This window comes from Pygocentrus nattereri, chromosome 21 (assembly GCF_015220715.1).
Source record: "Pygocentrus nattereri isolate fPygNat1 chromosome 21, fPygNat1.pri, whole genome shotgun sequence".
Taxonomy (NCBI): domain Eukaryota; kingdom Metazoa; phylum Chordata; class Actinopteri; order Characiformes; family Serrasalmidae; genus Pygocentrus; species Pygocentrus nattereri.
Window position 1 is genome coordinate 17,409,024 of NC_051231.1, and position 72,089 is coordinate 17,481,112.

Genomic DNA, 72,089 nt, shown 5'->3' on the forward strand with positions numbered 1-72,089 from the left:
GTCTCAAGATTTTATGATGTTATTCTTACCGTCTTGCCCACCCCTTACCTCTATGTATAAGAAGTTGCCTCGCTGGCTTCAGCTGTCAGAAATGTAAACTCTTCAGCCTCATGCGTATTGAATTACGTTTGTAATTAGCACCAAACTCATTCTGTTCAGTGTAATGGGTTATTGATAGTGATAGTTGTGGTTAGGACATATGCCATTGTTTTTTTATTTGAATTACTTTTTACATTACAAATTCTAGTCATGCTTTTTATGAAATGACCCTAATTAAAAGCTCTTCTTTAAGCAAGTGTTTACTCCTTTTTTCCCCTCTGTATTTTATGATTGACAGGTCAGAGACTACACATTTGTTCAGTGTGCTGTGTTGCGTCAATTGTCTCTTTTGATAGGATACCTGTATCCATAATCATTTTTCTTTTCTCAGCACATCTTGCCTTTTTGTTAAAGATTAAGTGTTTGTAACCCACTTTGACCCATAAAGCCTCTTCTAGAAAGCGCTTTAAGCTGCTTGCTCGTCATTTGTGCACTTTGAAAAGAAGCAGAAGCACAAGTGCAGAAAATGTACGTCAGGATATGCTGTAAATGAAAATGCCTGGCGTTAACCTTTGCCCTCAGAACATGTTCAGTCGACACCACATCGAGGAATATGTCCCATATTGCTGCCCATAAGAGGACTGTTTTCTTTAAGTTGGAAATATGTTATAGGTACTGTGAACCTATGTATGAAAATGAAAAATGAATATAGATATATAATGGAGGCCTCGAGATAAATTTTAAAGGCAGCAGGCAAAAGGTTTTAATCGTAAGTGAAGAGACAAGCAAATTTGATTAACCAGGCTGAGGGAGTGTGTGAATACAGCTAATGTATTAGTTCTCATTAAAAAAAAAAAAATGAAAAAAAAAATGGGGTTGCTCCATCATTTGTGTGCGTGTTGTGTGAAAGTTGTGATTGTTCAGAGAAATTCCATTTTAGTAAATGAGTGGAGATGCACCTGCCAGAGAGATTACTATTAAAGGGGCCTGAGTGAGAAGCCTTGTTACATTTAAGGGAGAAAACTGCCAACAAGTTCTGGTATTTGAGGCCTATTTTATTCATTGTTGGTGTGGTGTTGTGCTTATTGTAAATATATGTCTTTTCAATTGTCCTTTTTTTCCTCTGGGGTGGTGGGGGATCAAGGCAAGGGCTTTGGGTTCACCTATGAAAGAAGAGGGAGAAGCATACAGAGTATTTTGTTATTGTCCAATCCAAGGGTGATACAGTATGTACATATCTATATTGTATATATGTGATGAAAATGCGTTGGCTTTTTGTGTGACACTACCTTTTACCTGTACTATGGTTCAACATTAAATGTGTTAATGTTTATATTATATTTTAATCTTTATTTTCTGTTTGCTTTGTCTGTGTCGTTTCTTGTATTTGCTGTTTTGTTTATTTTCCTTTTTTTTTTTTGTTTGTTTGTTTTTTGGTTATTGCACGGTTTATTACTTTTGCTGTCCAACGAAATGACACAGCTACTCTTTGTATCGGTTTAGTGCTGTAACATAACTCTGAAGTGTCATTAGGATCGTCAATACCACCCCCACCCCCCTCATATGCATGAATGGCACTTAAAGAAATAAACTATGTTAACTTCACTGTGGAATTGTTTGTTGTTTGCGAGATTAATTTATATCTTCATTATGAGGCTAAAAGTTTGTGGAAATCTCTTTTAATTAATGGGTTTGCTTGTTTTGAGCCACATCCATTGCTAACAGGTGTATAACATCAAGCATTCAGCCATGCAATGTTTGTTCTACAAACATTAGCATTAGTCAAACTGAAAAGTTCATTGAATGTGGCCATGTGGCCATAGGATGCTAACAAGTCAGTTTATTTTTAGTACGTTAGGTCTGTTCAGTAGAGTTGCCCTTGTCAACTATAAGTGCTGCTGTTGTGAAGCAGAGGCAGTAAAAAAGAAAAAGCGGTAGGCCACGCAGGCTTACAGAAGAACACTGCCCAGGGCTGGACTGCAGAAAGTACTGTCTTCGTTTCTGCTCAGTTATGACATTGACTGCAGAGTCCCAACCTACCTGTGAACACATTAGCACAAGAACTGATCGTCAAGAGCTTCATGGAATGGGTTTCCATGGAGACCAGCTACACCCAAGCCTAAGATCACCAGGCATCTATGGAAACGTGTTCTCCAACATCTGTGAAATATCTTTTCTCTTCGATTGTCCATGGGTTCTGTAAAGAGATGTGCAACAAGCACATATGGACATGATGTATGGGTATCCAGATGTTGATCTCACTCCTTGCCAGTGGAGGGGGGGTGCGCTTATTTATTCAAAATGCTTATAATTGCTTCCCACATTACTGTACAGAATCAGGCAAAATGATTTTCAGAGAGATTCTTATTAACTAGGGCAAAAATAAACATACAGATATGTTCTGCAGTTGAAACAACCATGGGTACTGTATAACTTGTTTTTGGTCAGCAATTACAAACATACAAACTGTCACACTTCAAATCAGAGCCTACATATGTTCCTCTTGAGGAGCTACCATTGCCTCCAGTTTCACACACAGTTTCAATAACGTCCTGTTAGTGGGAGAGCAGAATAAGACCTCCCTCTTTGGCAAAAGTACTGGGGTAAATAAGTGTGCAATTGAAAGTAAAAATCCACACTAGACTTAAAAGTCCCTGGAAGACTATGGGCACTAATAATGAAAGTTCAACTACTGCTCGTCCTTGCCTTTTCTGTTCCTGTTGGGCACAGCTTCCTTCTCAATTCTGGCACTTGTCGCATTGGGGTCTGCATCAAGGAAAATACACTAGTACTGGAGAAAATTTACAACTATTTTAAGTATTCTTACTCCTTTATCCCTATAATTTACCATCCTTTCTTACTCAGTCCCATATTGCAATTACTAACTAATGCAAAGCATCTAATATGTAATAATGCAGCTTTATTCAAATTCATGGATTTAGTTCAAGACCTATAGTTATATAGGTGAACACAGGCAGCATGCAAAATATTTCATTACATATTGAAAAGCAAAATTCAGCTCATCATAAATGACATTCTTGATCCTTCTTTTTTGAGGGGACCTGCTAAGTGGTTGAAACAAGAAATCTCTTGTTGTGCAGACACTGTTTTTATTGAGTAGATGAAAGATGGAGACATGAAATTACATCTAATGGGATATTCTGCCACCAGCACTTTGGACTGCTGAAAGAAGGTGAAATCCCTAAATACCACACACCAAGGATGGATGCCTGTAAATTTATAATTTACAAATATAATAAAATATAATAAAAATGAATAAATGCAAAATTGTGGAAAGTTGTGCTAATGTAGTATTTTTCTCATGTAGAAATGATTCAGTTTCATATACAGGGAAACATGTCATCACTTTTTATGTCATTTTTTTATACAGTAGCACTAATCTAATTTTTATCATGGCAGCGTACTAATGTCCCCAGTTAAATTCCTGGGTCTAACATGTCCAGTCACGTCTAAAAGTTTCAGCTATACCCCTTTAGTTAGTGTCCATCAACATTTCACAAACGGCCCTCATACCTATTCATGTCTCTCTAATTCATACACATCTCATCCATTCTAAACATTTTCAAGCTGATCCTTCACAATGTGCAAGTTGAAATATTAATTATATATATAACTCTAAGGTCTTAAATAGGTAGTCTAGCTTTAACATTTAGCTTAATATTTATTGCTAGTGGGTGGAGTGGGATGCCTTGAGAACATCAGCTTGTTTGAGACATCAAAATAGTGAGTAAAAAGACAAATTACAGGCCATATAAATCTAAATGCCTATTAAGGAGCCATTTAGCATTCAGTCTAAAGCTTGTCTATAACAAAATGAAAATCTATTAAAATCTATAATGAACGCCTACAATGAAAAGACATTGTTGCAAGCTTTAATAATCACTCCAGCTAAAGATCCTAGATACTCCACCATCTGTAGGATTTTTTCAGAGGTGAAATCATGTACTTGAGTTAAAGTAGAGATACCTAGAATATAAGATAAGTAGAAGTCCTTACTCTAGAACTCAACTTGAGTAAAAGTACAAGTATTTGACTCCTACTAGGCAAAATTACGAACGAAAACTATGACAACTCCCAAAAAGGCTGATGCCATCAAATGAGTACCTTATTAGGCGCCAATCAGCTAACATTATGAAGAAGTAACCAGAGGTGGACGAAGTACATAAATCATGTACTTGAGTTAAAGTTGAGATACCCAAGGTAAAATATTACTCCAGTAAAAGTAGAAGTCCTTACTCTAGACCTCAACTTGAGTAAAAGTACAAAAGTATTTGCCTTCAAATGTACTTAAGTCCCGAAAGTAAAAGTTCTAAAAGATTAATTATGACTGTAATGTCCTGTTATCATTTTTGTAACAAGACTCGCTTCATGAACTCATTTTAGGTGAAAATCCTCCAGTGTCTCTCTTGGTAAAAGAGTCTTTTAATAGAACGTCATTAATTAGTGATGCTGACGTCTATTAAAATGATCATAAGCACAAAACACTGAAGGTAAACAGTTTCCATCAGGGAGAACCGAGTGGCTCTGAAATCACTTTTACAAACAAGCAAAGTTTCAGTTTAAGATTACTTTGTAAATTAGTTACAAGCTGAAATAAAAAACTTGCTTTAAACTCAGGATCACAAATAAGTTTTCCTTTACTGTACTGATCTGTAAGTCTCTGTTTATAAACATAAACTGACTGTAACTAATTTACTATGAAATGAAAGTGTTTTAATGAATTCAGAAAAAAAAAACATGCCAGTCACGACTGCATATGTGTACATATTTCTATATTGTGGTCTATTTACACAAAGTTAGGTTATTTCATCATTTAGGTGACGTATGTGCTCCCAAATATTTACGCTGCTGCGCTAACGTTGAACCGTGTGCTTGCACTGGGTCGGTGTGACCAACAGGTCAAAACAAGCTCAGAACAAAGTGACCGCTGTGCCCTGATTGGGGCTCTTGCTTTGCACTTCTTTTGTTTTGACATGTTACGTTTTTATACACACAAAAACTAAAAGGAACGACAGATTTCACAAAATGTAGTGGAGTAAAAAGTCAGATTTTTGACTTTGAAATGTAGTGGAGTGAAAGTAAAAAGTCACTCAAAATGGAAAAACTTAAGTACAGATACACAAAAAACTACTTAAGTACAGTAACGAATTACATTTACTTAGCTACTGTCCACGGCTGGATTTTTTATAAGATTGTTACTAGCCTTCATAGCCTTCATTAGATCATAGAATAATGTCTGTATTACAGGTAGTGAAACATATCCATGTCTTTCTGTCTGTTTTTTTCTGTGTCTAGTGCCTGCCAAACGTTGATGTTCAGTAGATCCGCAGGAAACCACAAACCTCTCAGGCATGTTGCACGGTTAGCAATCCAACCACATGGACAGTGTGTTGAGGCGAGAACAGGATGTCCCAGGGGGGCGGCCCATGTGTGGCACATGTGTGTGGTGTGCGTGTAATGGAGAATGGCAGATGTTTCCATGTGTAAACCCACGAGACTGCAGAGCTGTGAAAGGTGATGCCCACAAATTAGCAGGCTAGAATAACTGCAGGAGGCCTAGCTGCATGGGCTGGCTTATTCAGAGGTGTCAACAGCATCCTGGTGGGTGCACTGTTTTGGAGAATAGATGCAGACTTCACATTCAACAAGAGTTTGAGAAATACAGTATGTAACTGAAAAATGTATCCTCCACATCCTGTGATTGGTCAGTTACGTGTTTGATGCACTTCAATGTCAAGATGGCAGTGAATAAGCAATAGATAGATTTGGTAGCAAACATCTCTAAACTGCCATTGCTAATCAATCAGTCACTTGCGTTGGACTGGAAAAATGTATGAATACCAGGAACTTAAAGAGATTATTATAATCAAATGCCTATTGATATCTAAATTACAGTACATATTAACGTATACATCCTGCAGCTGGCGAGCCTAATTTTAGAAATATTCAGCAGTGGAGTGTTTTCTTAGGATGTTTAATAACTCCGTATTAGCTCTTGTGTGTGAATGAAAAGGATCGCATGGCTTATAAAGCAAGCTCAAGCCTCTAAGCAATAGTGCCCTCCAATGGCCACTACATGTAATTACATTCAGCTTGAAGAAAATAGGGGAAACACGTTTGACATGAATGTGAATGAATTTCTATTTTGTGAATGAATTTCTATTTTGTTATGAAAGGTCATAAAGACACTGTAGGGTAATTCAAGGTCAGATGAGACAGAATCTTAGAGATGTGATGCTGGATCTCTTAAGTTTTGTTCATTCTTATTTTATTTGTTGCTTGTAAGCTAAAACCAAATAATGTTGAGTATTTTAGTTGAATTGAAGCTTAATCAAATTTTTTCAATCTCCTGAAAACTTTCATATTTACTCAATAGATCATCTTATTGGGGAAGCCATGTCTAGGGTTTATATCTCCAGAAATATGATTCCCAACCAAACGAAATGTAATAGAGAAATTTAACACAGCCATGTTTTCTACCTGTCTAACTACCAGAATCAGAAGTGACCACAGAAGGCTCATTTTGTTTTAATGGGGTCCATAACAAGGACAAAAATGTGAAATGTCTAAACTTGAATAATTGTAGGTGCTTACAGAAACCTCTTTAACAGACGCATATACTACAACGTGCTTTTACTTTGCTTTGTCTGTTTTTACTATGTGTGTAATGTTGCCCAGCTTTAGAGTTATTACCTGATCCTCACTACAAGCATTGCAATGTGTGAATGTCCTGACATGTTGTGCAAATGACAAATAAAATTGAAACCTGAAACTAAAAGCCACAGTTTGTGCTTAAACTACAAAATTTCATTGACTTTGCACCAGAATGTGAGGTCTGTACAACCAGTAAATTTCAAGATGATGACAGCAAGGCCAGCAATAGAAGCTCTGCTAAGATTTTGGAGTTTTTATCTTTTGGTCTTCAAAGACTGCTGAAGGTGACAGTTGTATTGTTTGGTGCAGTTTTTATATCATCTTTTCTTGTAATTGCTGATGTTATGCATTACTAATACTATACACATTGGAGAAGTCTCAGAAGCAGGAAGAAGTAAAGGTTAAGTTTAAGCATCCAAGGAGAACAGCAGTTTTCGACAAGTGACCTACATCTGAGCACATCTGCCGATTACCTTATGTTCATATTTTGTGTGCTATATAGACTCCAGTCACTACCAGGAGAGATATACACTGGATGAGAAGACCAGTTGCTATGAACATTTGTATGTCCCAAATTGTGTAGATTAGATCAAGTGAGTAGGCATAATATGTGGATAATATCTTAAGTTTGAACATGAACATAGAATTCGTACAGAACATGGTCATACTTTATGCATATTTTTACACAATTTTTCATGCTTTACTAATGAGTCAACATCACCGTCCAGGCATATCAAAATAGCCAAACAATGTACCTTTATCATATCTTCTTGTCATTATCTTGAAATCTATTGGTCAGACACCAGCTTTGGTGCAAAGTCAACACATTATTGTAGTTTGAGCACAAGCTATAGCTTTTAGCATCTGTATCTATGAAAGTGGTGTCTGAGAGCACATAAAATGATTCAGTTTTAGACATTTTGCATTTTGTCCCAAGTTGAAGACAAATTTAGCTTTCTGTATTGACTTCTGAGCATTTAGACAGGGAGAAAATGTAGTTGTCTTTATCTCTGCCAAATTTCCTGTGTTTCTGGAGAAGTTAAACTCCAACCATGTCTTCTCAGATGAGATAGGGTTAATGAGTGAATATTAAAGTTGTTACTTTAAAATGTTCTAAATCACTTTGCAGACTTTGCTTTAAGACAACAAATCAAAAAGGAATGAACAAAATCTGAGACACGCTGCAACAACCTTACCCAAATTTACATAGAATGACACTATACTGCCCCAGTTTTGAATTTCTGAGAGTGTAAGTGAGTGTAATCCATTCTGTTGTCTGCTCGTTTGAGCAAGAAGGTAGTGTACCTAAAAGTTACAAAATTTTGTTTTGATTATATCATTTTATTATCCATTTTAATGAAGATAAATTTTGATAGATGCTGATTGTAGAATAGGTTAGGCCAAATCCTAAATGGCTCCTTAATGGATACTGGCCTATGTATGTGCATTATGTAAATTCACATTTAGTGTCTTTTGCCTACAGTTATATGTATGAACAAAAAAGTATGCATTCATAAGCAGAGACAATGTACAAATGAAGACATAAAGATGAAATTGACAGAGAAAAAGATACCACAAATTATTAATATTCGCAATTATTGCAACCCATCCTCATTACAGTCATTTTCATCTCCCCAAGGTTACGAGGGTGTGTCTGATGGACTCAATTTCCTCCATTAATTTTTCAATGGGATTCAAGTCAGGAGACTGGCCAGGCCATGTAAGCATCTTCACCTTTTTTTAGCAACCACTCGAGTTATTTTGGCTGCATGTTTGGAGTAGTTTTGTCCAGATTCTGTTTCTTGTATTAAATCCTCTCATGTGTCCTGGTACATCACTCGTTCATGTGTTCTTTGATCATGCAAAGTGCATCAGTGCTGTTTGTAGAGAAGCAGCTCCATGCGATGATGCTCCCACCTGTTTTTTTGCCCTCAACTGTGGCCTCAAAGGTACAACAGTGGTTTTAAGAACCAATTGTATAATCTAAATAAGCTTTTACTACTAAAAACTGTGTATTTATACCCTTTCAAAAGAGAACAATAAAATAAAAAGCCTGGAGATGAGACGGGTGTATGGATGTATGTATGACCTTTTTTTCTGAGAGTGTACAGTATTGTGCTAAAAGTCAGAGACCACCCTTTGGTTTATTCAGTTTCTAAACAAAACAACCACAAAGTTATGTATCTTTTAACATGAGAAAAAGTAGGCAGCATACTCTGTACCCTACTGCCACTTTAACTCTTCCATCCTTCCAAACTTAAAACCAACAGGTTACAGCTGTGTCCTCCCAACAACAGCTGTTCCCAGCAGAGTCACTGACATTATGTGGCATTGGAGTACATTACTATGCCACCATTCATTTATATATTTAGTTATTCATATTTCTGAGATTAGATATTAGAAAATCCACTTGAAAAAAAGGGGATTATCAAAGGAAAAAAGTGAAAAGCTGTCATCTTAGAGAGAGAGAGAGAGAGAGAGAGAGAGAGAGAGAGAGAGAGAGAAGAAACTATCAAGAAGAAAAAATCAAGAAGAAGCTGATACCGAAGAAAGACAATAGACGTAGACTATAAAGATCTAAAGACAATAGACGTAGACTATAAAGATCTTTAGATGTATAACATCTTAAGTTAGTGATTTTTTTTGTTTAGCATCAAGAATGCTGATAGAGCGGACTGACCACTCCGGAATCCAGACCTCAACATGACTGTATATGTTCAGGATTACTTGGAAATTAGGAAACAGAAAATGCAACCAACTTCTTGGACTGAAATTTGTAGGTGTGGAAAAATATCCATGCAGATTTTTTATGACATGCTACACAGACAGTAGAAATGTCCATGCTTTAAACTTTTTATGTGCACTTTATAGGGAGTAAAATACTATTATTATTACTATTATTTTACAGTCTATATCTTGAACAGCATAATCATTTAATGTATGATCTTTTATTTGCACTACATACGGGGTGCAGTATATTACTATTAGTGGTACTGATTATTGGTGTTATTTATTTATTAGATTTCATGGCCCATGTATCACACATAGGTATAAGGACTAAAAACTGTATTTACTGACCTTTTATGTGCACTACGTAGGAAGTTCAACGCCATTAGAGATTTAGCCATATTTCCCTAAAAGAACTGCATTACAAATATACTAATAAATCCCATTCAAACTTGTTTCACAAATACATGGACATACCAGATTACAATTCTACGCACTTGTGATAAGACAGCACTGAATGGGAAACTTTAATAGGTGCTGCTGAATTAAGTTAATCCGCGGAGTCCCGGGTTACATTAGAGTCTCTTTGCCCTAGTTGCCCCGGTTGCCCCATGCTGATGGGCTCGGGGCTGCTAGCCTTTCTCTCTCTCTGCTCCCTCTCTTTCCCTCTCTCTCTTTTTGCTCCACTGGGGAAGCTCCCAGCTCGGCTCTCCATCCGCCATTTTCAGCACATTGAGAGGCAGGTAGACCCCCCAAAAAAGCACCTTCCCTTCCCAGAGCCGGCCAAAACAACAGGTAAGTGTGGAGGAGAGGAAAGCACGTTGACTTTCGCTGTTATTTGAAGGCGGCCAGCAGAAAGCCTTCAGTGTGCGATTACAAAGCGGAGCTCCATAGAGTTGCACTCAGAAGAGCAGGACAACAATAAAAACGTGTTTGTCCTGCGAGCTTTTAGCGATGTGGGCTAAACCTGAGGGGAAAAAACCTTCCACCAAAATAAAACTTTTCTCCCTCTCGAATCTGAAACGCCTCACAGTGTAAACGCTGAACGCCGGAGCTAAACGCCGCTGTGGAATAAGTGATTATTTACCTTTATCACTTACAACTGAGGATATAGGTAGAGTCAGTGCTTTGGCCAGGCTGTGTGTGCGTGTGCAGGAGCAAGTCTGAAACTGATGTGAGTGGCTTGTGGGATTAGCCTAGTGTTCATGAAAAACCTTTCAGCAACATCTCAGATTTCACAGCCATCAACGTGTCTGGAGTTTGTGAGCAAAACTCATTTGCTTTGGTTTTATTTTGGATGGGTTGTTTGGATTACAGCTATGTTGAACGCATATATACACATAAATATACACCTATGTGTCTTGTTTTGGTTTCAGACCACTAGCTAACTATGCCTTATCTGGTGGCTAGCTGACTGTAGTATTGGGTAAACTAGCTAGGCTAAGTGATGAAAGCTTTTAGGTCTTCAGCTTCTTTTTCTTTGTCCAGGCCATCGCTATCAACAGTACACATTATAAAAATAATAATAATAATAATGAAAGCCGGTTTAAATCCGTGTTTTACTATTCCTTTTTTTGAAACCGTCCATCATGTTTCACTCAGATGCTGAGGGAGGCTTGCTGGGAAATGGAAATTTCTGGATGCTTTGAGGGTTTCATGAATAATGTCAATATGGCGGGTCCATTTATTGATATTTATTGTGATTTAGACTTTAATAGACATTGGATATGGTTGCTTCTGCTTCCTAAGATGTGGATATCCCAGATTTGATTGTGTTTTCTTTGTTTATTGATTGAGAAAGTGACGAGGCCAAGCCCAGTGTCGGCCTGCTGTTAATCTAGCAATCCTGGATCCAAAAAAACAAAAAAAAAACACCAAAGAAATCCGGTAGCTAACTTTTTGGTGGGTAGTTATGCACTTTAGCAGAAAAATAGAGTTGTAAAGGCATTATTTGGTCATTTAAGCAACATGTTAGCCAGGTATTATATAGATTTCATGAAAATGTGTACAGAGGTTCCATTTGAATAAATTATATTACATCAACACAATTATAGCCAAACATAAGTAAATTGACAAAATAAATCAACAAAATGTCTTTCAATGTAAAAATTATCTACAAATTTGAATCTTCTAAATTCAGTGCATTAAATGTCACCTTAATCTTAACTTGCTTGACTTCTTTTAGTCTGTGTGTGTGTGTGTGTGTGTGTGTGTGTGTGTGTGTGTGTGTGCGCGTGTCCCAGCAGCCCGCAGCAGCTGTCTTTGACCTCCAAACTTGCGTAACAGCATCCCATCCGAGCATCTCTGTGTGTCATGCTGTCTGCACAATTTTCTCTTATTCCCTTTAACAGCCGTCCAGTGCTGGTGACAGTTTTGCTTCTTTTCAGCAGGCTTGTCTTTTCATCTACTAGGAAAAAACTGCAATTTCTTGGCAACCCGTTGCTATTAAAGGAATATTTCTGGACCTGTATCCTTGGCTCGATTACCCCAGACCATAATTTTCCTTTACTTAATGGTAAATTGTAAAGAACTGAAAAATACTGGCTCAAAACTCACTCATAGTGGAAGCTAGATACTTCAGCATCTGTACAAGTGTGCTCTTTTTCTTTTCTAAGTACAGGCAGATTATCTGTGGCAATTGACAGGTTTTTTTTTTTTTCTTACTGATGTGACAGGTAAAGTTAAGGTAGAAAATGCTGGAGTATTCCTTTTAATAATATAACAGTGGCCGGTTTCTGCAGGTCATAGGGTTGTGTAGCACTTTGAAACAAAGGGTTCCTTATATCAGTGTAAAGCTAGGCCAGTCTGTGCGGGTGAGATTAAGGAGCTGTGGGCTATTGTGAAGGTTGTTGGCCCTGGCTGAGAGGTTAAATAGATTAATATAATCCAATTCAATTTTACTCCACATGGACCACAGGTAGAAAAAATACATTTTGTCTTGTTTTGAAAGTTTTGACTGCAAACACATGCATTTGTCAGCTTCTGCTGGTGTGAGTTCATGTCAGTTTCTTCTGTATTATACATATGTCCTCATTTCTCCCAGTTGTGGAGGAAACTTACCCTAGTTTGCCACAGGGTACGAGTACATACGTAAATTCCATAGCAGTGTCTTTACATTAAAATTAAAAACCAAGCTTTTTTTCTCTTTTGTTATAGTTGCTTTGGAATTCATCTGTAGATGCCTGTTGCAAATCAGGAAGTACAGCCCCATTTCCAAAAAGTTGGGATGCTGTGTGAAATGGAAATAAAAACAGAATGCATTGATGTGCAAATCATTTAAACCCTATATTTAAATTGAAAATAGTACATAGACAACATATCAAATATTGAGAACTGAGAAATGTATTTATTTATTGTTTTAAATATATGCCCATTTTGAATTTGATGCCAGTAACATGTTTCAAAAAAGCTGGTTACAGGTTACAGGGCCAGTTCCCTTACCTCCAGCCCACGATTTTGGGCCCTCAGGTGGCACTGCATTAAAAACAAATATGATTTTGTTGTGGAAATCACTGCATGGGCTATGGAACACTTCTGAAACCACTGTCTGTGAAAACTGTTTGCTGCTGCATCCACAAATGCAAGTTAAAACTTTACCACGCAAAGAAGAAACGAAACAAAAAAGAAAAAGGGGGAACCAGAAATGTCGCTGCCTTCTCTGGGCCCAAGCTTATTTAAGACGGACTGGCAAAGTGGAAAAGTGTCCTGTGGTCTGACAAATCAAAATTTGAAATTCTTTTTGGAAATCATGGACACCTACAGGCTGGGCTAAAAAGAGAGGGATCATCCAGCTTGTTATCAATGCACAATTTAAAACCAGCATCTGTGATGGGATGGATGCACATGGCACGGATGACTTACATATTTCTGAAGGCAACGTTACTGCTGAACAGTATATATAATTTTGGAGTAACACGTTCTGCCATACAGATGACATCTATTTCAGGGAAGACCTTGCTTATTTCAGCAAGACAATGACAAACCACTTTATACACATTACACCAGCCTGGCTCCATAGTAAAAGAGTCTGATTTCTACCATAGTAAACAGGCCCGCCTGCAGTCCAGAACAGGAAAACATTTCACTTTCACAACTACAGCAGTCGGGCTTCTCAGTTCCCAGTCAGAGTGTTAAAAGAAGAGTTGATGCAGCACAATTTTTAAAAATTTTAAATGGGCATATATTTTTCAAAAGACACTAAAATTTCTCTGTTTCATTTGATATGTTGTCTATTATTTTCATTATAAAAATATGGTTTTCATGATTTGCGTATCATTGCATTCTGTTTTTATTTACATTCTGCAAAGCATCACAACGTTTTTGGAAATGGGGTTGTACCTTAAGTGGAGGCTGTTCATTTAGTCGTATGCAAAAGTTTGGCTTCCCTTGTTACATGTTTTGTTGATTTTCTAAGTGAAAATAAGTACAGACCCTCTACAGAGAACACACTTCTGCACATTTTTTGCACAGTTACTTTTTTTTTTTTTATTATTTAACAATAAAAAAGATTAATATGGCCTGTACAAAAGTTCTTCCACTTTTTATATTGTATGTTCTTGTGTTTTTGTCCATGTAAATAATTTATTTATATCATAAATTAATATAAATGAAGCTAAAAAGCCATTTTATGGTTCTCTGTAGAGCTCTCTCTGTAGTAGTTACTATGTATTTTTAGTGACAGTTGTATGTTGTAAGCCATACGGCAATTGGAATGCATTATAAAAAATGTATTTGTGCACATCATGCTCTCCTTTTCGTTCAGTTCTGTAATAGGATGGGCTGTGGTATGTGTTTGTCAGCTTCAACTGGAACGTGCTACAGATGTTCAAACAGACAGATGGGATGTAACTTAGTATATGGTCTGACTCTGGGGTAATGATAGAAAGCATGTAATGACTGTAATACCCTTGATAATGGCTGTTGTGACGGAGAGTGTCCCTGTAGTAATGAGTAGCATCTGCTGTCTGTCTCTGTAATCCACTCACGCTTTGGTCAGTGCTACTTAGCTCACAGCCCTTAGAGACTGAAAAACCTTTGAAAAGTTTCACAAAGTATAGTTTCTTAATTAGGTGTGTAATTTATGCCTAATAGTGCAATAGAATAGTGTCTTTAAGTAGTGTCTTATTCCTCTTCATTAGTCGGTAAGCCTTCATTTTTCACTTATGGATCCTGGTAATGCTAACTGAACTGTGAAACACTTTGTCAAACACTCATGCTCTGTGTGCAGCTACAAAAGAGACGATAACACTTCATTGAGAGATTAGAGCCTATGTCTCCATTTTGATGATCAGCAAACAAAAACAAAAAAAGTCCCACAAAATGGGATAAAGTTGATAGTTTGGCAAAAAGTCAAACATACACAATTTTCCCTTCACTGCAGGTGTAGTTGATCAGCATGTTTGGTATTTGATATATTTCTCTTTTGTATTTTGTACTATGTACTGTACTATGATGAGACCATCAATGTGTTAATATAGATGCTTGTGTACAAAAGAGCCCAGATTTTACAGTTTTCTTGTATTTAGTTTTTTCCCTGATTTATATGTGCTTTTATGTACTGTAAACAGAGGGAATTTATTTGAACATTTTCCAACATCTCTTTATCGCTTACAATTAAATAGGCTGCTTTGGTTACTGTGACTTTAAGACAGCGCTTAAAAAAAATCACACGTGAAACATAATAAGCATGTGTGGTTTTAAGACACCATAAGTGATCACTTATTATTAACATGACATTACATGTGTTTACCTTCTTTTTAAACACTTTACACATCAAATATATGTGACTTTTTTGTAAGGGTGATGTAAATTTCCTCTGTTCTGATTGCCTGCCCCATATTGGCTGCAGCAATTTTAAATAGTGTCTAACTAGTGTCCAGATTAGGGCAGCAGCTATTTGAAATAATCCTTGATAAATTTGCTAAATGAATCTGCTGCCCTATGTAAGATTATGGATCTGGTGGACCTGATTTATACCTCTCTGGTTCAAATGTCTGTTGGAAGAATGTTTTGTAATTGCAGTTGTGCTTTGGTCCTCTTTCCAAGTGGATGCATCTAATGATTTACAAGTGCGTTGAAAGAGTATTCATAGAGAATTCAGTCAAAACTGGTCAAGTACACATCCTCCAAGGATGTCAACAAAATATCTACTATTGTCATCATATTTCCAACAGTGTAATTTTGATTTTGCATTTCAGACCTAAACATGGAGGCAGACCTTCTTTTTGACTTTTTGTGTGATGTCAATATTTAAATGTTCATTAAATTTCAATAAAACGTTATTAAAAAGCAAAATGAATACATATCAAGCAAACAAAAATACACCTATAAAGATTTTTTTCTGTTCAGTTATTAAAAGGATTTTAAAAAAATTATTATAGAATTTGAGTTAAAGATAATATTCAATCAAGTATTCGAAAATAAAAAATATTTAATAGTGGCTGCCCTTGTCTCGATGACGGCAACCCTGTAGGGAGTGCTTTGCTGTGGGTGCTGCTGGATTTTGGACTTCTTTAATTTTGCCTGATAACATCCACTGATTTTTGCCTTCTTCTTGGCAGAGGATCAACCATGCTCCTTTTTTTTTTTTATCAGGGCTTGGGACTGGTAATGGCTCTGTGTTGTATCTCATTTAAAAAGCAGTCCAGCCTGAAACACTATTTATAACTTCTAGGCTTGATAGGTGGATATATATGTTAATGCATTAGTTTTCATGACACACATTTTTGTGGGGGTTGACATCTCCTTGAATTTAAATCCCACCTTCCTTATATCCCCACCAATTAGCATTACCTAAATCTTCACATACTTGCCTCAAGCCATGTCAGATTGCCAGTTTGTAAAAGAAGACCTTGTGTTTTTTTTACACTATAGCCTGTTATTTATAAAAATGGACAAAAGTACAAATGCAATTGAAGTTTTAAGATGACGACTACTATTTTTAGCTTTGCTATGTGCTTTTGTCCTTTTTTTATAGTTTGTCAAGCTGTGTCAGAAACCACATTAGCGAGTCTGTTAGAAATTACTTAGAGACACAGTTTGAGGCCAGCATGCAATGATTTAAACATGCGGTGTATTTCATTTGGGGTAAAGTAGGGCAAATGTGTGAATTAGATTTTTCTGTATCTGTATCTGTATTTTGAAACATTTCTGTTTTACCTGGTCCTGCTTGACTAAAACTTCTAGTTTGTTTTTTTGCAGAACCCGTGTAAAAGGTAGAGTCTGTGAAGTTGAGCTTGAATGAAGTCTTCAGGTAGGACTCATTCTTCAGATTTGCAAGTGTACCTATAAATATGACACCAACATATGTTTGCTTAGCTCTCAGTTTCTATGTCTGTGTTGTTTTTGTAGTTTTGTTTTTGGTGGTTGTATATTTCTTCCCAAGGTGGTAATGGCTGTATCTGGAGGGGCATGCGAAACATTGGATGATATTCCAGCCCATGTATGGAGAGGGCTTCCAGACAGCGTGAACCTGAGCCCATCTGCTGCCAATCCGAACCGTATAGGTAAATCATGAGCATGTTTTCTTTGTTTGCAATATTTTAATAGGCTACGAAATACCTTAAAATAAGTTGATATAGAGAAAAGCCATATTACACCTATAAGGATTAGTGCCAGTATCTGTGCTATGTTAGGAATAAGGCACTCAAACCTGTAAACCACCTTTGGGCCAAAAACGTTTCAATTTGTGCTTTGAAACATTTGCTTTGGAAAGCAAACTGTTAAGTCATTAGTAAGGCAAAACCTGTTCTTCATACTAAGAATGGCACTTTGATGAACAAAAGGCTGAACTAAATATACTCTCAGCGGACTAGCAAATAGCAATTTTATGCTAAAACAAAAGCCTTTGCAGGTTTTTTTCTTACTCCAGTGAATACTAACAGTGAGAAATAAACTTAACACAGTACATTTCAACAGAGGGCAAGGTGTCCCCAAACTTTTTCATACCTCCTCTCTCTCTGCCATTTTCAGCTTAAACTCCCTAGTGTGCATGATGAAGAGCTGAAAGAGACTGTGAATAATTCAAACCACAAGGGTGTAGGCGTTACTTTCTTTCTTTGGACTTTTGTCATCTCTTGCAGTCTGATCATTCTCTTATTTCCCTTGGCTAAATAGCTAGGGGTTGGTTAAGTTAGCACGTAGTAGTTTCCAGGCCTGTTCACAGACGTTTTTATGGACAGGGACTCAAGGGGGGGGCAACATGAATTGAACTATTTATTGTACTCACTTTTTTTTTTTAAACACACAATGCAATCATGTTTCAGATACAAATAAATATAGTTTTGAAACGCAGCCAAAAGCATTAACATAACTGGGATTTAAATCCCACTGACCGCACTAATCACTATGTAATATTTATTACATATAGTCAGTTATAACTCTGAGAGCCAACAGTCTCATATAATTACTTGTTTTTTTTTGTTTGTTTGTTTTTTTTATATAATAATAAAAAATTGGTGTAGCAAGTGAACACCCTTAGTGCCAAAAGGGTGGTTGTTATTCAAAATAACCACATTACGGAATGTGACACTATCTTAAAGAGATTAGTTATCAGTTCTGTATTGATGGGATTTCCAGTGCTGTGGTGATATGTGCAACTAAGAGTTACTGAGAGCCACAGGTGGTCGGTAGCGCACCAAAGAGGGTGCCCAAGAGTAATGAATCATGTAGAATCTAAACCAAACCACAAGCTCTATTCTCAGGGCGAGGCTAAGCCTTATCTCCCTGAAATGGATCTTGAAGAATAGCGGAGGCAATATAATATAGTTATTGTACTCACCAACCAAGTGGACACTTTTACAGTCTAAGGGGCTGGAACTCAAGCCCCCATTGGGGTCTGTACATGTGCCTGGTAGTTACAGTGAGGTATTGAGGAATTAAATTGTACATTTGTGAGAAACAAATAATAATAATAATTCTCCATTATTGACATTAATTAGATGAATATTGTCTTTATTTAACACAGACTAAACGTATTCTGATCAAGTAGTTTAAATGGTCATGGTCATTAATGAAAACAGCATGTAAATGTGTAAAATTAGAGAAATGATTATCACTACTATCGTGATAAATGATATTGTGCATCTTGGCTCATAGCTACAGCTAACATTTACATTGATGGTAGTATAATTACCATATAATTACTAGCTGGATTAGCTCCTACAATGAATTAATAATGTATAATGATAACTTGATTCTAACACTGTTAACATCATGCAATTCTTCGTGTTTGTTTGCATGGAAATCAAAATATTGTCAAACTGGCACATTGGCATTGTTCTTTTGGACAAGATTGTCAATTTGTCTGTCAAATGAAGAGTAGATCTCATGTACCAGCGTTTCTTTGTTTCATTTGCATGAATCCCAGAATTCTTTACCAAATGGAGGCATTCAAACTATGTATATGTGTAGCTAATTAAGGATGTTCTGTTTGTATATTCCATAGTTCACTACATCTATGTCTTTTCTGTTGTACAGGAAAGTGCAGTATGATCCCAGCTTATAATAAATAGATAATTGCTCTGATTTGTTACACTCTGCAGGTGTCTGGGCATCGAGCCTAATTCCTAAAGGAAAGAGGTTTGGCCCTTTTGTAGGAGAGAGGAAGAAGAGGTCTCAAGTGACCAGCAATGTTTACATGTGGGAGGTAGGTTAAAACTGCCCAAAGCAGTGAAGGGAGGGTTTACCTGTGCCTTAAGTTGAGGGGGTATAAATAGATTTAGACCCAAATTAGTATACAGTGCTGTTCAAAAGTCAGAGACTCCCTTTCATTTGTCAATTGGCCATTATGTCAAAATTATTTTCAGTGTTGGAGGGAAAAAGCAAAAAATTATATGTATTTAACAAAAAATACATAGAAGAATAACCATCTTTTTTCACTATTCAGTGAAACCACTCTTTGCCTTTATTACAGCTTTTATTCTCTTCTGGAGACGTGTTTTCAGCTTTTCAAAGAAATCTGCAGGGATATTTTTACACATCTCCAAAGTTCAGTCTTAGAAGTTGGTTGAAATTTCTGCTTCTCAAGTTTATATAATCACAAACACATTCAGTGGTGTTGAGGTCTGGACTCTGGATGGCCAGTCCATTATTCTGAGAAAACCAGCAGCTTCTTTCTTTGATCTGCAAATTTTCTTCCTGTCCATTTCTTTTCTCAGGAACGGAGTATTGACAGCTACTTGTCCTTTTAGACCCCTTGTGTTAAGTGTCTTATAGAAACTTGGATTTTTTCATGTCTGAAGCTGTTTTTACTGGAAATAAAGTAATTGAAGGGTGATCTCTGACTTTTTCACAATGCTGTACACCTAACATAGGTATAATGTATGTTTATTCATTTTATATGTTAATAATAAACTAGTGTATATTTACATACATTATGAGGCCAAAAATGTGCTCTCCTAAGGGTTTAATTCAGGTGTTTCAGCCACCCCATTGCTAACAGATGTACAAAATCAGTCACAGTCATGCAGTCTCTATAGCCAAACACTGGCAGTAAAATAAGAAGAGCTCAGTGATCTTGAACATGGCACTGTCATATGATGCCACCTTTACCACACATCTGCCCTGCTAGATATTCCTTGAAGTGCTATTGTGAAATGGAAGCGTCTAGGAGCAACAGCACTTGGCCACCATGTGGTACACCATGCAAACTCACAGAGCGGAGACACAAAGTGCTGAAGCTCGTTGCATGTAAAAATTTGTCCATCCTCTGTTGCATCACTCACTAGAGTTCCAAACTGCCTCTGGAATCAACATCAGCACAAGAACTGTGAATCTGGAGCTTAATGAAATGGGTCTCCACAGCCAAGCAGCTGCACGCAAGCCTAAGATCAGATGTGCAGGGCCAAGTGTCAGCTGGAGTGGTGTAAAGCACACTGCTACTCATTGGGTGTGGAGGAATTCAGTGGCCTGCACAGAACCCTGACCTTATCCCTACTGAATGCCTTTGGATTGAAATGGAACGTTGATTGTGAGCCAGGCCTTCTTATCCAACATCAGTGGTGGACCTCATAAATAAATAACCTCATAAATAAATAAAAAACCTCCTAAATGCTCTTCTGACTGAAGGGACACAATCTCGGAGGGGGCCAACTCATTTATTTGGAATGGGATGTACAATAAGCTTATATAGGTGTGATGATCAGCTGTCCACATACTTTTGATTATATAACATAGATGTGATCTACTGCAACTCAGCAGTAGCATTTTGGTGAGTTGATGTTGGCTTATGTAAACAGCCTACAGTACATGATTTAGTAACCCAGTTTCCAGTGAATGTCAAACTGCTTCCAGGGACATAAAGAAAATGCCGATTCATCTCTGGGTTGCCCAGAGCTGCTTAGTAGACATGAGAATTCATCGCCAAAGTGTTGAGCTGTTGCCTTAATAACAACAGTGCCACTTAAAAGGAAAGTTAAAAGGAAACCAGAAAGCTGTACTTTGAAGCCTCTGAAAGATAAAAATCAAAAGATATTATTAACAGAAATAACCAACCTGGGACAGATTTACACTGGGCACTTGGCCAAGATTTGACATGTGCTAATGTGACTAGACATGGTAAACCTACTCTGAATATTATACATTTCATTTCTGACCAAATGCCATGGCCAGATCTGATCTGTACACATTTACCCATGCATCTATCAAACGTGCAAAAACGTGTCAATTACTGGTCATAAATAAACCAAACATAGGTGTTGATCTGTGCACCATCATCCTGTATGTGCTAACCTAATGTACAGGGTGAGTCAAAAGTCACAGGACACCATTTTATTTCAGAAACAAAAGGGAAAATGACATCTGAATACCGCAGCAAGTAACAGGTGAGGGGGCCTATGTTTTAGGCTATGTCCGAAACATGGCCGCCATCTTGAAAGCCGCCATATTGGATCAAGGGCAAGTTTTTCCAATGGGAAGTTGGTCATGTAGCATATCAGAGAAGACCAGAATTGTCTCAGAAATTGATTGCCGCAACCAGATGTGCAAGTGTTCAATGTGCTGTCGCTGGTACTGAACACAGAGCTGAAGGCGCAGGATCCAGTTGTTATGAACTCGTGGAAGAATCTCTGGAGAAATGCTGTCACAAGCCTCCACGATGCGGTGCTGAAGGTGGTGTTTGTTGCAGATTTTCTCAGCATACACAATTTGTGTGAGATGACCCCAGAGATAAAAGTCAATAATAAAAAATAAAATAAAATAAAACGGTGTCCTGTGACTTTTGACCTGTATAAATATTATTTCACAGTAAATGGGAATTGTTCTTGAGGATGGCGTCTATCCCATTTCCAAATCCTCTGTACTGGTAACTACCAAAATAGAGGAAACGCTTTAGTCAGTGAGCTATACAAAACTGTGGAAAACTCACTAAACAAACATTTAAGCAAATTATGCTAGAGCTGTTTTTTTCTAAATTTGCTTTATATCAATCTTTATTTACAGAGCACCATTCATACGAGTAGCAGTATGCTTTCAGTTGTGAAAAAAAAAATCTGTTGCACAGTATCTTTTTACAATATCTGTGCACGGTCAGTTTCTACCTTTATAACTGCTCAAAACATTTTAATCACCTTTTTAGGTATACTTCCCAACTCGGGGATGGATGTGTGTGGATGCCACTGACCCCATGAAGGGAAACTGGCTGCGGTATGTGAACTGGGCGTGCTCGACTCAAGAGCAGAACCTGTTTCCCATGGAAAACAACAGGGCTATTTACTACAAAGTATTGAGGGTAGGAAACCTTCAGTTAGCCTACCTTACATGTGTATTATATATTATGATCAGGGGTGGAAAAAGTACAGAGAATACTTAAAGTGGCACTCTGACCTAAAACTAACATTTAATGTTGTCATGGAATGTTCTGTACCGGAGCATTGCATCCCTCGGCCTGATGGGTTTAACAGAATCCACCATTTATGTCCTTTTAATCTTTTCTTGCTTTAATTTCTTGCAATAATATTAACTGTCTGGCTTCCTTCTGCATTCGTCAGCTGGAGGAGAAATGAAAATCAAACAGCCTCAATTTATTTAACCATCTCAAAGCCTTTGTAGTTTTTCTAGTAGTAGTTCCTCCAACCTTCAAGAAACATCATCATTAGATGTCTGTTTTAACTAAAAATATTTCTCTATAGACTACTGTGGCAGGGGGTGAGGGGCATGGGTACAACAGATCTAGTAATGTTCACATTTTTCATTTTGGCTGGAGTGTCCCTTTAACTGAAAGTATGGGTACTTTGTCAGTCTCACTTGGTTAAAAAAGAAAGTACAGCACTAGCAATGCACTCAGATGAAAATAAGAGTATCTACATTTAAACATTTTTTATGTTGTAATAAAAACAGAAATTATAATTGCACAGGAGTACCTTGAAGGTTTAAATTAAAATGTAAAGAGTTTTTTTTATCTTTGAAATGTAATTGAATAAAACTACAGGTATTCAATTTTAGTTGTACTTAAGTGCAGTGATGTACGAGAAGTACTCTAATATTATCCACCTCTGTGCTTAAGTAACAAAGTACTGTCACTTAGTGTTTTCCACCCCTACTTACAGTACATTTCTTTTGATGACATTATTTGGGTCATACAGAGTTTTGTGTTTGAGTGGATTTAGGAAATAGTAGGTGGAAAAAAGGCCAGATGAATATCTTAAGTATTACTAATATATAGTATTACTAGTATAACCAGAAGTCCAGTTGCATTGACTTATTGTTACTAGACTGTTCAAGTAAAGCAAAAAATATTGAGTAAGCTTTACAGCCAGTGCCTGCTCTGGTTTCAGCTAAAACAAACGAACGTGGATACCTGAAATAATTCAGTAAATTTGACAGTCACTTTAATGTTCCTCAAGATGAGCTTCCCAGTAAACGCCTGACAGGCCTGTGTAGTGTGTTCAAATCACTGACCAACAAGCTTTCCTGTGATTGGCTGTTGTCGACTTCATCGCTTCCTCGCAGCCAATCGAACCAGGCGAAGAATTGCTGGTGTGGTACAATGGGGAAGAAAGCGCAGAGATAGCAGCCGCGCTGGAGGAAGAAAGGAGCAGCAGCTCGGGCAAAAAACACTCACCAAGGGCAAAACGAGGTAAAATATGGACCTTGTTAGCAAAGATTAGGCGCTACTGACTTATTTAATGCGATTATGTGAATAATAAATGTCCAAAAAATAATCGTAGTCCGTGTTTGATTCCGAGTTAAGCAGCTAGCTAGTTAGCGTTAGCCGCACTAGCTGGTTCCGTAACTGCCAACGTTACATGCGATCATGTTGAAACGGTTCGGATGAAAACGAAAAATGTACTATAAATACGACTTAATTATGGCGTAATAACATGTTAGCAGCATGCTCTGTCTTGTACAGTCACTCAGGTCTTCTTTCATTGACCTAGACAGCCTTGTTAAGTAAGGACTAAGTAAGAGCAGTGAGTGACCTTTACTGAGTTAGCTAGATCATCTGAAAATACAATTATATAGCTAACCAAGTTGACTCAGTTATTAAAATGTTAATCACTCTAACTCGTGTCACTGTTTTCTAATGGACGTAGTGATACGTTAGAGGAAAGCAGTGTAAACGATGCTTTTACTTAATGCTCCTGGGTTATGACTTTGTGAGGTTTGGCCAAACCCAAGTTGTTTATGCAACTCAACTTAATTCCGATTTACTTCATAGAGGCCTCCTATCCATACCTGATAATCTGATATTAAGATAAAATACGTGTCTTATCCGAGTCGCCGTCATGACAGGCTGGGTAAAAAAACTCGACGCAGTCACGTTAAAGTTGTAGCTATAGCTAGCTAGGTTAGTTAACTAACTACAGTCAGCTACCTTTTAGAGACCAGTGTTTCCAGGTCCAGTTCTTTTCCTGTTTTTAGCTCCAGGAGGACTTGATCATTAGCTAATGGTGGTACAGGAAAACTTAAACCTGTTCTAATGAACTACATGACTGGGGCTGAGAAACACTGGTGTAGGTCAAAGGGCATGCTCAGTGTGTTCTGCGGACAAAACGAATGTGTAATCTGGATTCAGTAGCAAAGCTGCAGACATGGTTTCATGCATCTGACTAAACAGCTAGCAGTAGTCTGAACTGTTTGAGAAGTGCATATGCGTTAGCCAGGACAGGACCTCTTAAAAACAGTCGTTTATAGCTCCATGTACTGTTCTGTGTTCTGTTCCTAGTGAGGTGTAAATGATTTCTGTTGTTGTTTGCGAATGCCCTGAACTAAGAGTTGGCGTTAAAGCAAGAAGGTAACATCACAGTACCTGTCTGCATTTTTTGTATGCATGTTGTGTGGCAATATTTACTTTTCTGATTTTTTTTTTCTGAAATTGTACTGAACAGAATGTACCAGCAAAACATTAATAACATTAGAGATAGCACAATACCACTTTTTCTTTTCTGATAGTGATATTGAAACTTCTGACTACTGATCAGATTTTTTCTTTCTTCTAAAAACTACAAACCTTTGAAATGAGCTGTTTGTAAGTTGAGTGTCTAATCTTTTTTGGTATATATTTGTTCTATATTTGGTTGGACTTTTTAGCCGACTTGGACTTTAGATAAAATCTCTTTGCTTTGAATGTCCTTATACCTTAATTTTGTATATTCAAACAAATGATTGTGCAATGCAGTTTGTCACTAATAAAACTGTCATAACACTACAAAAGCATTACCAAATGTCTTGATAGCAATTGTTTTGATACATACAATATTAGCTCATTTTGAATGTATCGTCTGACTAAAATTAATGACTATGTCCAAGATCTGCTCCATAATGTAATTTATCACAATAATGATGTATCTTACATGAACATTTATTACATATTGTACCAGACACTATACTAAACTTTAGCAGTTTTGCCATAATGTTATAATAATTCAAAGAAAGTTAAATATAAGAAAGTAGGGCTTATGATTTAGGGTGATTTAGAGAGGATATCTAGTTGTGATTTTTGTTACTAGCATTGTGAAAGTGGTTTAAATTGTGATTATTTTCTCTCAAGTAATGTCTAAGCTTGTTGTAAGTACATTTGAAAATATGGCAAATTTGTATCTACCTTGATTTTTTTTGTTTGGTAGCAATTTGGCAAAATGAAATGTGCTCTCAAGTGACTGATCTAAAAGAACAGTATGGAAGACTGCTTACTTGAAGATAGAATAAATTGGCAGTACAGTGAGAGCTTAACAAGTGTAGTCAGATGACTGATTAGGGAGTGTGTGTGTCTGAGCTATGAATCAGGCTTTGTATATTTGTACTGATGCTGCCAGATGACCTTGGCACAGCAGTAGCAACTGATAGCAGCTGACTGTTCCCTTGACACATTTTATTTTATTCTCAAATACTTAAAGGAAGTGGATTTCTTTGGTTAAAATTATGTCAAGTTTAAAAGTTGAAATAGATTTGTTTTCTGTGGATCCGTATGTCTTTGTTAACCCGTCTCTATGTGCTTGTATCAAAGGGCTGCACTTTATATTGTTTGTTGTTTATAAGTGCGATATTGGTCATTGCTATACTCATATACTACAATTTGCAAACAAGCCTTTCAACCAATCAGTTTTTTTCCCAGTGTGCTGTGAACATCCTAACCAATCACAATCCCAGATGAATTTCTGTTGGCGTTTTGATGAATCAGGGTATTCAGAAAAGCCATCTAAAGTGAATTATCAAAATAATGCAGAATGGTCTTAAATTTCTAATTTTCTTAATTGTACCAAACCCTGAAGTTTAAAACTTGAGATGTTTGTGGTATTCCCTTTTTAAATAGAAGCATGCATTTCCTGAATCATCAGATGCTTGTCATATACTCATGCCATTGCTGTAGCCTGGTGGGTTTAGTTGCGTTTGGAGGGAAAAGCAGTTCATGACAATCTTTGTCTTATTGACTTGCAAGTGTGACTTAACTTGGCTGGTGAGGTGTTATTGCAAAATATTAATTCTGATGTGTAAACCTTTGTAGTTTAATGGTTGGCATACAATGCTGGAGGTGTTACATGTATTTCTTTCACTACAACAAAGGAACATTTTGGAATTGTGTTTAATAGGGTCAACAGGGCTTGGAGATCACACTTCTTTACTCTTATAACTACATAACTTGCACACGTTTCATAGTACTTGATGAGTAATTCATGGTAGTTACTGAATAATAAGCCTAACATTTAAGGAGTTAATCAGTGACATCTAGTATGGAATGAACCTAGACTTATTTCACCTAGATTATTGTGAATGTTTGGCTGGGTTCAGTGTATTTTTTTCTTGAAAAATTATTGTTCTGCATTGAAAGTAGTCCAATGTATTTTTCTTCTCAGCAAGAAGGAGGCTGGTGGAAAAAGCCAGACAGGCTGGTTTGGGAAGATTATCTGAGGACAAGCCTTCGAGTGCATCTAAACCTACAGTTGCTGAGATGCGTGACTCAGAGGAAGGTTGGTTATTTTTGACTTGATTTTCGGAGACGATTTGTACTTTCTGGAAATCTGTTTAAAAAGTAAATTATTTTGTGTTGATTTAACCCCTTAATATGAAATGGTTTTGTATGTGCATTTGCACCTCAGTTACTGACTCTCTTAACAACATAACATTTACATTGGTTTTATGCTAGTTACTGATTAATATGTCTTGAGATGAAAAACTGAATAATAATCATACAGTTTAAGGGGTTAAAAGTGTGATAGCAAGTCCACTTCCAAATTAGATTTGGCAAAGTGATTTCAGTGTTTTTCCTGTTCTTTTAGGGGTGAATAAAGAGGAAGGTACACCTTCTGCATCTTCAGAGACAGCCCAGGAGTCTATAGCTTCTCAGGAGACACAGGACTCCTCTCCATCTCATGTTCCAGCAGTGGAGATGGAGCAGAAGGAGGGGGAGGACGTAGATCAGGGAAAAATGGAGCTGCCTCAGCCACAGAAAAGCCCAGAGCACCCTGTTGAGACAGAGTCAGCAGACAGGAAAGAACAGCCTGACCCACAATTAATTCCTGGCAACCCTGTCAAGGAAAGCTCCGTGAGTCCTTTGCGTGAAGCTGAGTTTATGTCCTCTTTGGTGTCTCCTGAGTTAGATGCAGAGGGGGATCCTGACTTTGAGGATGACGCACAGGGTGGAAATGGAAACCACCATTGCCAGCACTGTGAACGCCATTTTTCCACCAAACAGGGTCTGGAGCGTCACACTCATATTCATACTGTTGCAAATCACCAGACACATACCTTCAAATGCAAATACTGCACCAAGCCGTTTGGCTCTCAGGTAGGCAGGCGCAGACACGAAAGACGGCACGAGAATGGGAGTAAAAGCCTGAAAAGGCCATCTTCACTTGCAGGAACAGCTTTTCCGCTCAGTCCCACTAGGCTTAATGACTCTCCTCCAACCTCTGATGGTGTGACATCTCCAAGCCCTACCATTATGAGCTCTCAGAATGGTCCACCTCAGCAAGGCTCAGATGCTTCAAGTAAAGATGCTGTAGTGGAGCCTGAACAGACTTTCATTTTAGATGAGAATGGGGAATCAAAAGAACTACACCCTTGCAAGTATTGCAACAAGGCCTTTGGCACTCACACAAACATGCGCAGGCACCAGCGAAGGATTCATGAACGCCATCTAATGCCAAAAGGTGTTCGAAGGAAAGGAATTCTCTTACAGGACATGCCATCCCAACAGCAAGAGCAGGGCCCAACCACAGCACTCCAGAAGGCTTCTCCAAATGCCAGCCCACCTCCTATCTATGTACCCAGCGTGGACACAGATGATGAGGGAGAACGAGAGGAAGGCATGGTGGATATCTCCAAAAACATCTCTGAGAACCTCAGCCTTTACATAGATGGAAAGATCCTGTCCACAAACACTGTTAGCAGCTGTGAAGTGATAGAGGTTGACTCAAGTACTGCTGCATTGTTTGGTCTCGATGCAGTCATCTTGAATCCTAATCAGATTAGTCAAGCACTTAAAGTTGAAACACAGCCTTGTAACCCTGCAAACGAGCTTTCAGTCACAGCTCAGTTGGTTCCTAAAAGGAGAACTTCTACACCACCACTTCTTCCTACTGTGAAAACGGAATCTGAAACCATGTCATCTACTGCCTCTTCTTCATCTACTTCCTCTCAATCACCCTTATTGGTAGGCAATGTCTTCCCTCCATCCACAGAATCACTGGCCTTTCAAAAGGAAAAAAACATTTATCTCTCTCCTAAATTGAAACAGCTTCTGCAAACCCAGAACAGTCAGAAACCAACTCTTGCTCTAATTGCAGATAGTCGCAGATTGACTACCCCACTTTCCGTAACCTCCTTGCCTGCTGCTCAAGGGAAATTTAAAAGAAGGACTGCTTCCCCTCCTACCCCTGTACAAAGCAGCTCTTCACTGAGCCCTGAAAGCTCAAACATCGAAACAGCGGATAAATTTACCCTTAAGGTGCCAAAGGTCGAAAGCCATTGCACCGGCCAGTCCTGGACTTCATCCAACAAAGATCAGAGGGACTCCCTGAGTCCTACTGGAAAGGACTGGCCAGCTTCAATAAGTGGTGGCAATTCTTGCAATCAGCAGCCTCTTGACCTTTCCAGTGCTCTTAGCAAAAGAGAAGGCTACATAAGCAAAGGGCCTGGTGAGTCTGTGCTAGATTTAAGCATGCACCGTAAGGGCATGACTCATCATGAGACAAAAACAAGCATGTCTTTACCACCACATGTTAAGAGAAAGAAGCCCAACACCAGCATGTTAGAGAAAGTGCTAATGAATGAGTATGCAGGCCTAAGCTCCGCTGGAGAGGAAGGTTCTACTAGTCTTGGAAGCCCAGATCCTCACTCGTCTCCAGGCAGTGCCACAGGTGCATCCCCCACTAGTCCTTGTTCTAATTCAGAAAATCCTCAGTGTGATTCTTCTTCTCCTCCTTCCTTGACCCCTGTTACTATGAACCCTTCTTCTCCATCGTCATCTAGCTTGGCATCCTCTACACCTCCACCTCCTGTTCTGCCCACTGTCCCCTCACCACCACCTCTTACTCAGTCTCCAGACTCATCGTTTCCTAAATTATCTCCCAAACCTGTTGATCATCCACTAGAGGAAATGTCACGATCCTCTAATGTAACAGAAACATGTGATGATACAGTGAATCTGAACATTAAAGACTTGGACCAAACTGCTGAGCAGTTAGAACCCATGACTGATGCACTGCCTCAAAGTCCTCAGGACACAAAAAGACATTGTAAAGCAGATTCCTTTTCAAAATCTGAAACACTACTTAAGGGCTCAACCTCTGAATTTAAGCTTCATTTGCTAAAAAATGCAAATCATGCCGTTTCTTCCTGTGAAAGGAGTACTGACTCCGAATCCAGCCAAAGTAATTCCTTTGATGGAACTTTCCTTCCAGACCTCAATATTGAAACCGAGGGTTGTCAAAAACCACAGTCCCCTGACTCTCCTGTACATGTAAGTCCAAATTTGGTGTCACTCTTTCCATCGCACAAAGTAGAAGTATGTTCTTCTAATCTTGGGCCATTAGATGATAATAACAAGGCCATTAATGAACACGTAACTATTGAAAAGGCGGGTGAAATTGCAGCCGATACTGATAACATTTCATCATCAGCCTTATCCAGAGTGGCAGCAAATTCTTCTGATGCAGAAATGTTAGAGCAGGAGACATTTACAAAGAGCTTTGTATGTAATGTCTGTGAAGAGCCTTTCCACTCAATTAAAGGACTTAGCAGCCATATTATGCAGCATGCTTTAGAATGGCCTTTCAAGTGTGAGTTTTGTGTGCAGTTATTTGGAAATGCTACAGCCCTGTTGGAGCACCGCTCCTCTCTCCATGGAGTTGGGAAAATTTACGTTTGCTGTCTCTGCTCCAAGGAGTTTGCTTACCTCTGCAACCTCCAGCAGCACCAGAACGACCTGCATCCAGGCCAGAGTTGTGCTTACACCTCAGTTGAAAACGGCAAGCTCAGGCCTCAAAATTACACTGATCCTGCTCAGGCCGATATGGAGAGAAATTCCTTGCATTCAACCCCTGACACAACTGTAGATGTTGCCTCTCAGGATTCCACTGGGCTATGTAGCACTAATGACATTAAAAAGGAAGAAAACGATGATTTAGATGGCCAAGAGGACCCCACAGAAGAGTTGTACACTACAATAAAGATTATGGCGTCTGAGGCTGGAAAACCCAAAGGCCCAGATGTGCGCCTTGGCATTAATCAACACTACCCCAGCTTCAAGCCTCCACCATTCCCTTACCACAATCGAACACCTGCTGGCTCTGTGGCATCCGCAACTAACTTCACCACCCACAACATCCCCCAGACATTTAGCACAGCAATCAGGTGCACCAAATGTGGCAACAGTTTTGACAACATGCCAGAACTCCACAAACACATCTTAGCTTGTGCAAATGCTAGTGATAAGAGGCGGTACACTCCGAAGAAGAACCCCATTCCTTTAAGGCAGATAGTGAAACAGCTTCAAAATGGTGTCATTTCAACCAAAGCAGCAGCAGCAGCTACTGGAGGGCAGAATGCCTTCCGTAGAATGGGTCAACCCAAAAGGCTTAATTTCAGCCAGGAGATACCCTCCAAGCTAAAACTGACTGCTTTGAACAAGAAGAAAAACCAGCTTGTCCAAAGGGCAATATCTCAGAAGAACAAAGCTGCTGCTGCTTCTATAAAGAAAGCTTCTGTTCAGGTTAAGGAGGAAGAACTGCCTATCAATGTATGTCCATATTGTAGTCGGGAATTTACATACCCTGCCAGCCTCTCGAAGCATGTTGCATGCAGTTGTCCTCAAAAACCAGTTGTTAAGAAAAAGAAAGGAGCATTAATGCCTCAAGACAAAAATATGAATCTCCGGAGTCGAGCCACAGATTCTGAAGTCAAACAAGAAGCTGACTTGGGTGTTGCTGTGCGGCCTCTGGTGAAAACACGGACCCGGAACTCAGAGCCGTTAGAGAATGAAGTTACAACAGCAAACAAAGGTAAAACAGGGATGCCTCAGGTACGTGCCAAAAGGCCTGCTTCCAATACCTCTAATATAGACAGCATGGCACCCAAAAGCAAGAAGGGCAGAAAGAGCAGCACTCACTCTCCAGTTCCAATGTCCTTGCCACCGGTTATTATGAATGATGCTGTGGCACGGCCAGCCTCTAAAGCTCAACGTGGCAGTAAAGACATGGCCCCAAAGAAAGAAGTGGAGGCCAAAGTGCCAGTCCAGATTAAAAAAGAGGAACGATTCTCCAAGAAGATGCGGGAGAGAGTGGGTGGTCCAGTTACACGCAGTCTGCAGATGGCTAATGCTGAGGCGAAGAATGAAGACCCTCCGAATAATGAGTCTGGACCTGGGGAATAAAAGGTAGGAGATTTTACAGAACGCTGAGTATTTTCTGCCTGTCAAAAGTTTGCGGGAATTTGCCTAGCTTTTCCAAATGTTTCAGGCCTCTTGAACCTTGTTTTTAATGGAAAGCAAGTGAACAAATCTGCATTTTCCTTGCCAGTTCACATATGTGATATATATGTCATTTTTATAGTCCTGCAAATCTGAAGTATTTGCTGTTTTGGCATAATTTCCTTAAAAAAGGCCAAAGACCATAGCCACCAAACCAGCATTCACCGCCACCTCCACAGTTTTCAACGTGACTTCTATTATTAATTATATTACACTATTTATTACACTATTTTGAATGGAAACAAGAATAAATGTGCCAGGATGCCATGTTTCAGGTTAATCATGTTTTGAAGCCCTAGATTGTATAGGCAAGTAAAAACCTAGTTAGTTCAGTATTTCAGTTAAACTGGTACCATGATGTTCCATCAGGATGAATGTTTGCATCCCTTTTGGGATGAGTTCTTGGCTAAGCTTAAAAAAACTGTGAAATTTGTAGGTTAACTAGATTGGTGGTGCTTCAACTAGAAGCATTAAGTTGTTTGCTAAGTCAGCAAGATGCAAGCGAATTGAAACAGGTTTTTGAGTATGAACGTACCTTTACCCTTACCATTAGAATACATCCTGCTGCATCCTGGTCGGTAGTTGGCCTGCAATGGTCACTTTGTGTTCTCTGACACCAGTGCCCCACTCAGCATTTGCCATTACTGCATGAAATTAGCCATAGAAGCCATATTGAGACTATAGAGAGTTAGAGTAGCATTAACGCCTCAAGAAAAAAATATGTCAAGCCACAGACTCTGAAATCAAACAAGAAGCCAACTTGGGCGTGGCTGGCCGGCCTCTGGGGAAACTGCAGGCCCAAAACTCAGCCATTAGAAAATGAAGTTAAACCAGCTTGCAAGGGTAAAACCAGGGTGTCTCATGTACATGCCAAAAGGCCTCTGGTACAGATAGTACAATGCCTCACTCTGCATTTTGCCATTGTCACTAGAAAACCACATTAGATAGAAAGAAAGGTTTGTGAAACATTAGTAAAACGATTGCAAGCGTGATGGATGTTTTTATTTTGGTAGATTAAAGAAGTAGAGCGTAATAATTAACTGAAATTTATTTATGTGTTCTATAGTACTGCTCTGCTAGGTGATGCCGTACAGTCACACATAGAGATGGGGAGCTGATTCCAAAAGACTCCAGACACATCTGAGAGTCGGAGTCAACTCTTCGCTGGTCTCTAGTCTCATGATGCTGTGTTATGACCAATTCAGCTGATGAGTTTTCTCGTTTGAGTGTGCAGAAAACAACACTTAACTCACAGATGAGAACATTCTGGGGTAAAACACTATACAAAAACTGAATCAAAACATTTTTTCACCCTCTTATCGCAGATGCCTTTCAAAGAGCACAAAGTATACCGAAAAAAATGTAAATATGAATGTAAAATGTAGTTATATAAAATATAAAACAAATGAGCAAAGCTGGGCATATTTTCAATAACTTTACCTAGGATTTTACCTCCTTGTTATGATGTCAGCAAACATCAGAATTCAAATGTCTCAGCTGTTTAAACCAAATTTGAATTTCAATATGTCCTTGTAACGGTTCTGAACGGTGGTGGGGGGGGGGGTGGGGGGTGCAAGGGGCAGGGGGTGAAGGCAGAGAGCTCAAACAAAAATAACACTCGGCTTTTCAGCCTGCAAAAATAAGGCCTGACTCGCAGGGAACTTTTCAGTCGCCTTTCTCTTTGCTCCGCTCAGTTGGTTCGGCTCTGCTAACTTCTGCTTTCGCACCTTCATGGGGTCTCCTCTCTTTGGGCTCTGCTGCCTCCTAAAGGAAGAGATGACTATAAGGAGGCTGGCAGAAACAAAGCACAGGTGAGCATCATCAGCTACTTGGCCTGCTGGTTCAGCTGGACCGGCTTCTCCGTCCTGCACTTGATGCTCGGCCACACCCCCTTCTCCAGCGTCCTTTTAACTCTAGCGTGGAAAAGAAAACCATGATTATTTTGGCAAATCATTGTCAAAACATTATTTAGGGAACTCTAAGGAACACACTTTGAAGAATATGAAACTGAGTGTTGAAACTAAATATGCCCAAAGTATTATCACATAGTTTTATGCTAACAAAATCTTTGCAAGGACTTGAATTGAAATGTAATGGAAAACTGCAAAAGGTGGCAGTATCCCAAACTTGTAACGGCAGAGTACATATGGGTAATGATGCTTGCATTGTTTCACTTTCTTATTTTCTTTTTTTTTTTCTTTTTTCTTTTTTTTTTTTTAGGAATCTCTCTTGAATCCCCCTGATATCTTGGTAAAGCTCAGTGGACTTTAGAGAAACTCCAAGCAGGACCGCTGGTGAGAGACATGCTGATGAACTTGATCTTCTTGAATTGGATTATTAGATGGATCGGAAAAATATTCAAAGACATCAGGAGCCTTATCTCTACTTGTGTGCTTCAGTTTGGCTGACAGGAGCATGTTCTAAATGCACTTTTCATAAATGAGCCTTTTGTTTGGTTGTGCAACCCAAAAAAGAAGAGAAGGACTGTAGATTATGAGGAATATATATATATATATATATATATATATATGTATCTATATCAAAAGGAATATTACTTGATTTATAAATAATGGCCCTGCGGTTCCGTTAAGAATGGTGGCTGGTTGTATTGCAAAAAGGCAATCATTTATCACTTGTTAACACGGCTGTTTTTGGTATTCCGTGCGCTTATTTTCATTTCTTTGTCCTTTGTGTTCTGTGAAATTTTTAGCATTCATCAGTCTCTTACTGCATGTGCTATGTATACAGTATAGCTTGACTGACCCTTTTATGTCAATACTCTATTTTGTCCTGCTCTTCTTTTACAAATGCAAAAAGAAAAAGAATATATATGGATATTTAATTTAATGTTACGCTCCATAGGGAATGCAATATTTGTTGAAATGAAGCTCTCGCATTAGGGGAGGTTGGCTCTCTCGCTCTCTCTTGCTTTTTTTTTTTTTTTTTTTTTGTGAACACAGTAATGAAAGCTGTTTGATACAGTCGGAATGAGTGGGCGATGATGGTCTGCTGTATGTATGATATTATATCCTTGCCTGAACAAGCCAACCCTTAAGCAGTTTGTGGTTTTGTCAGTACTTTTTATAATTCATAGCATTAACAGCAGGGCTGCTGGCCATTATAACTACACTAAAGCATACAACTGAGCAAAAACACTGAAGAGTAGCGGAAGATTGCTTATTCTCAGATAAAACAAACATACGAGGACATTAAAATAGTGCCATGATGGACATTATATTATATAAATGTCTGCTTGACTGTTTTCAGATGAAACTTACTTTATGTAGGCAAAAATTTACCTTGAATGAAAATCCAGAATAATGTATTATTTGGGCTGCAAAAACAGTATGTTTTGATATAAAGCTTTTGTAAATGCATTGTTTTTCCTCCATTCTTTTTAGTAGGGCTGCCAAAATGGGTTTTTGATGATGTTACACACTGATTGCTGATATCAAGGGTGGATTCATGAAATGATGAATAAGACCAGTGTGGATGATGGTTTTTGTTTATGAATTTTGTGAAATTACACTGAAGCTTTTAGGAAAAATAGCTTATATTTTACACATTTCCAGGTATGATGTAATGACAAGTTTATGAGTTCATATGTAACTTGCCAAGCCTACAATAGGGATGGTTGTGGTCATTGAGATATTGCAATTGATCTTGGTATTCAGTTCCCTATCTATGTTCATGGGTATTCAAGAAATAGTCATGTTTACATGACTTTTGTACATATTTTTTATGTACATATGTAAATCTTTCCCCAAATAAAAATAGTTATAAATAGCAAAAAATGTATTAAGCTGTAATTTGCTGAAAGTATTATTTAATCAATGTATGAATGTCTGTGAGAAGCCTGAGTGATGTCAAAATGCAGACAGCTTGAAGCTCATTCATGGTGTAGGCTTGCATGGAGTGTTGAATGAGACAGCAGAATTACTTTCCAACTGTAATAGACTAATTGGTTTCTGTTGTGAATGACCTCAGGTTTAGAGCTGCTTTCGATTCAGGTGATCATGAGAACCTAATCCACTGTCTTGATAACTGTGTAGACCTCTCACACACAGACTTGGAAAGGTGAATATGAAATATGCAAAAATGCATCATCAAAAATTGTAGGGCCTTTGTTATTCTCTTTGCATGTTATCTCTCAGTAAGGTAATCAGGAAACACTTAATTTTTATAGCTGTGTTCATATGGAATTATACATTTCCAATCTTTCTGATGGTCAAGACAGAAATACAAAACTTGGGTGTAATCTTAGACTTGGAGATGTTTTATTCTGCATGTACATGCAGTTACTAGAACAGCTTTGTATCAGTTGATAAATATTGCTAAATTTCAAACTTGTCTATCCCGGAGCAATACAGAGAAAGTTGTCCATGCATGTGTAAGTTGCACCCCAGCATCCTCTACAGCTCATGCAAAATGCAGCAGCACGGATCCTAACACAAACAAAAAGAGGGCTTGTATACCTGTTTTGAAAAAAGAGCTGCTTTGGCTGCCTGTGTCTTTTAGGACATATTTTAAAGTTCCTTTACTAATTTTAAAGCTCTAAATGACCACTTATATCAGAGACTGTCTTTGTTTATGTTACACCACGTGATCTTAGATCTATAGATATTGGCCGTCTGCAAATACAGAAAACACGGAGAGGCCTCTTTCTGTTTAGAGCTGCTAAAATGTGGAATTCGTTTTTATTAGGTATTCAAATTTGATAAGCACTTGGAAAATCTTTTTAATTTAGCTGTTAATTAAAAATCTACACTCTTGAAAAAGATGGTGTTTATAGATAGATAGATGGATCGATCAAGTGATCTTTATTGATCCCGGAGGGAGATCGCGGTGTTTCAGCAGCAAGACATATAATTGCACATAACTTACATATGCTATGCAGAAAAATACAAAATAAAAATAAATCTAGACATAAGTTAAAGTACAAGAGAAATAAAATGAAATATTAAAGTATATCTATTTACATATTTACATGGCATATGACATTCACTGTATTTACAGACAGCAAGCACTGAGTGTTATGAAGTAGTCTAACAGCACATATTACATGGCTAACTTTGAGTTGCGTTAATATTGTAGTGCATAGTGAACGTGTCAATGCGGTGATATATTGCACAGTGTGTATTGATCAGAGAGGAGATACAGTGATGTGGTTCAGCACAGTTCAGATAGCAGGAGATCAGTACTGTCTCTGCAGTAAGGAGAATTGTTGTAGAGCCTTATAGCAGTATGTAAGAAAGATCTCACACAGCGCTCTTTAACACTGCACAGCTGTAACAGACGGCCACTGAATGTGCTTCTCCGTTCATCCAGTGTAGCATGCAGAGGGTGTGAGGTGTTGTCCAAGCTGGCTAACAGCTTGTTGAGCGTCCTCTGTTCTGCTGCACCCTCCAAAGAGTCCAGCTTGACTCCTACAACAGAGCCAGCCTTCCTAATAAGTTTGTTAATATTGTTTATGGAATGTCCATAGGAGCTTAGTGCACACACTAAAAGCCCTCAGCCTCCTCAGGAAGTAGAAACGGCTTTGGCTTCTCTTGTGCACCGCGAGTGTGTTACAGCTCCAGTGCACTTGCTGTCCCAACCACCTCCACATCAAGTTTCAAAGGTTCTTTAGTAAAGAAAAAATGGTTTTATATAGAGCCATGGACACTAAAACAACACTTTGCATGACTAAAGGGTTCTTTTTGTCATGAAAACGTTTTTTTTTTTTTCAGATTGATGTCCTATAGATGATTCTATATAGAACCTTTTTGAAAATGGTTCTATATAGCAACCAAAAGGGTTCTTCTGTCATTACATTACAAAGCTTGTAACAAATAGAAGAACGCTTTGGAATGCTAAATAGAACCATATAGAATATAGAACAGTCTATAGTTCATTCATGCACACAGATGCATGAAAGAAGCTTTTAATCATGCTCCTAAATAGAACCGTTTATAATCCATTATTGTGTGATTTTAATCAATACTCTTAACTCTCATTTATTTGTTTTTTTTGCTTTTGTAAAGCTGCTAATATGAAAAGTGGCCTATAAAGATTTTATTAGGAGGCCAAGCAGGTATACAGACAACTTTCATTTTTTTGTCCTCATTACTTGGCTCAAACCGAATTGAAAAGCTTCAATAACCATTAAGTTCTGCCTGTTTAGACTTTTTGGTAATTTGAATATGCAAAACTTACTACCTACTACATCAAAGTATTCCTAGTACATAATTACCAAAAACGTTAACATTTCTAAACAGTACAGCTGCCACATGCAAATGAACCCATCATGATCAGAGTGTTTAGTAAAACAACGGAAACTCAGTGCTTTGTCTGATTTAGGTGAAGTTTTAAAGCAATGCTAGACAGTTGATTCTGAGATAGGCATAGTTTATGTCTAAAGAGGGCAACATAACAGTAAAGTATGTTTCTCAGCATCTTCATGTCTGACCTAGCTGAAATTTTGCATGCTGTGTTTTTGAGCTTGATTACAAGAGGGGAATTGAGAGTAAACTGTTGCTTGGAAAAATGTGACCGCAATTGGTGAATCAGCCCTCAGCAGGCCTTTGGCAAAGTTAACGTTGACCAATCATCATGAACCTTGGAAAGGTATGATCAGGTAGGCACTTTTGCACACCAATCTTCTCAGGAAACTGGAGTCAAGATGTTCACAACAAGTTGTTCTTCAAAAAGTTGTTCTTTCACATTATGGAACTCGCTTAGAATTTCGCAAAACTTTTTATAGAATCATGAAAGACTGCCAATTTTGGTGCATGTCAGTCTGTAGGGGGCACTATAAGAGCTAAATGACTGCATTTCAGCAAATGATTGTCATACCAAGTTTAAATTTAGCACGTTGCACCTGTGTCAGAATTCAAACAAAGATTCCCAACAGCAGCTTGATGTAAAAACATGTCTAACATCCAGTTTTCATAATAAGGTTAAAATAAGCGTGAAACTTCACTGGAACACAGCTTGTGGATATATTCCTCATTGTTATATTTTATATTAATACAGTGATGAAGTATTTTTGCAATCACAGTTTCTTTCGTGACTGTAAGGCCTGATAAAAAATGGAATGTATGAAATCTAACTAATGGCAGCTATTGGCTCTTAATCTCTTTAGTGAATAACTTTTAAAGACCTTGATGAGTACAGTCCAGTATTTATGTCTAATTAACACATTAGCTGGTTTACTTTTACTGTGATGAGCCACTTCTCATATTACTCTGGACCTCCCACTTTTCTAGTTCTTACATTTTTTTTATCCGTCAAGGGGAAAAAAAGAAATGTCACTAAGAAAAAGTCAGACCTGATTTTTATAAAAACAGGCTGCAAGAAGGATTGAAATATCTCTTTATACAGTGTGGTTTACAAATGATGGAAACCACTCTAGTCTTCATGATTGCTCAGAAGTGGTCTGGTATAAACTGCTGCTCAGTCATGAAAATCCGGTAAGATAATGTAAATTATTTGTGCAAAAGGAACATGACCAGGCCATTAGTTTTTCTTACATTTGATTGGTTAATAACCAGAATTGTATTGCTCTTATGCACTAAGCCACAACATAGCCTGCCCTTGAGCAGGTTAACTGTGGATGGAAAGCTGCAGGAGTGATTAAACTTGTTCAGTACTAAGCTGCTCTTGTGACGCTGTAAAACCAGAGTAAAACAAAATGTTAGCTTGCTATCCCAGTAATATGGATTTGTCTGTTTTTTTTTCTGACCGTCAAAAGCCTATAAAGCCTGATGATCTGACTTTGTGGTCTATGATCACAACAGTGTTCTTCTAAAGTGCTTCTAAAGCAAGACAAACATAACCTCTGGCTTCCATGTGGCATCTAATGAGACCACAAAATCACTTCTAGAAACTCTTAATATGCTGCTAATGCAGAGAAAATATGTTTACATAATTCCATGTTTACGGTAAGATCTCAAATACAAAACATCTTAAAATCTTAGTCCATTGCATTCTGATTGGCTGTTTTGATGCACTTCTGTGTTTAATCTGTGACAAACTTTTGCTAGCAGTTGCTTTGTTTGACTAAAGAAAAGTTTGTGAATTTCACAGCATCACATATTTAAACTGTTCCCCATGTGTATCTTTTTGTTGCATTTTATTAAAAGTGACCTACCCCTAAATATCACACAAAAACAACAGGTAGCAGTTGTCAATCAAATGGCTTTTTCTTTTGTCAAAGTCAGTGGTTCTTGGCCATGTTAAGTGACAAACCAGGCTTTCTGACAATAGGTCAAATCTGGTTTGACTAAGAACTAGGGCTGGGAGTTGTCCCAAAAAGAAATGATTCCTCAATTCCACAGTTTGGGAATTAAAAGTGGAGAAATGATTCCTCAATTCCACAGTTTGGGAATTAAAAGTGGAGTCCACTTTGGGCCTGACTCCACAGAGCAGCATTAGAATTGCCTGCACTTGCATCATACTACAACACATTGGTGCTCATTTTACTTCAGACAAGGTGGAAAACAAGGTCAAATGTAAACTTGGTGCCAAAATTGGCTTCCTTTCAAATATCATTGCCTGTGCCAACAAGGAGTTGACAGACAAGTCTGGTGCAACTTGGCTATCTCTCCATTAGTCAGCTAAATTAATTTAGTTAGCATTAGCCCTTCATATTTCCTTGCTAAGGTCAAATATCATAAATTTTGCGTTCTTGTGGCTGATGTTCTTCTCTATGGTTGTATGCAAATGTTTGAATACCCCCAGTCAAATTACATGTTTTTTGTTGATTTTGTTGATTAATTGTGCATTAAAAGTGTGTTCTCTGTAGAGGATCTGTTCTTATTTTCACTAAGAAAATCAACAAAACGTCATTTGATGAGAGACGTCTAAACTTTTGCATATGACTGACAGCAACATATGACTGTAAATATTGTGTGGAATTAACTCATTGATTTTTGTCAGAATTAAAGTCGACTCCAAGTTTTCTGGAGTTAAACCTTTGCCAGAATACTAGATATCCAGCTAATGATTTACTTAAAAAAAAAAATCACATAAAAAAATTCAGTTGCCCCTCAAAGGCCTACCAGGCCTGATGATTTGATACTATGTGGTTGTAGTACCGTTTGACACAGTGGGCAAAAGTTCTTCTGACGGTCTGAATCTCCATTGATTATCGAAAAACATATGTCATAAACCACATGAGTAAGTCTATCAGAGATTACTTATCTACTCAACATGGTTTAAGGCAGAGTATGTGATGGCTTAGGCAGGCAGGTTGTAAGGTGCTCATTGGTGGGATATACAGTTCCATTATTTGTTGCTGCCTTGTAGCTAATGCAAAACTAAATAAGCAATCTTCAGACACCAAACATATCTTGGATGTTTGACTGCATTTGGGATAAGAGGGAACTTTTTTTTTTCCTCTGAACTTTTCTCTGATCTTTTCTGCCCAATGGTGGTGATCAAAACCAGGAGTTGTCATGTGTTCCGGTTTCCATATGTAATGCAGATGATGTCTGGTTCTTGTCACCACCACTGTTTATATCTTGACTTATCTTGTTTATAATACAGAAATAAAAAAATATGGAATTCCCCTTCCCCAGCTTTTTTTTTTTTTTTGTAGGGGTGAGGGTGTTCACCTAAATTGTGTATGGTAATCAGCCGTATGCTACAGAGGCAGCAGATAGTTAGGTTGAAAGCTGCTGGACTATTCCTTCAAAGCAGGGAGAAAACAGTTTACAGTGTTTTGGATTTCCCCTGCTAGAATTTGACAGCCCTGCTATAAACCTTTCACAAACACTCACGGGAACGATCAGCAAATAAGCAGCTACGGTAACCTGGACCCACCAGCCCAGCCCACTGGGTGCGGAACTTAACTCACTTCAGAAACAATCTCACTCCATAGGAACAGTTCCAACATCAAGTAGAATTAAACTAAAGCTCATTACATTAAAGTGAAACTTCCTTCACTGATTGAGTTCACTAATGCTTACAAAAGTGCGCTGTGCCTTTGGGCCTGAGAATTGCTGAAAGATAACATAATGACTTGTGCCCCCCCTGATGGATTAGTTCAGCATTGTGATTTATTACTGGCTCATTCAGATTTTGATTGCGCTTGAAACAGCTGCTGTTAATTGTTGTTTTGAAGTGTCATCATGTATAAACAAACGAGTGCTTTATTGTGAAAGTTTATCGCTACTGCTGTTATAAATAATGTAATTACATTTAGACTTTATTGCTTTGACACCTCATATTGTTCCATATAAGATATTCAGATAGTAGCAAACATGTTTCTTTAGGCTCCTTTAGCCTTTTTAACAGTAGTCATAAAATTGCAATTTCAGCCTATGTTAGATGCCCCAGTCTTGGATTTGTAATTGGATTTCTAAAAATATATATTACAAGTAATTTTAATTACCTGAAGTTAAACTTATTTGATTACAATAATGAATGTCTAAACAGTCCATTTCCATTTTGCTGCCAAAATGGTCAATGGCCTGCAAAAAGCTCTCTAAAATGGATTAGTATTCAAAACTGGATCCATCTGTATCATTTTCTATCTCTGCATAAAAGAAGCGCGATGCTGCCTTTATTGCTGCTTACACTCTTAATACTCTTCCTCAGGAACATGCAAGCTTATTCTGAGAGCAATTCAGATCTTTAAGCATTTATACAAACAAAATACAAAATGTGCCAATTTTCATCCTTGTTAGAGCCAGTTACTTACATGTCAAGTAAAAGCAGCAACAGCTTTGAGAAATCACATTTTTAAAGTAGAAGAGCAGATTAAACAGCAGAAGGAGTTGCTTGTGGCATCCCTGGTGAAGCACTCAAAAAAGCTGAGTTTTCTTTTGTGTGCACTGCCAGAGTGAGTAATCAGGAGAGCATCAGTGGAGAATTCCTGGCGGGCTGGTAATATTTGGGTTTGGCTACTGTGGGCTAATGTATATAAACACAACACACAAACTGCAAACATGAATGCAAAGTCTGTATTAAATGAGGTTACATCAGCAGCCCTTCTTGAGTAGTACGGACCTGGTTTGCTGGTTGTAGCTGGTCAGCTAATGAGTCCCAGAGTGAATTAGTTTTGCACTGGCAAGGGGGGGGTGGGGGGACAGACCGACTCGCAAATATCAAACTGATTCCCTTTAACACAGCTTTGCAACAGTGTAGATCAAATTCATTGTAAAAAACAGAGTGTTTGAGACACTTTATGAAATCATATCAAAAACAGGCTTGTTGGTAATTACTAATGTGTTCTGTTTGGTGTTACGATTTTATAATATTGAATAGGGAACGATTATTAGTTCAATTGTTTGTAACATGAATTTTACAAAAATACTACAGAATGGTTGGAGTCAGTTTGACTAATCTAATCTTAATTTGAGGAATGATAGGACATTTCTCTAATACAGCCCTTGGGTTGGTTTGATGTGCATGCATAGTATCTAAGGATGCATTTATACTTGCTGTTTGGTTCCCTCGGTCCGGATCAAATCAGACAATGATACATTTTAGTTGTGGTTCAAACCAAAAGATGTAAACAAGAGTCATGTACAGTGCCTCCAAGTAGTATTCAACCCCCTGCAGATTTTGCAGGTTTACACATTTGGAGTTAACTTAGCATTGTGAAATTTGAACTGTAGATGGGCCTGTACATGTGAAATGCACTGCATCAAAAAAAAAGAATGTTATTCCTCTGTTTATTCATTTGTAAAATTTTTCCAAGTTTACCAGAGGGTCAGTTATTATTCAGCCTCTCAAACCACCAGAATTATGTTTGATTCCCTCAAGTACTAAGAAATAACTGAGATATTAAGAACAATTAGCTTCACATGCTTGGGTTAATGATCTGTTTTTTCCACCTTTTCTGACTATAAAAGCCCCTGCCCAATCAAGTGAACAGCACTCAAACATGATCAACATGGGAAAGACTAAGGAGCATTCCAAGACCATCAGAGACAAAATCATGGAGGGTCACAAGTCTTTCCAAGGAGTTGGGCCTACCTGTCTCCACCGTTGGGAGAATCATGCGGAAGTGGAAGGCTTATGGAACTACTGTTAATCTTCCCCAGCCTGGACAGACTTTCAAAGTTTCCTCTTGTGCCAAGACCAGGCTTGTCCCAACGGTCAAGGCTGACCCAAGGACAACAAAGAAGGAGCTCTGGGAAGATCTCATGGTGGGTGGGGTCATTGGTTTCAATAAATACCATATGTAATGTACTCCACCGCAATGGTCACCATTCCACGCGAGCCCGTAAGGTACCTTTACTTTCAAAGTGTCAAGGCCCATCTAAAGTTTGCTCATGATCACTTGGATGACTCTGTGGCAGACTGGTTCACGGTTCTCTGGTTTGATGACACCGAAATCGAGGTCTTTTGTGCCAAACACACCAGGGGTAATTGGCGAGAGGATGGCATTGCATACAACCCCAAGAATACCATTCCCTACAGTCAAGCATGGTTGTGGCAATATTATGTTGTGGGGCTGCTTCTCAGCCAAAGGGCCTGGCCATCTGGTCAGCATCTACGGGAAGATGGATAGCACAGCCTACGTGGAGATTTTGGCCAAAACCTTCGCTCCTCCATCAAGGATCTGAGGGGTAAGATGGGTCGTCATTTCATTTTCCAACAGGACAACGACCCCAAGCACATGGCCAAGAAAACAATGGCCTAGTTTAAGAGGGAAAAGGTCAAGGTGTTGCGGTGGCCTAGTCTCCTGACCTTAACCCAACTGAAAACTTGTGGAAGGAGTTCAAGATCAAAGTCCACAAGAGATACCCAAAGAACCTAGACAACCTGGAGAAGATCTGCATGGAGGAGAAGGCCAAGATTACTCCAGAGACGTGTGCTGGCCTGATCAGGTCTTATATAAAACGATTCATGGCTGTAATTGCAAACAAGGGTTTGCATGCCAATATTAAACCTAGGGGTTGAATAATAATTTTAATTATTTAATTTTTAATCATAATTTTATGTTTAAAATGTATTATAATGTAATTGAGCAACTTATATTTTTTGTTTATAATATTTAGGCATCTGTTAATAAATGCTGCTCTTGTTCAAAGTTTGAAGGCTCTAACTTATTGACAACTTGTTAAATTTGCTAAATCTGCAGGGGGTTGAATTCTACTTGGAGGCATTGTAAGTAAAAGGCTTCAACTGATTGGGCAGAATTTAAGACCTACATTAATGTTGATGGACGTCCACCAAACTTTCTGAATCATATTGTTCTCTGTTTTGTTTGGATGTGTTAGTTTTATTTATGTCTTATGCTTTATCTTTAATCTGCAGTCTGTAATGTTAGAGCAATAAGCCATGAGGCACAAAGCAGGGTGAAATCCCTCTAACAGTCCCAAGTGAGTTATTGCTTTTACAAAATGGAGAAACCTTGGCGCCTTAATACATAATGTAATTTATGTGTGCAGTCAGATGTGCATATTGAGTGTTTTATAATGACTTCAAACTTGCCTCAGCAATTACCGATTCAGAGCTTATGAAGAGATGATAAAACACATGCACATGTCAAAACAGCTTCAGAAATTCATTTTTTTCTGCATACCAGAGAAGTTCTGCAGAGAAAAGATGACAGTTCGTTCTGTTTTTGGTCAGATTAGACATCTTTTGGAACCTCATCAGAGTTCTGAAGCAAACTGAGACCGGCCTGTTCCCAATTGTGTTTTATTTGAACTAAACTTTAGAACTGTCCTGTTATGGGTTATATCAAGAGATCATGAATATAGAGTTACAGACTATAGATCAGGCCCATACAGAGTAATGAAATGGACAGAGAAAATGGAAAGGATGAAACACTTGCTTATTTTTTTGGTTGGAAACTTCACTGAAATGCATTAAATAGTTGGCCTGTTTTCATATTTTCTGTCAAAAATTAAAAAGCAGCAATGCTGGGTGCATAAAGTGCTAATTTTTGTCATTTTTCCATTATTGTTTTTAGCAGCTGCAATAAACAATCCTGAAATATGGGGCTGCTGCAGCGCCTCAAGCACCCCTACTTCCTTCATCCCTGGCCGTTTTTGTTGGTTCATTCATTATGCAGTGTTTGTACCATGTAAAGGGCAGGCATATTTAAATGCTGTACAAAAATAACTAAAAAAAAACAACTAAAAACTGTCTGAGTTTTTGATATGACAGCGATGATATGTTGAAGTTATATTTGGATGTCACATGGTGATTAAAATGATAATGTATTCTGACTAGGTAGGCATGCATAATAAACCATGTCGATTTTGATCTCGACTGCATTGTCCCAGACAGAGTGCTTTATGCAGTTGTGGTTATTAGTCTGAGACGTGGGATCCCATCATGTTTGAACATCTCCCTTTTTAGTAGGGTTGTCAAAGTCCCAGTGCACAGATGAAGTTAAAATTTATGAAAAAGAAAATGAGAAGAAAAACACCCAGAGCATTCTGTTTGGGTACTGTTGAGTCAGTTGTTGTCATTTTACTCAAGTATCAACCACACAGGGCATTATTATTCATAAACTGATCACATTCCTGATTGTGTTTTTGTAGCGACAGTCAGTACCTTCCAGCCATTGCTGCTAACATCCAAAATCAAAGAGAATGAAAGAAATGTTGGACCCTGCGAGACCACCTCCAGCGCAGTACAGCATTTATGTCCTGCTGGCTGGTGAAGGTTTCTTTTTCTTCTCTCAAAGTCTATGACCTGTTATTCCATAACTTATTTATGCAGTTTTCCTTTAAAGCTTAGCCCTGTTTGTATTCTGTTCCTGCCTCTTCTCAGTCTCAGTGCACTATAAAACTTTTATAAGGTGTTCGTCTAAAGTATATTGTTTGATTTCTGAACCAGTATGCGTATACTTTGTCACAGAGAGTGAAATGAATGTTAATTTTAATATGACGTTGTTTCTGCTACAGGTACTTTTAGGTCCCAGCAATGGAGTTTTGGATATATGAAGCATAGAAAGTATGTTAACACTTCATGGAAGAGCAGAGTTCATAAGGCCACATGACGACTGACATAAACCTACATAAACACTATTAACGCTATTCAAATAGGTGTCATCTGGCATAAATTGTATTCACCAACTTTGATGGCAAGTTGACATAAGACCCATGACAGCTGACAGTTTTTTTTCTGGCACTGTGTTATGACACTTTCTGGGGTGAAATGGCATAGTGCATTATGACGACTTAATGTAGCTCAGTGTATGTCATAGTGATATAATGCTGATAATTTGATAGATTGCCAAGTGAGGCTGGTTGAACAAATGTGAACACTTTGTGGTGACACTGACATGATGAACTTCTCTGAAGCAAATATGTAATGAAGTCTTCTTTAACCTGACATGACAAGCATATGTATATTTCCTCTGCCAATTAATACCATGAGTGTGCTCATTTCCCAAAAAAAAACCCCTCAATTCCACAAAAGCTGGGGCAGTATTTGAAATGTGAATAAAAACAGAAAGTGGTGATTAGTAAATTGTGTTTTACCTGTATTTATTAAATTGAAAACAGCAAAAAAAAATACAATATTTGATGACCTACTTTATAAACTTGGAATTACAGGAACATTCCAAATTTAATGCCTGTAACACCTTCACAAAAACTTGGGACAGGAGCATGTTTTCCTCTGGATTACTTCACCTTGCCTTTTATTAATCATTTGCTGACTGAAGACACCAATTGATTAATTTTCAAAGCAGAATTTTTGGCCACTTCTTTGGTCACGTCTTTGTCTTTAGCTGTGTATCCGTACAGAGCCTTCATTGTCATTTTTTGTGCCTCACTACACGACATAGGCAATCATACACCCCATCCCATGACAGACCTCGGCTTTTGAACTTTATGCTTGTAATAATCTGGATGGTCCTTTTTTCACCACATCCATTATTTTCATAAACAGTCTGAACAGTTGAATCATCAGGCTGATCAGTCCGGAGAAGTCAGTGGCATTATTGGATTTCAACATAGGGCTCATGCTCTGCAAAGGACAGTCTTAACTTTGTATGCAGCAACAAGTGTTTATTGACTTATCAGATTATTCCTGAACACCACCGGTGGTGACAGCCATCACAAAATCATGCTGATTTTTAAAGCAGTGAAGTCGAAGATCATGAGCAATCAGTTGTGGTTTTTCGGCCTTGCCCTTCTTTTTATATTATTTTAAAATATTTTTTGGATTCCCTGAATCTTTTGATAAGATGATGCACAACAGAGCATGACACACGTAAAATCCTTGCAATCACTTATTGCAGAAAAAAGTTCTGTTGGATTATTCACAGATGCATATTATGGCAAAGTGGCGAGCCTCAACCCATCCTTGTTTGCAAGTGCTAGATGACACTGACACTGTAATGACATCTTTGACCCTAACCCTTATGGTGTTTGGTTTACTAATAATGGTGTTTGGTTTTAACTAATAATAAAAACTAAAAAAATAAAATATAAAAAATGAAAAAATAAATATTCATAAATATTCATATACAAACATTTTATTATCTGCCTCCTATACAGGGTTGTAAGTCTGAATTTGTCATAAAGGGCTTAGTAAAATTATGAACACTGCCCTGCAATGTTGCCAAAAATATTATGTTAGTGTTATAACACATTTATATTGTGGTATTACTTCTAACATCTAAGGAGTTAGTGTAATTTATGAAACATGTTTTGTGAAAAAAACCTTCAAATTCATAGAAGTGAAGTTACTGATTTGCAGAATCATATCTTTTCAATTGAAACTATAATGTATAACAAATTAAATCTAAATATATTTACCCAAATAAATATGTATTTTGAATTAGACTTTTAAAACAGTAATATTAATATTAGTGTAATATTAGATTTAGAAATTGTTGGCCAAAGCTAATGTAACAGAGGACAAGCTATTTGCCATTCACTCAAAAAAAGGTAAAAATGTCTTTGCTATGACATGGCAACAGCTTGGAAAAAAATGATTCAATTCCAATGAAAACGTTTTAAAAATATACAGTTTTATATAATTCATCATCAGTCATCATCATTATTATAGATTTTCATATTTCCATGTTTTGAGGTTCATTTTCTGAAAAAGAAAGTGCCTGTACTTGCAGAAATGCCTATTTATGAAAAAAACCTTCAAACTCTGAGCGAGCTCTTATAAGGGGATGTTAGGAGCCGACTTGCATTATTTATTTTTTTATTTGTTTGTTTATTCGTTTTTGTTCATTTAAACAAATAGATAGATCTTATTAAGCTGTAGCTGAAAATTCTTTCTAATTTTCATGTAATTCGGTCAAGTGTGCCTCACTCGCTCTTCTGATTGATGACTGGTTTGCCTGGATTTTCCCCATCTGCACATTTTTTGTATCCCTGCCTCTCAAAAGGTATCAATGAAACTACTTATCAGCAACTGACTTTTTAAAAATAACAAACATAATGCAGTTTTGTTACTTAATCACTTAGAAGGTACACTGAAAAAATGGCTTGTCAATTCAACCAAAAAAAACTTCATGTAGTAACAAGCAATTGATCTAGTTTTATTCAGCTCAAAAATTACTGATTGAAAGAATTGTTCATTTAAAGAGTTTATTTATGTTGAATGAAACTAGTTAATTTAGTTGTTACCAAGAAGTACTTTTTACAGTGTAGACTATTTTTTATATTACTTTATTTCAAATTAAATGACATATACCGCTAACCTGGCTAATTTTTGTTAACGAAACCTGACAACGCTACTAAACAGAGAGCTGTTTTTGGGAGATAGCTAGTTGAGCTAATTGATCTGACTCACTGAAAGATTTGGAATGCTCATCACTCCTTGTGTGAATCCTCTGTAAGCCAGAAACAGTACAATGCTTAATCATTTTCTACTCCAATAGCTCTACTACTGTCTGTACAAACAACACTCTATATCACTTCAGTGCGAATAAACATTAATATGTAAATGTCACTACAGTTTTTTACTCACAGCCAAGATGAATTGAGAATAGGCTGTTCTTGCAGCCTGGTGAACAGTACCTTTAAAAACTTTTACAGTATTTAAATTCAACTCATTTACAAAAAGAAAAAAGCAAGGAAACTTGCTTCCTGCTGCCAGTATGTGAGGCTGCTGAATTCAAAGCCAATATGGTTGCAGGGCTTTCCTCCACAGCACAGTGTCTCTTCCTCTGTTCTTTACTCTCCATCACAGTCACTTTCTCCTCTGTTTTCAAACGGAAGTAAAGTTGTGCTGCAGTATAATGTCAGAATCTTATGTGAAGCTTCAGCACTGATTCAGAGCGGCCTGTGTGGAACCGCTGTAGGCCCACGGCCTTGATTCCTGCTGATGTCTTGCTGGTGTTGGTGTTTTCATGAGTGTGAGATGAAAGTGCTGACATGCTTCTCTCTCTCTGCAGAGCTGTGTTTTTACACAACCTGTCAGAGTTGCTCGTCTGACCAACCAGCTCAATTCCCTGAGTTTAAAGTGAATAAATTCACTCTCAAACCCCAACCTGCCTGCACATTCCCACTCCTCACTGGCCGGATGACTTACACACTGCTTTTAAATCATTCAAATGAAGAGTATAATATTGAGTATAGGGATGGTTAAAAGGAATAGTTTGCTGAATTCTCCCTCTTATTCCAAATGTAGTCCAACAGCCAAGTGATGTTTGACATCCAGAGTTTACTTCATTAGTACTGGAGGTACAGTGTCAGGGCTAAATCATGAGTGGAGCATTCAGAATCGTTGAGGGTGGTAGGTGCATCATAGCCATGTACCACAAAAAAATAAAAAGACAGCTAAGAAAAATACGAGACAAGAAATGTAGATACAGATCCAGTGAGATACAGTGAGACTTCACTTCATTTTTGCTGCCTGCCAATATAGAAGCATGTCTTAAATCTAGTGGGTTTAGTGGAGCATGATGCTTGGTCTGTGTGGCCCACTACATGACTCCCTAATGGCAGGCCTGTTGCACTGGATCTACAAGACTAATGTAGCTAACAGCTCCATTCATGATATATATGTAGCATTATTTTGTTTAATATTTTGCATGCAACATGAACTCACTTGATCAGTCACTGTTGCCTCTGCACTGTTGTTGGCATGGCGACAGCCAAGGTGATGGATCAGCTGTATACAAGTAACTAGACAAAATCAAAATTTGTTTTTCCCTCTGCTTCACAGTGCTAGCATCTCCAAAAGCAGCTCAAATGAAGATACTAGCATGAGAGCTATATGAGTTAAAGTTTCATTTAATGAGGCGGTGAGGTCCTTAGTGCTCATTTTGCTTTTGCAAAATGGAAAGTAGCCTACCCAATATCAACATTTACTTGTTTACCCGGAGCAAAGGATTACTTTTATGCACCTAAAGATATTCTGCCCATTTTATTTGCCACAAACATGGTAAAATGTGATGAATCTGGTCTATGTTTTTGAGGCTAAAGAAAATTGTGTGAATTTTTATATCGTCTATTCACTCCATGTTCAGTGTTTAAGAGACTTAAATCATCACGTCGTCTCAGACTATGATAAGTTGTTATCTCTTAACAATTGCTTATGACACTGCATGACGCTGTTATCTAGAGAAGTCTGAACTTTGTCTGAACTATTGTCCATTTTTGACCACATAAGAGTATGTTTCAGATAACGTCAACAAGATGAGGCAAATGTGATTATTTAGGCATGTGGTATGCAATTAACGTTCCTTTAAATGTTAGCTACGTTGGACTCATAGCTTGAGTGTAAAGCCAAAGAAGCAAACTTATTGCTGTCAAATGTGATGTGAATTGTCTTGACAAAGGTTAAATGAATAAGTTAATATTGAGTGTGGACTTGGTTTTTAATACTGTGAGCTGATCTTTCTGCAGAGACGGCTCACCTTGTTTATATTTCCCCCCTGTGCCATGGCACTGTTGTTTATGGTTCCTATGTGAGGTTTATGGTTCCTCTGAGCTGTGTGTGTGTGTGTGTGTGTGAGTGTGAGTGAGTGTGTCTACCATGCCCTGCCTGTCAGGATGAAATATCGCCACACTTAATCCTGATTGCAGTGCAAGGTGCCCTGCAACTATTAATAAAAATGCATTGCCATAGACTTTGTCTAGGCACTAAATAAGCTTGGATGTACCACTGAAGCAAAGAGTGCTTACATTTGCACATTATGTACATGCACAGAGGCCTTGCAGCCTTTATTGATAATCTTATAAACCCTATCTAAGCTAGTACTAGAATCTTTTTGTGGCTATTTTTTTCTTGTTACTTATGTGATGTCCTTAATGGCGCTTGTGTGCTTAACCACTATACTTGTATTTGAGTTATTTGATATAAGAGTATTTCTTCTTTATTATTAGGGCTATCACAATTACTTGATTCAAGCTTAATTACTCAATAAAAAATATTGATACAAATTTAACTTCTGCTTTTTTAAAATATTCATAATTTCTTTTTCCAGTATTTTGGGATCTTTAAAAGTCTGTACATGGGTTCTTATTGTTCAGTTAAGTCAATATGGCCTCTTCAGAATAATCTGGTTACTCAATTCACAAAATAATCAGCCAATTGCTTGTTTACTAATATATTTAATAGTCACAGCAACAAGTACTATGAAGATTTGCTAGAAGTCATGGCTTCATCTGTTGAGCATTCAATAATCATGTTTCTTGTTTTTTTATTGTATGACAACAACTGAATACCCTTGACTTTTGATCCCTCAGATGGCACTACATTTAAAAGGTGTTATATCACCACATGGGCTCAAGTATACTTTGACAAACCATTGTCAGTAAATATCATCCATCTCTTCATCTACAAATGCAACTTGAGACTACTATGCACAGCGAAAGTCATGTCAACAGCATCCAGAAATACTTATTATATATGCATATGCCATAAATGCTGAACACATTTTGTGCAACATAATCTGCCTTCTAGAAAAAGTCTTCTACTATATCAGTTTTTGTTTTCAGTTCCCAAAAGATTATAGAATGCTGTTAAAAGGAAAGGTGACATAACACACTGCTAAACATGCTCCTGTCCCAACCTATTTGGAACATATGCAGATATCAAAAAACAATGAAGTTCACAGGGTAAAACAAATATTGTGTTTTGGTATAATTTTCAATTTAATACAGGCCATACAGAATTAACTAATCACTACTTTCTGTTTTATTAACATTTCACATACGGTTCCAAACTTTTTGGAACTGGATTTGTATAATACCATTACAATGCATCATTCATATAAACTACATGCCAAAGTTTGTGGACACCTCATCTGATTAGTGGGTTTGGTTATTTTAGACTCACCTATTGGTAACAGGTACATAAAATGAAGCCATGCAATCTCCTTAGACAAACAGTGCTGGTAGAATGAATTGTACTGAAGAGCTCATTGACCTTTAGTGTGGCACTGTCATGAGATGCCACCTTTCCAACAAATCTTTTTTTTTTCTCAAATTCCTACACTACTGCAGCTGCCCCAGTCAAGTGTAAGTGCTGTTACTTTTAATAGGAAATGTCTAAGAAAAACAGCTGCGGAATGGGTCAGCCAAGTGCTGAAATGCATAGTTAGTAAAGGCTGTCTGTCCTTGGTTGCAACATTCACTGCCAAGTTTCAAACTGGTTTAAATATCAGTAGTAATTGAAGTTAATGAATTGGGTTTCCATGTCTAAGATCACTAATCTGCAATGCCATGAGTCAGCTAGAGTGGAGGTAAGCACACCACCCCTGGACTCACCACTGGAAAATGATAACATATTCTCTGGACTGATCCACCTGGCAGACTGACAGATAGGGTTTTTTGGATGCTGGGGGAACACTACCTGTTCAAATGTAAAGTGACAACTGTGACGTTTGTAAGAGAAGGAATAATGGTCTGGGGGTGTTTTTTGTGATTTTGCCTGACCCCCTTAGTTCCACAAAATGAACCTTAATGCTACAGCATACGGAGGCATTTGTGGCAACAATTTCAGGAAGGCCCAAACTGCATCACAAAGTTTTAGCATCAATGTGCCCCATTCACAAATTGAGCTCTATAAAGAAATAGTGTACCGTGTTTGGGGTGAAAGAACTTGACTGGCAATGGAATGGAATGCTCTGCTATTATTTTTAATCAGGATTTGTTAGAAGTGCTTCCAGAAATTATACAGCATGTTGTTTTCATTGTATGATAATACGTCAGTCCCAGTAGCCTATCTAATTTACTGCTTATGTATTATACAGTATTATACAGTTCCGCACAATGGCAATGCATCATTCATATATTTCCAGAAATCTTTCTAGGCTTTTTGATATGAATAGAGGTTTTAAGAGGTTGAGGAAATGTCTGTGCTTGAGTGGCTTGTTATCCGACACCCCTCGGCTTCACAGTGGGGAAAAAAGAAAAAGAAATATAAAAAAGAAGCATGAAGACGTGAAGGCCTGAATTGCTCTTGTGCTGAATAGAGGAGTCCTCGGTGGCGGTGGAACTGCAGGGGCGGAGCTGCTCTTCTAGCACAGATGACAGCCTACTATCTGCGTGTCTCTGTGCTTCATGTTCAAAGAGAATTTGATTCGAGTGAACTCTTGGTTACAGAGGGGGAATTAATTCCGCTGGGCTCCAGCCGCACGGTGCCTGCTCCGTGCCTGTCAGTTGAAAGCTGTGAAGTTCATGTCACTGCTTGCGATGTGTCAGAGACTTTTGCTGATACAGAGACAGAGAGAAACAGGAGAAAGAAAAGTTGAATCACTCTATAACCGCTCTAACTTGACTATTGCTGGCTGTCCTGGTGTGAACTGAGGCACCTACAGGTTATTTTGATTCTCATAAGTAGGGTTGCCCAGCTTGTCTTTTTGGTTCAAGTGAGAAAGCTACAGTAATTGGATAAAACCTACAGCAAGGCTGTAGGTCGTTGGACGTTGGATTTTTCAGTGGCCCACCACATGCTGCAACAGTGGAACATTCCAGCAAGTGTCCAGTTTTCCCAAGTGTTGCAGTAGCTAAATAAAGTAGTTAAAGGGATCCTGACCACTTCCCATTTCTCAAATTATACCAAAAACCTGACAGCCATAATGCTAGAGCCTGCATTTGTACAGCTCAACAATGAATGGAAGTGGATAAAAAATAAGAACTGAATATTTTACTTCTAATTCTACAGATTTTCCAGCAAAGAAAAAAATGGAGACACATATCCTCTGCTGTTTGACTTTGGGAAAAAGTGTAACACCTGGCTTGACCAATCAAACCAGCTCTTAAAACTGTAAGCCAATCATTATCAGACCTCGGCCTCAGTGAAGATCTTTCATGTTTTACAGTAGTTCCCTTCAGCATCTGCAAAAATGTCATGAGCAATAACCCTCTGGGGTCTAAGGGTATTTACTCAATTTTTGCATATCTTCTTAAATTCGCCTTTAAAGGCACTTGCAAATAACATGATAGCCATATGTTTCTTATCAAATTGCTCTGTGATCTTCATTGCTACTTTCCAAAATTGTTTGCACGCCATTTCACATATGTATCGGATGTTGACTGAATGAAGAATGCAGGGCTTCAGAAGTGATGGGTAAGTCCTGCGCTTGGACACACAAATCCTCCAGTTACATATAGTGAGAGGCAGACGATGTGTTTCTCAACCTCTCTCCATAGCCTCATAAATTAGACGTGAGTCTTAAACAATTTCACAGTAACATGGAATCCAAAGGCCTGATTCTACAGATTCAGGAAATGTTTGAACCGTATTTCTGCGCTGTGTTTCTACAAAGACAGAGAAACATATATGGAACCGCTGAATTTGATGTGCGGGTGAGTTCATGTACCCCAGATGGTTAATTAACGAGCTGTAAATATTAAATGTCTGAAAAAATCAGCTAGTTCATAATTACCATTAATGATTAAGTAATTAATAATGACTTATTATTACAATTATAATACATTGAAACTCGGATGGTTACAAACTACAGCTTAGTCCTACATTAGAGAACAGTTTGTACTGCTGCTGTAGCAGTAAACTTAATAGCATCCCAACCAGCTTTTGGGAGTTTCACGCTGTTTTTTTTCTGAGGGCAGAAAAATGTGAGGCAAACTGCACTGTTTCTTTCTTGGGGCTACATTTTTCTAAAGCCTGCATTGGTTCCCTGTTGGTAAGCAACAGATAACTGACTAGATAAAATTAGCCAAAGTACTTGCTTGTTAATTACCAATGACAAAACGAAACAACAAAAACTCTCCCTGAAATCTTAAGCGCCCCTTCTGGAATCGATGGGGTCAGCTCCTTGACTCCACTCAGTTTACCTAAACATAGTTTACCCAGTTTTTGACTAGCTACGGTTTTTACTGCTGTGGTAAAAATCCAGTTTATTTTACGTGGTGAGATCCGAGTGGAGACTTGGAGCGATGTGCTGCATTAGCTAAAATAATCAGTCAGAAGAACCAGTTGGGTGTTATTTGGTTCCTCTTTTAAGAGGCTTAAATTGGCTTCGTATTCCTGAGTTTCTTACCGGGCTTTTCCGGTCCACCTTAATGCCGCAGTTACCTTAACGGTGTGTCGGCGCCTGAACGTAACTGCAGCGCTATTTAACGTGGAGTAGAAATTTGAATAAGAAAACGGCAAATAAGGAGCAAATCTCCTCTTCATCGTCACAAAGTTCTGCGAAATTACTATTTTGTTCAGTTTCGTTCCTAATCGTTAATTGCGACCCTCATCGTGAATGAAGAGCTGAGTGCAGGACGGGTGGAAAGCGTCGTTGTGAGCAGTTTGTGCTTAGAGCGGCTGGTGAGCAGCGTCAGCGTTGTTGTGTAAAGCTGGTAATTAATCAAACTCTCGCTAACTCTGTATAACATCCCCCAAGCCAATTACGACGAAACAAACACCGAGTTGAAGAGCCGATTCCAAGCATTTCGACTCTTAGAGTAATTTGCCAGCCAGATGACAGCTGGAATAGGCTCCAACTCCCCACCCGCGACCCAGAAGGAGAAGCGGCTTAGATCTGTGTGTGTGTGTGTGTGTGTGTGTGTGTAATTGGCCAAAAGCCGACCCCGACTCCCAGACGGTTTGGAGTCGAAGAATCGATTCTGTTGGAATCGACTCTCCATCACTACACGGCACAAAAGACACCCCCACAGGGCACGTAAAAGGTAAGTCATAAGTGGGAGCGTCCGAGGGGCACTTGAAGGCGGCCTATAGACTTTCTCAACACCCCCTCCTGTTACTCATCTCACAAAACGTTTTTCCGTACAACATCGTGCTTCTGGGTGAGCATGAAAACATGTTAAAGATAAACGGCAGGGCAGTCCGTCTGTTGTTTTGAACAATTAATGTAATTAACATTGTTTGCCGACTAAACGTGTTTTATGTTGAAAACTTAGGTCAGTTTGCTCATTTAAATATGTCCACGATAACTTAGCATGTTAGCCTAATGTAAGGCAAAGCTAAATGAATGCCTGCTAGCTAGCCTGCTAAGCTTATGACAGCCATTCACTGCGAGCCAGCAAAGCCCGCTTGATATCTGAACCAGTCGTTCAGTTGGACCTGAGTTTTATATAGTGACTTATTTTATTTTAGTTTATGTGCACACAGATTTATTTTTCCTAGACCTTGCAGCATAGTTTCATTGGTAGCTGTAGCTAGTTAATTCACGTGAAGAAAATAATAAATGTGTTGCTTCACCGGTGGATATCGCTGTGTTTAGCAAGCAAGCAAGCAAAGTTTATTTATATAGCGCTTTTTGCAACAGGTGTTGCCACAAAGCAGCTTTACATGAACAATCAGCATTACAGAAAGAAAATCCGGGTCCAAGCCCCCGTGAGCAAGCCAGTGGCTACAGTGGCAAGGAAAAACTTCTTAAGAGCAAGAGGAAGAAACCTTGAGAGGAACCAAGACTCAGAAGGGGAACCCAGTAAGTAGGAGAAAGTTACTCGACATCCAGTCTTTTATGTCTTTTATACAGTCCTCAGTCTTGGTAAGTTTAATTTTATCATCCAGTTCACTTGATATACACAGTACTGTGCGAAATTCTGACACAATTTCATAATCTATTTATTTGTGTAGTATGTGTTTAATTGCTGAGAAAAGTGCTATAATATAATATTAAAAATGTTTTATATATATATATATATATATATATATATATATATATATATATTTATATATATATATATATATATATAAAATAGTGATGTTATGGATGTTAGTGTGTTAGTTTATCCAATATGTTTAGCCTATATGTAGTTAAAAAGCAATTTCTGGTACTTCATTAAATTGTGCTCATGATGTAATTGATGATATTAACACGTCTCTGTGGTGGATGTGAAGGAAAAACATGGACCCAAGAAATTCTTGTTAGTTTTTATTGTTTTTGTGTTTATTTGAATTATGAATATGACTTTATTCTAATATATGTTGTGATAAACTCACTGCTGAGGTAAATTGTTTAAAAATTAAACAATGCTTAGATGCCTAAAATATTTGCACAGTACTGTATAACGGAGTGTCATCGGCATAGTGTAGAAATTGATGCCGTGTTTAATGATAATGGTGCCCAATGGTAGCATATATATTGTGAATAATATAGGTCCTAAAACAGAGCCTTGTGGAACACTATACTTTTGCGAGGACAGATGATTCACCGTTTACATTAACAAACTGATAGCAATGGTCCAGTGAAGTAGGACCTGAACCAGGAAAGAGCTATTCCTGTTACCCTTACAAGGTTTTTTACTCTATGTAGTAAGATAGCGTGGTCTGTTGTTTCAGGTGCTGACACATTTCCTTTGTCAGAGAATAATAAAAGATCATTTACAATTTTTACTAGTGTTGTCTCTCTACTATGATGTGGCCTAAAACCAGACTGAAATTATTCATGTGTATGATTCTTATACGAATAGGAATTGTTTTGCTACTGCTTTTTCCAAGATCTTAGATATAAAAGGGAGATTTGAGATCATTTGATAGTACGCAGGGATCGAGGTTAGCTTTCTTAATCAGCAGCCTAATTACTGCTAGTTTAAGAGTTTTTGGGATGCATCCAAGGCTAAGAGAGGAGTTTATTATTGACAGAATAGGCTTGGTTATTTCTGGCAAAATTTCCTTGAGTAAACTTGGAATCGGATCTAACATACAAGTAGAAGATTTTGCGGAAGAAACAATTTTAACTAGGTAAATGATTTCAGGTGATTTGTAGAGTTCTGTCTCGCGGTTTTGTGATCCCTGACTTGAACTTGAGGTCTGAATGCCTATCATAACGTTAGCAATCAGCAGTGTTTTCAGCAGTACTAATCTGCTCCATGCCAGCTGTTATTTCAATTATTGTGTAATGATGTATTGTAAGGTTAATGTCTCTAATGAGAACATAGCAACTGTTAAGAGTTTCTGTTGTTTGTGGTGGTTTGAAATGCGTTTTGGCTTTTCTTGATGGGTTGGTAATGTAAAGGGATGATTTAGCAGGTGACCTAGTGACTGATTCCTGATACATTTGTAATTCTGCTTGGAAACTAGTGGTCTCTAATGGTGACCATTAGGGGGCCTAATGGTCCTAATGGTCTTTATTCAGCTGGGGTTACTGTGTGGCTGCCAGCGTGCACAATATAACTCTGGCAAGGTTGAATATTGCTGACTATCAAGCAACCATGCGCTTATTTTCCACAAGTTTTAAGGTCGTAGTAAAATGTTAATGTAACAGTAAACTTACCGACATCAGAATCTATAATGAAAGTGCTTGCACAGTGTTTTAGGGCCACTAATAAAAAAAAAAATATTAGACTTTGAGAATAAAGTCTTAATATTTTGAGACAAAAGTCACATTTTTAGAATAAAATTGTTATATTTTGAGAAGAAAGTCATAATATTTAGATGATAATATATTATGATAATAATTATGACATTAAAGTGGGCTATTTCCAGAAAAAGTATGCAGTATTGTGGCCAAAGGCTTTGCAAAGTGAAGGCAGCACCTCATCATGTTAAATGAAGGGCACTGAGTTGGTGGAGTTATACTTTCGTATCGATTCATCCATAAAAAAATACTCAGTCTCCCTGTCTCTCCTGCACATCAGCACCAGCGTGTTATTAGTATAAGAAACGGCAGAGTAGGAAACAGTAGTGCAGTGTTTATCTTAGAATAAAGAGCTAGATGGACTTGGAGGAAACTGTCTGTCCGTGTTGTTTAAGGAGAATCTCAAGCAGGGTCGTGTACATGGCTGTTGGGGCTACATCTCAGCACCATTCAAAGAGGGTGTTAAGTTTCACAGACAGTGAAAATGATAATCAAAATGATCGATCCACAAGGAGGCAGGAGTGTGAGGAAATCCGGCGTGCTCAGCGTCTTCACCGTCACCGGTACAGCAACTGAGACCCAGTGGCAGGCCCCCTACACTTAGCACTTAATCCTAGAAATATCGCGATTTTACTCTCGTAATTTTATTATTATCTTTAATCTCTAAATATTATGACTTTATTCTCAAAGTCTACTTTTATTATTTTTTAATAACAGCGGACCTAAGACACTGTCGTAGTTCTGTTTACTCAGAAATGTTACTGTGGCTTTTACTACAAAGCCCACCTGCCCCTGATGCCACATGGGGAGGGGGTGTTTCTGAGGGGTGTGTCTGCATCACAGAAATGTCCTCATATGGTGCTGAAATTTTCCAGGCGGACTGGAACACTTCTAGTTTAGTCAGGCACCATTTTCGCTCTAGTTGTCTGGCAGTCTGTTTTAAAGCTCGAGTATGATGATATACCAAGGGGCCAGTTTTTTCTGCCTATTTTACTTTTTAATGGAGCCACACTATCTAGAAAAGTATCCTCTAAGAACTTGGTCATAATATCTAACTCGGTAGGATTAGATGGACAGCTGCCAGAAGCTGATAATTGAGGAAGGTTTCTGATAAATCTACCAGCTGTGGAGGAAATTATAGTCTGCTTAACATGATAACATGGTGATGAACGCACATTACCACTAAAGTGAATTTCATATGAGATTAAGTAATGATCTGAGACTGCTGTGCTCTGGGGGAAAATGGCTAAGTTATTTACGTCTACGCCAAAGTTCAGAATTAAGTCTAAAGTGTAGTTGTGGTTTGGGTGGGTGTAATTTGGGTGAAACCTATAGAGTCTATATAAATGCCAATTATTATTTTACTTGAAAACGTTATTAAACTTGATAGAGAGAATTCCTGCAATAACTAAGAATACGACCCAGGCGGCCTGTAAATTGTAACAAGTGAAAAAGAATTTTTATTTGTTCCTTGATCAAGTATATTAAGTAAAAGCTTCAAAAGAAGAGAATTTATAGCCTACTTTCTGGCTCATGCCTAAATCTTATCACCTAGATCTTATGTTAAGCAGTCCTAATTTTAGACCAAAGGTATGGTCATTGCAAACTGGTATAACTCGTCTGATATTAATCAAATTACTAGAGCAAACCTTTCGAGGCTTTTTGATGCTTTGTTTTATTCGGAGAACAGACACAGTCTCAACTGGGAGGAACCTATGTCGTGTCTCAAGGCAGTTTGCAACATGAGCATTTGTATTTATAGAATAAGTATTTTTATTAGCACTTACCTTATTTACAGTATAAGTGCTAGCAATTGCTCTATTTTTAACCACCAGCTTATTTTTAAGTTTTTAACCAGCAGTCAGCAGTCACAGTCATGCACATCCCAGGTATAAATAATAATATACACTGCTCAAAAAAATAAAGGGAACACTCAAATAACACATCCTAGATCTGAATGAATGAAATATTCTCATTGAATACTTTGTTCTGTACAAAGTTGAATGTGCTGACAACAAAATCACACAAAAATCATCAATGGAAATCAAATTTATTAACCAATGGAGGCCTGGATTTGGAGTCACACACAAAATTAAAGTGGAAAAACACACTACAGGCTGATCCAACTTTGATGTAATGTCCTTAAAACTAGTCAAAATGAGGCTCAGTATTGTGTGTGGACTCCATGTGCTGTATGACCTCCCTACAATGCCTGGGCATGCTCCTGATGAGGTGGCGGATGGTCTCCTGAGGGATCTCCTCCCAAACCTAGACTAAAGCATCCACCAACTCCTGGACAGTCTGTGGTGCAACGTGGCGTTGGTGGATGGAGCGAGACATGATGTCCCAGATGTGCTCAGTCGGATTCAGGTCTGGGGAATGGGCGGCCAGTCCATAGCTTCAATGCCTTCATCTTGCAGGAACTGCTGACACACTCCAGCCACATGAGGTCTAGCATTGTCCTGCATTAGGAGGAACCCAGGGCCAACCGCACCAGCATATGGTCTCACAGGGGGTCTGAGGATCTCATCTCGGTACCTAATGGCAGTCAGGCTACCTCTGGCGAGCACATGGAAGGTTGAGCGGCCCTCCAAAGAAATGCCACCCCACACCGTTACTGACCCACTGCCAAACCGGTCATGCTGAAGCATGTTGCAGGCAGCAGATCGCTCTCCATGGCGTCTCCAGACTCTGTCACGTCTGTCACATGTGCTCAGTGTGAACCTGTTTTCATCTGTGAAGAGCACAGGGCGCCAGTGGCGAATTTGCCAATCCTGGTGTTCTCTGGCAAATGTCAAGTGTCTTGCACGGTGTTGGGCTGTGAGCACAACCCCCATCTGTGGACGTCGGGCCCTCATACCATCCTCATGGAGTCGGTTTCTAACCGTTTGTGCAGATGCACATTTGTGGCCTGTTGGAGGTCATTTTGCAGGGCTCTGGCAGTGCTCCTTCTGTTCCTCCTTGCACAAAGGCGGAGGTAGCGGTCCTGCTGCTGGGTTGTTGCCCTCCTACGGCCTCCTCCATGTCTCCTGGTGTACTGGCTTGTCTCCTGGTAGCGCCTCCAGGCTCTGTACACTACGCTGACAGACACAGCTAACCTTCTTGCCACAGCTCGCATTGATGTGCCATCCTGGATGAGCTGCACTACCTGAGCCACTTGTGTGGGTTGTAGAGTCCGTCTCATGCTACCACGAGTGTGAAAGCACCACCAACATTCAAAAGTGACCAAAACATCAGCCAGAAAGCAGAAAGGTACTGAGAAGTGGTCTGTGGTCCCCACCTGCAGAACCACTCCTTTATTGAGTGTGTCTTGCTAATTGCCAATAATTTCCACCTGTTGTCTATTCCATTTGCACAACAGCTGTGAAATTGATTGTCAATCAGTGTTGCTTCCTAAGTGGACAGTTTGATTTCACAGAAGTTTGATTTACTGGGAGTTATATTGTGTTGTTTAAGTGTTCCTTTTATTTTTTGAGCAGTGTATTATAATATATAGACAGCAGTAGGGGATGCATCTCTACAGGATTTTATGTGTTTACTTACATGATGAGGTATTTTATAATGATGAATTTAAAATTTCTGGCTTTGCAGAGTTTATTTATTTACAACAATCAGCATTTCTTTTGACACTGCAAACTGCTGGCAACAGCAAAATTTCAAAACGTAAGTTGTTCTTTCAGCTTCAACAAAAAAGACTAAAAGGAAATAGAGCCATAAGTAGAAGAAGAGGGAGAGGAGAGCAAGGACAGAAGAGTAATAGGCAGGATAATAGAGTAGTAGGAGAATGTTTACAGAAGCAAATGTGAAGCATCATTAAGTCTGTTTTTAAAATATCAAGGTAAGAAAATTAGTCGCTTTCATGTAGAAATAAGCCAGAGATCCCTGATGTTTATAAACCAAGGTTCTAAGAACTAACACTAAAGCTTTTAGCTCTTGAACCTCCTTATTCTTGATGCAAAACAAACTCTAAATTTAAGAATTTATTGGTTCATCAAAGATATATTAACTTAAAAGCTTCTGTGACTGTTTTTATTAATATTTGAATGTGAAAATACACCAGAAACTGGAATTTAATTCTCTATTTAATTAAAAAAAAAAAAAACACAAGTAGTATTCCCCCAGTCGAATCTGGGCATTTATACCTCTGGCTATCATTACGGTTAGCACAGAAGAGTTGGGTTTATATGCATATAGCAAGAGGATACTGGGCTTCTGTTGGTTAACTGATGGTAAAGCTGGCAGCCCACTGTCAGGTGCACCCAGCAGTGAACTGCCTTTTTGCTGATTGTTTTCTCATTTTAGACAAACAGGACGCTTTTCTCCTGTTCATTTTCCACTCATGATCCAGTTTATTTTGCCTTTATTTATCCTTTGTAAAGTGGTTTAAGTAAATAATTTGAATAGTACTATCATTAACATTATAAATAAATGTCAGTTTAATGTCAAGTAAGGCATGAGGCATGTTAATATCCAGGACTGACCTTAAAATCAATACAGTAGAAAAATATGTAAATACAATAAACCTTGTATTAATGAGTAAGTATAACTAAACTAACAAATAAATCTGTAAGATTCTAAATCAGAGGTCACTATTAGGTGGACCACGGTCCGAGTCTGGACCCAGACACTGCTAATATTGTTGAAATATTACTGAATTCTATTTTATTTGATTTGACATTCAGTTGTTGACTGCATAAGATGTTGACGTAACTACTACTTCAGTAAACAGTTTTTGGCACTGAATCATAATGCAAGTTGCACATTATGATGTTCCGGACTTTTGCTTGAGGAAGTTTTCCTTGACTGGATCTTATTGAATTTTAATTAAAGACCCCTGCTCTAAATTGTTAATATATGCATAAGCACAGACATAAACATGCACATACAAATGATAATATGAATACTGAAACTTCCTTTTGAAGATTCTGTGCTTAAAAATGAAAACTCATTTTAGCCTTTCACGTCTCAGAAGTTTGCATGTCTGGTTGAATATCATGTATTACGATTGCTGATGCTTTGTTCTCAGATTAAAACTTGGTTGACATTGATCTCTAACACAGAGTGGTCGGCCATCACCATGTGGTGGAGAGTCCACCTCCAGAGCAAAATGTGATACTGAACTTTTTCATGTTTCAAATTTTCCTGAGCCCATAACCACAGTGATAAGATATTGAACTTCAAAACATCAAGCTTAACTAAATCCTTACCTCTACCTTGTTCTGTGTAAAGCAGGTGTACATTAAGCTGCTATACATTAAGCTGCAAATGAAGAAACCAACTACGAAAAAAGGAAGCAGTTTTAGGTCAAATTTATGCAGGTAAAATTTATTCAGAAATACAGGAAATTCTAAAGGGTTCACAAACTTTCAAGCACCACTGTATGTGAAAACAGTTCATATTGGATGTGTGCTGATGGTGCCTAAAAGTGGATGATATCAGTTAATTGCAGTTAAATTTTTAGTAAGGAACTTAAAACATACAAATCTGTTGAGACAGTATGTGAAATGCAAATAAAAACATATACATTCACACCTTGGGGAAATTTAGCAAGTCCAGTTGACCTGACTGCATCAGTCTTTGAAACCTGGGAGGAAACCCACACAGTCAGGTGGAGAGCATGCAAAGTCCACACAGAAAGGACCCAGGTCAAAACTGAACCCAGGCCCTTCTTGCTGTGAGGCAACAGCGCTGTCCAAAATGCTGTCCAAATGCTCATTCTGAAATGATTGTGTGCAACATGCTCCAGAAAGTTAAACCATTATGCCAATAATCCAATAGATTAAGATGTTTCTTAATGGCAGGTGTGATTTTAGGTATTTCACTCTCTGTGATGCAAAATATCCAATGAGTCAGGGAATCCTGAGAAATCGCTGTGCATTGGCCAAAAAGATCAATATAGTTTTGACTTTAAGGGTCATTGCATTAAAGCCCATCTAAACCTATTACAATTTTTTATACATGCTTTTAGAGCAGCAAAAAAAACTGAAAGTAAACATTCTGCTCCTAGGTAGGCATCTGTTAGAATAGACATCAGTTTACACAGCGTGTATCACTTAGTATTGGCTGACATTTTAAGAATGTGCTGTATGTTGTGGGAAGATATATCAGCAGCCAGATTTTCTGAAGGGCCAGACATTTGGTGATTTGCTGTATGTGGCTCTCCTTTTGGATTTTCTCCTGAATGTGTGGACAGATCTACTGAGCATTTATTGTCCTATATTTTTCTTAGTCATAGCCTTTCTCACTGTACCTACGCAGCCACCCCCGGTTCACCTTTTCCATGGTTGCCCCTCTCGTTATTAGATTAAGCGCCTGGCCTGGACTGAATTCTTGTCATCTTTGATCCCTCAGATGGTGCTGCTTTAAAAATCAGCATGATTCGATGAGGGATGCAACCACTCAGGAATACTTTGACTTCTGGGCTCAGACTTACTGAAATAGACTGATGCACAGTAGAAACCTGTATTGGGGGCTGATGAGTCAACCTTTCACGTTATTTAGGGAAAAAAATAGATGTTGCGCTCTCTGGGCTAAAGAAGAAAAAGACCATCCAGATTGTTACTAGAGTAAAGTTCAAAGCCAGGGTTTGTCATGGTAAGAGATATCTCTGAAGTTATTTGTGAAGGCACCATTAACGTTGAAAAGAAAATATGAAGTAAAAAAAATTATGAAGTAACGTGCTTCCTATTAGACTATGTCTTTTAAAGGGGGTGTCCATTTAATTCAGCATGCCAGTGCCTTGCCATCTTATGCACATGTTAAAACAGCATGGTGGCTGGCCTGTCTGCAGCCCAGACCTGTCTCCCACTGAAGTGCATTATGAAATATATAAATCCTCAGCTGCACAAACCACATGTTTTGTATAGCAGAAAAAAATGCTGCATTCAAAGTTGGACCTATTGATATCTACAGTCCCTAAATGATTATGTGGAATTAAACATGAAGGTGATGCAACACAGTGGTAAATATGCTCCTGTCCCAATTTTTTTGGTAGGTGTTGTAGGCACAATATATTGGAATTAGCATGTAATGAAAAAAACAAACACACAATAAAGTTAGTAAAGTAAAACATCAATGATAGTGCTTTTGTTCTGCTTTCAAATTACTACAGGTCAAACAGAATTTACTAGTCACTGCTTTCTGTTTTGATTAGCTTTACACATGTTGTCACAACATTTATTGAATTGAAACTTTATAAGGAGTAATGAAAAAAATATAAATCTATATATTCAAAACATGATTGGAGGTTAGGTTTCCTGTGGTGATTGTAGCCAGATTGTAGTATGACTGTCAGGATCTGGGATCATCAGAGAGTGCAGGCAGGGGTGTCTGTCCCAAAGAATCACAACATCAAATTGTACTCATATGTGAGGAAAAAGTGACATATCATGGGCAAATTTGTTGTGCAGTGTAGATCCTTGAGAGATCCTGGCCATTTGGCATCAACATTGGCAGTGATATTGGCAGCTTATGTAGCTTATTATTTTGATAGCAGAGAAGGGCGTTCAGCTGTAGTACAGTGTTAAGCAGTGTTTTAACTGCACAGCAGTATTTTGTCATTGCCTGGACTCTAATGCTATCGAAGGATTTTATTTGATCATTTGTAGATGGAGTGCTAACAGTATTCATATGTGCAGCACATGAAGTGAAGAATTATAAGATTTATGGTGATAAATTGCCTAGCGTCTAGCTCCACACAGAATATTTAATAGTCAAAATTGCTAAAATTGTGTGCAGCTCTTGTGTAGAGTGGTCTCACTGGTTTAGGCCCAGGAAACACCACAAATTTAAGGTTTACGCACTGTTTTCCTGCTACTTGTTGCATAGCTAAATAGAGTAGTAGTAGCCATCTACAAATAAGGTTGTCAGTACCATGTCCATTCAGTAGATAACAATATATCAGTGTCAGAAACTACATAAGCAAATCTATTTGAGATTTAAGCTGTTTTCACTGCAAAATAGTGGAAGATTTCATTACTTGTTACTTGTTAGCCTGGTAGCTCTAGTACAAAACTGACTAAAGTTAGACTTTCACAACTTCTTTTCCAAAATAGTTTTTTCTTGCTTCTTTTTCTTTCTTAACAGGAAAATGTGGTGTGGACATGTGGGTCCTAAGGAGGGCTTCTTGTGAAGCTAATAGTCAGGCTCAGGGGATCATTAGCTGCTTTTGAGGAAGTTTGACTAATTAGGAAGTGGATTGGTAGCTGGGATTATAGGGGTCATGAGTGGATCACAATGGAGCTTCTCTTTAAAGCCTGGAGCAGCGGTCAGGAACAAGTGAATGCATACTAATTTGCCTTCACACTATGGAGTCAAGTTACATGCAAACCTGAAGAAATAAAGAATAAAGAGTGGAGAATTACACATCATACATATACAATACCCCAAATGTACTTGGAAGGGCAAAACAAGGGCAAAACAAAAGAAGCAAACTTCAAAAATGGAAATTATGTTAAAGGGGAAGTTGCCAAATGTTTCAAGTAAAATAATAAAATCCATAAGAAAAATATTGAGTATCAAAATATTTTGCAAACACAAATAATGAGAGTTAAATCAAACTGATTTGGAGTGACAGGTCTCCTGAACATATAGCCATACCCATTCCTTGAGCTGTTATCTGCCTCATGCATGGTGGAATACATTGTAGAGTAGTATTTTCAGTAAGGATTGCGCTGGCATGTCCAATATTATGAGAGTTTATGAAAGTTTGTCATTTTTTTAAATGTAGCAAATGCTCAGGGTTCTGTGTCGAGCTGTTGTAATGTTGATAGAAATTAAACAGTGTCAAATCCAAAAAAACTAGTTTTCTTTTGGGACAATTTTGCCCATCAACACCTTGCATGTGCCTTTCCATCATGAATGTCTTTAGAAAATATATGTTTTAGGTAAAAACCTTCTCAAAACAGTGTCTCAGGCATCAGGAAACACATTTGTAACTATATTCTCTTATTTACAGGCATTAAAATCTTTGGATGTCTGTTTCCTATCACCACCACTGTGAACAGTTCTGACTCTGTTAGTTTCTTTATGATTGAGCATTTCACGTCAAAACCTCTCTGAATGATTTTGGTTACATCTTAAACCTCTGGGTTCCACAATTTTGCCCTTGCATCATTGTTTCTGTGTATGTTCCTCTGTCTTTGTAGCAAAGATAATGGAGCATTTTGATTTGACACATTATATGAAATTGCTGTTAAAGATGAATTTAACAAGATCTGCATAAATAGAGAAAATGCCCTTAGACCCCAGAGGATTAACCATTTAGTGATACTAAAATTTGGAAATGTCAGTGGAATTTCCCTTTAATTTTATACTTGGCAGAACTATCACTTCATGTACTTTTCTCTCCTTATGTGCCATTCTCTGAACCTTTTGAAGAGACGTTTGTCCAATACAGACATTTTAAAGTAAATTGCATTTTGGGTACACATACTTTTTGATCCTTTCGCTGTCAGGTGCCTGTGGGCAAGTTACAAAATTGGCATTTCTTTTTTTCCTAGTTTTTTTCTTTTCCACCTCAGCCTTAGCTTTTTCCCCTCCGCAGGGGAGAAATGGAAGCGCTGGAGTTGCAAAAAAAAAAAATAATAATAATTTCCCTGCAGCAGTCCTGCTTCTGCTTCTGAGATGGATCATGGAGTTGGAGAGAGAGGAAGAGAGAGAGAGGGGAGGAGAGAGAGAGAGAGAGAAAGAGAGGGAAGGTATGGGGGGTTTTGGTGCTTGCTGTTGAGGGGAAAAGAAGGAGAGGGAGAGGGAGATAGAGAGCGAGAGTGGAAGGGAGGGGTGAAGTGAGGCTGAGTGAGCGAGTGAGAGTGAGAGAGGAGGGCACTGTGACTGGATTAGAGCACAACACAGCAGCACAGCATTACAGCAGTGTGAGCCAGTGGGACTACAGCTTTTTCTCCGTCAGTACTGTTAAAGGGCTGGACAGTTTTGTTTTGTTTTGTTTTTGCTTGGATTAGTTCCAGGAACCTTTCATTCACTTCTAGACATCTGGACAGGACTGGACTGGACTGCGGCGAAACGAGCCAAGAGTGAGGCAGAAATCCAGCAGACGATCAGAGAGAGAGAGAGAGAGAGAGGCTTCTGGAGCAGCAGCAGCTTTAACAGGCAAGACATCATCACTCCACATGAGAATCAGACTTTACTGTCCAAATGCGCACACACAAGGAATTTATCTTCACTCACACAATATCTCTCTGTCTCTCGCTCTCTCTGTCTCTTTCAATCTGTGTCTCATTCTCTCATATAGCACTATTTTCTCAGGTCTGACACGCACACTGTGGTTATGTTCTGTGTATGAGGACTTGTCTCTTGCCATCCTGAGCAGTACATGTCATTTAAAAACCTCTTAAACTGCAGCCTTATTATTCCTTATACTGATCAGAGGAAGTGCTAAAGCTTTAACAGACAAGGCATCATCACTCTTCATCTCTCTCTCTCTTTCTCCGTTTCTCCCCCTACTTCCGTTGTTCTCTAATTATCTTTCCCACACAGATATATACAAATACAGAATTTAAGGAATGTATTATATATAACATATTAATACAGTGTTATGCTTATGCAACAGAGAAAATGATATTTAAAAGAAGGTATTTGATTGGGCAGTAAGCGCTTATTTGCGCAGAAAATAATGGCATTAGAGTAAATATGTAAGTAATATTAATACAGTAAGTAGTTATTTTATAACTGTGTTATTTAGTTAATGTTTTTGCTTCACCATTTCCAAACCTCCCCCCATGGCCCCTTGTAGTCATCCAAAACCTGTTTTGGCTCAATCAAGTTTAGTCAGGTGTGCTGATATTTAATGGTTGGGGCTGTCCAGGTGATGTGTGGAACCAAACTTGCTCTTCTGACTCGCTCAAATGATATCAGTGTCTTTCCTGAAAATAAAAATCTTGTTACTTTTTAGTGTATATGAGTGTTTTTGTATTTATTCTGATATTAAATAAAATGACTATCACACATACAAGGAATTGGTCTTGGTGAGTGCACACATTTATGACATGTAACATAGTAAACAGACCAGACAAACACACAAATTGTTAACAAGTTTTAGACTAAAGGAGATTTAAAATAAAAATATAATAAATTATAAAGAGAAATCAATAATAAAGAGCCATTGAGGAGCTAAAGAGAAGTGTGAATATATGTACATATGCAGATAAAAATACCTAAACATGGGCGATAGAATATAACAGAATTACACAAATATGAATATGAACATAGATATATATTTCTGTTGTCGGAGGAAAACCTTGTATCTCCATTTTTATCCGTTTTTCAGATTTTGACAGAATTTGAAAATGACTATTGTCTTTTACATTGTATGTACAGTTCATGCTGACTGGACCAAAAGAAATGACCCAAAATGACTTGGGAAAATGAAATATGTCTGGCTGCATTGACTTGCAAAAGTAAAGTAGGCTTTGTCCTTCTGCTGTGAAGTTACCATTTTGGAGGTACAAGGTTTTTATATATATATATATATATATATATATATATATATATATATATATATATATATATATATATATAAAGCGGTATATTCTGTTCATAACAAGTAAAGAGTTGTTAAAGTTTCATTAGATAGTCTGGAAATGCGTTTCTCGTCAAAAAGACCCATCTGTTGTAGAAATGAAATTGAGTTGAATTGAATTATATTGTACTGAACTGAATTGAGCTGCTGGGTTATTAATCAGTTATTAACACAATTTTGATGAACATGGCATCTTCTGCTCTGTTTTGACATTGCGCACACACACACACGCACACACACACACACACACAGACCCTGGCTATATTCTGTGTATGTGGAGTTGACTGTTGCGGTCTTGGGCAGTGGATGCCGTAGTCTTTTAAAAACCCCTTATACTGCAGCCTAATTCAGTCATTAATCTTAAGGCACATTGTTCAAAGATTAATCTTAAGTTATTAAGAACTAAAAGAATATGGAGAATATGAGACAGTATGGCTTCTGGAGTATCAGCAGCTTTAACTTCTTAAGTTTTTCTTTGTATGTCCACATTCTATAAAGCCTTTTTATTAAATAAATTGGAAAACAATAAAGTGATTGAATTATTATTAGTGGAATCCAATGATTAAGTTTCCAATAATAAATGATAACATTTCTCAATAATTAAATTAAGATGTAACCAAAGTCATTTGGAGTCATTTGATGCGATATTCTCCGTTCCAGATAAACTAACGTAGTCAAAATTGCTCACATCGGTGGTGATAGGAACTAGACATTTCAAGCAGTCGATGCCCCTAAAACCTATTTACACACAACAGATAACAGAAAGTTATCACATGAAATGGCTATGCGCGTGATTTATATAATACGTTTATGGCAGAGAGGCACATGCAGGGTGTTGTTAGAAAGCATAGTACTCAAAGAAAACCATTTTTTTTCTGATTTATAACTATTTCACTATGAACATTACCTATAGAGACAAGGTTCACTGGTCATGTTGGATAGTAAATAAAATTGCTATATTTGTGTTGACATCATGACCCCTGACTCCTATCACCACTTTAAAGAAATCTAAACCAGTGAGTTTCTCTATTAACCATTTCACATCAAACTATTCTGAA

At 38.1% G+C, this 72,089-nt stretch overlaps 3 protein-coding genes across 6 annotated transcripts in view; all 3 read left to right on the forward strand.

Annotated features, from left to right (window-relative positions):
• The window catches only part of foxj3 (forkhead box J3), a 131,439-nt gene extending 129,787 nt beyond the window's left edge, over window positions 1–1,652 (forward strand). Inside the window, exon 12 of the mRNA XM_017692860.2 lies at window positions 1–1,652. This exon is cut by the window's left edge and continues 3,255 nt beyond it. The gene's annotated coding sequence lies outside the window, so the exon portion shown is untranslated.
• An 8,506-nt stretch (window positions 1,653–10,158) lies between these two features.
• Window positions 10,159–36,196, forward strand: prdm2b (PR domain containing 2, with ZNF domain b). 2 transcript variants are annotated; one of them, XM_017692865.2, is made up of 9 exons: window positions 10,159–10,236; window positions 16,642–16,693; window positions 16,826–16,946; window positions 18,984–19,087; window positions 22,016–22,168; window positions 23,389–23,515; window positions 26,733–26,846; window positions 27,156–31,753; window positions 34,067–36,196. In XM_017692865.2, exons 3-8 carry the CDS (start codon window positions 16,832–16,834, stop codon window positions 31,748–31,750), a joined length of 5,208 nt encoding a protein of 1,735 aa, XP_017548354.1. In that variant the 5' UTR covers window positions 10,159–10,236; window positions 16,642–16,693; window positions 16,826–16,831; the 3' UTR covers window positions 31,751–31,753; window positions 34,067–36,196. The 2 variants fall into 2 exon arrangements, with proteins under 2 accessions (XP_017548354.1, XP_037388100.1); XM_037532203.1 differs by having other exon boundaries at window positions 10,162–10,236; window positions 16,792–16,946.
• A 33,123-nt stretch (window positions 36,197–69,319) lies between these two features.
• Window positions 69,320–72,089, forward strand: part of kaznb (kazrin, periplakin interacting protein b) — a 334,246-nt gene continuing 331,476 nt past the window's right edge. The window contains exon 1 of one of the 3 annotated variants that reach the window (XM_017692866.2): window positions 69,320–69,602. The gene's annotated coding sequence lies outside the window, so the exon portion shown is untranslated. The remainder of the gene's footprint in view (window positions 69,603–72,089) is intronic. The other 2 variants (XR_005129279.1, XM_037532183.1) reach the window with 2 other exon arrangements.

What these genes read in the sequence shown, in the direction of transcription:
- prdm2b (XM_017692865.2), top strand. Translation starts at nt 16,832, where the DNA reads ATGGCTGTATCTGGAGGGGCATGCGAAACATTGGATGATATTCCAGCC. An exon ending in CTCACCAAGGGCAAAACGAG is followed by an intron (nt 23,516 to 26,732) that starts GTAAAATATGGA and finishes TTTTCTTCTCAG; the next exon opens with CAAGAAGGAGGCTGGTGGAA. An exon ending in GATGCGTGACTCAGAGGAAG is followed by an intron (nt 26,847 to 27,155) that starts GTTGGTTATTTT and finishes CTGTTCTTTTAG; the next exon opens with GGGTGAATAAAGAGGAAGGT.